The sequence below is a fragment of the Helobdella robusta genome (assembly GCF_000326865.2).
Source record: "Helobdella robusta unplaced genomic scaffold HELROscaffold_1, whole genome shotgun sequence".
In the NCBI taxonomy this organism is placed as follows: domain Eukaryota; kingdom Metazoa; phylum Annelida; class Clitellata; order Rhynchobdellida; family Glossiphoniidae; genus Helobdella; species Helobdella robusta.
Window position 1 is genome coordinate 1,227,289 of NW_008703570.1, and position 62,304 is coordinate 1,289,592.

A 62,304-nucleotide genomic window follows, 5' to 3' on the forward strand; every position below is an offset into this window, starting at 1 on the left:
AAAGAAATCTTTCAATGATAGGCCCCAAGCTAAGTAAGGATCAATCCACTTCTCAATCCACATTTTTCCGCTTGTGTGTCAACAGTAAATTTTCTTCATTAACTGAGGATGTTGAATCATGGCCAGAACATGTTAGAATCAGCCACTGGTCCTTCCTACAAAAATCCAGAAAGGATAATTCTTCAGATAACAAGACCAAAGAGAGCTCTGGACCCTGATATCAATTTTTTCAATCAGTTTAATAAAACATGTATAAATTTTAATATTGATGAAGTTTATGATTTTTTTAAAGAGTCTAATTATTTTTCTCTTTTACATATAAATTGTCATAGTTTGTTTAACAAAATGTTTTAATTAGGTACTTTGTTAATATTTGTAAGAACTGTTTTTCTATTATTTGTGTTACTGAGACCTGGATGAGTGAGGACAATGAAATTTTGATTGATTTGCCTGGTTTTAATTTTGTTTATAACAGTCGTGTGAATAATGCTGGCGGTGGTGTGGTGTGGGGCTATTTTCATCTAGTCACTATAAGTATGTTGTGCGTAATGATCTTTATTTCTTTTCTCTCATTCCAATTCTTTAGCTTCATTTTGCTTCACTTTATTTAATAATTTTATGATTTAAATGTATTAATCAAATTATTATTATATATTTCTGCTAATCCTGGTTAGGGTGGTCCTACGGGTTTAGGCCTCAGATATTCTAATGATTTGGTTTACTAGGTGGATTGAAAAATAATTTGATTTAGTAAATTTAGATTTTGTTTCCGTTATTTGAGTTATCAATTATTCATTCTGTTCCATCTTCGTTTTGTCACGTTGAATGCTCAATTTTTCATTTTGTTCATGTTCTTGCAATATCTTGATGAGGTGGCCCAACAAGTGAAAACTTCGAGTCTTCCTGGTAATGTATTTTACTGAATAAAAGATTTTATATATATATATATATATATATATATATATATATATATATATATATATATATATATAATTTGGTATGAGGTTCTCAGATAAACATGTTCGGTTGAAGATTACACCCCATTTTGCAGTTAGAAGTTTTTTAAATAAGTTTTTTACATGGGTAATCTAGAATCTAAGATATTCTCCGATCCAGAAAACAAACCGCTCATCTACGCCCGCTACGTCGACAATATATTTATCATCACAAAGTCTATAGCTGACATATATCAACTCCAAAACCTGTTCCAGAACAACTCTTGCTTATCATTTACAATTGAAGTTAGTAACAATAATAAAATCTCTTTCCTCGACACTTTAGTCACCATGCACGCAAATCAGCTCTCTACCCAAGTATACGTCAAACCAACAAACTCTGGACAATGCTTAAACTACAATTCCGATTGTCCCGTCAAATACAAAAACAACGTCATTAAAAACTTCATCACACGCGCTTTTAAATTATCTACCGACGATGAATCTCTTCACATAGAAATTCAAAGAATCAAACAGTTACTTATTAATAATAATTATCCAAATACACTCATCGACGACGTCATATCTAAATATCTCAAGAAATTCAAACAACCACTTCTACAACCACAGCACGAACAACAAACAATACCTATTTACTACAAAAATCAAATGCATAATAACTATCTAATTGATGAAAAACAAATCAAACAAATCATTAGATCAAATCTCACATCAGAAGATGAAAATAAAAAGATTAAGTTAATAATATATTATGATACAACAAAAACACAACAATTAGTCATCAAAAACAGTCCAGCCACTACAAAAGATAATCTAGATAGTACGAACGTCGTGTACCAATTTCGATGCCCTTTGCCACACCGTGATGTGGAAACATATATTGGACACACACGTACAACACTTCGCAGACGCCTTACCATGCACGTACAGCAAGGCGCTATCAAGGATCACTTCAATACACACACCAAATATAAATACGAATATAACATACAAGAACGCACCATTAACAACAATCCGTTTGTCTCTTCACGCCATAAAACTCAAACAATTTGTTCACTAACTTCATTATTTGCCACGCCTTAATATTTCTATATACATATTTATTGCTAAATAATACTATATCCCAGGAGTGGGCAAACTTTTTGCTGTGAGGGCCGCATTGAGAACAATTTTATTTTTGAAGGGCCGCATATGTACTTAAATAGCAAATTTTTTCGACCCGGGGAGAATTTTTTAAGATTTGTGGCTCCTTTTTTTGGTCATAATGTCTGGTTGACGACCTTTTATTAAGCGAGCAAGGTCACGCGGGCGGGCCGCAGTTTGCCCACCTCTGCTATATCCAATTGTTAAATATCTAATAATTCTTCAATAAATTGTCATATCATTAAATATTATTATCGACTTTCCATAATTTCTGCATTACTTCTTGTCATTATGCTAACTACGAACACTTCAACTACGATAATACACAAACAATTTTATTCTTAATTTTTCTTTTAAATCTATTCGTTTATTTTATTTTCAACAATATAATGCGTTAATTTTTAAAATATAGGTTGTTATTCACTTATTTATTCATTTTAATATCTAATATTCTATTTTCTATTTCTTATAATTTATATTATTAACTCCTCATTTGGTTTTACAATCTAGGCTCCGACGATGGCATTAGCCGAAACGGCCGTCAGCCAAACTTCACAGTTTAATAAAGTTGAAACAAAACAGCTTCGTGTTGCTGAAATTTTATTTAAAAAACTTCTAACTGCAAAATGGGGTGTAATCTTCAACCGAACATATATATATATATATATATATATATAATGTATATATATATATATAATGTTTTTTTTAGTGAAACGGTGGTGGCCAATACAGGTATTATTATTATTTGGTCACCAAACACCTCTCATCTGCTATTTCAATGCAATTGGTTTGGTTTTAAATAAACGAAACAAGCAAAATAAGTATATAATATAGATATATACATATCAGATAGTCTCACTCCAATATATATATATTACCATTTATGATATTTACGTTACGGCTAAGATAGTTGATCCATCATTCAGCTGAAGCCAAAGCCGAATAATAAAAAACCCGCGATTGTGAAAAATTCAGATGTTTCAACAGTTATGAATGAGGGCAAAAATACATTTTTCGCTAATAATATATAATAAAATAGGCTGAATACAATATAATTACAACATCCATGTTCGAACGATTTAGATAAAAAAACAAACAAAAATACATACATACACATACATACATATGTACATACATACATCAACAAGTCTATCTTCAACATATCACTTGATCAGAAAAATTGGATGCAGGGGACTTTGCCAATATGTGTTGGTGGCCTGGGTTTGGGTTCCGTGGCTGAGCTGGCACCTTCTGCCTTTTTGGCTTATGCTGCTGCCACGGTGACCCTCCAAGATCTGATGTTGCCGAGGGATGGGATTTATGTTGTTAACTATAGAATTCAAGTATATGATATGTGGCGCGCCACCAACGGAAATGTGGTTGCGTTGGAGAACCCCTCGCAAAAAAACTGGAACGCCTCTTGTCTTGAAAGATCAATTGACCAATTGTTACAACTGAATGGCTCCACTTTTGACAAGACCAGAATTATGGCTGTCAAAAGCGAGTTGGGCTCCGTCTGGTTAAGGGCGCTACCCAAAACCTCCTTCGGCACTAAATTGGATGATTCCTGTGTCCGCGTGAGTCTGGGTTTGAGACTCGGAGCCCAGATCATTACCGAATACGAGTGTGCATGTGGAGCAAGGGTTGATAAAATCGGATACCATAGTCTTTCTTGCCGTCTAGGTCCTGGAAGACAGGCCAAACATACAGCTGTCAATGAATACCTAGTACGATGTTTCCAAAAGGCTGGTATCCGGTTTATAAAAAAAACCATGGGTTTGATAGAAGAAGGAGCCTTTAGGCCTGATGATCACACTATCACCTCATGAACGCAGAGACGGTCCCTGGCTTGGGACGTTACCTTTCCGCACACCATGGCTGACCGATATATTGGCTATACTTCAGTGGAGGCGGGCACCGCTGCCCTTAAAGCGTCCGATTTTAAAAACGAAAAATACGCTTCATTAAACAACATAAGCAAAATGTTTCAACTTATTTGCATTGAAACGTTCGGACCAACAAATAAGCAAACTCAGAAACGATTGCATGCCTAACCATGGCTTGTTCATACATACATACATACACACATTTTTGGTTGTTGTTACAGTTCAAGATGGTAGATTTAATTTTAGTAGCCGAATTATTATGTTAAATGTAGAATAATAGTCATGGATTTAAACATTTTTGAATATAAAACTGCTCTTACTGATAGTTTCAGCAAACAAACGTGATCAACAGTCGGAAAATTCTTGTTCAAGAGGCCAAAAAACTCTCAATTGAACTGCCAAAGTTTTTACCAAACGCTGGTAATGAACTCGTACTTATTGAATATGTCAAAATGTGTGAATATGTTTTTGCTCAGAAATCTCAATAATAAATTCCATAAATTTGTTTTTGTGACTTTTGCAACAAATATTACTGTGTTCGTATTCTGTTGAGAATTCAATTCAAAGACACAGATTGGATAAAACAAAAGTGGCCATGTGTGCGCTTGAAAAACATGGTTAAATGTTGAGCAGTATGCAAGAAATACCAGAAAGTGTACAACACATTGCAAACAAGCCTATTTATCTTGCAAGCGATAAAGAAGTTGAAATTAAACCTCAAGTAAAAAATGGTGATGGCAAACTTGACAACAGGGTGTCGGAGTTGGATATTCGATGACTCCGGCCCCTCAAAAAATTCCGACCTGACAGCAAGCAAAATATTAATTTGCAGAGATATATCACGTTAGCAACGTATAAAAATGCCTTGCTGCTGATATTATTGAACATTTACAAATGGCAAACATTCAAGTAATAATTTGCTATCCTTTGTTCAGGAAGAAAGGTAACAATGACAAACCTGATGAAACTCAATCTATTTTCTTATTTATGCCAAATATTCTGATGAGGTAGTTGAAAAAGTTTTGCGGCCGATGAATGTCTGAATTCATAAATGGCACCTCAATGACAGCAGCCACAACCACAGAAGTGAACTGGACTCTTCTACTGACTGCGAAGTAAGATGGCGCCTCAATTTATGATGTTATTGTGAAGTTATCTTTTACTAGTTAAGTTTTTAGTATGTATTGAACTGCTTGTAACATTTTAGTTGATTGTATTATAAAATGCGCCTTTGAGAAGACCTCTGGTTAGAAAAAAGGCGCTATAAAAGAGCTCAAATAAAAATAATAATAATGATAATAATAATACATACCATATATACATAAATACACTCATTCATCTATATATACATACATGCATACATGCGTACAAAGAGACAGAGCAACAAAGAAAAGTAGCTTACCATTGTCTCAACTCAGGAGGTGAGTCAGTGTGGGGTTGATAGTGATGATCAAGTTTGTTTTTGTTCAAAAGACATTCCCTCAACTTCAACTTAACAGCTGTCGAAGCTACTGCACCTTCAATGAGATCATTTTCATTCTCAGCAAATAACAAAAATAATCAATTTATATAAAAAGCACATTTGATTTTCAATCAAACCATGATCATACCACTAAAAGTATAAATACGTTGAATCGTCTTATTTGACAAAGAATAACTGTCATACTGCAAAACTATAACGGTATTTTGATGAGCACATATAACAATAAAAATCTTAATTACATTAATGAAAACAAAATGGGGACAGTATTAAAACAGAAAATATTGCATCACAACAAACTTTCTTCTGTCTTTCGTTTGTGTTTGTATTTTGACATTTGGTCATCATTCATTTTCCTTTTAATTTCCATTGCTTCATCCTTTTGCTGCTGATTCAAAATTATCTGCGAGCAATTGGTTTAAATTCTAAATGAAATTGAATTAAATAGCAATATTTAATGGTCAATAAGCACAATTATTATTATTATTATTATTATTATTATTATTATTATTATTATTACTATTATTAGAAAGAATGTGCTATCATCACCACCCACATAATTTTCTGCTGATGAAATGTAAAATTAAAACTAACTCTGCAATAACTTATGAAAATACAAAAACACTCAAAAGACTGAGAAACAAAAAATTACGTCAACATGGCATGACAATGAAAAATAATAAAATGTTACATCATTGTAAACAATTTTTAAATGTTAAAAAACCAGCTAATTACTTTGAGATATTCTTGAACCTTTGCTTGTTGTTCATTATCGAGGAGTCTACATTGCTCCTCAAACTGTCGACTCAACTGCTCTCTTTGAAGTATGAATTGTTTCTCGAGTAATGTCAATCTGGCCTGCACTGAAGGGTTGCTGGCAGCAAAAGGTGAAGTATAAGCCATTTCACTGCAGGCTTGTCTCAGAGGACCACTGGCCATACCAGCTTCTACGAATCCTGAATGATCAAGTACAACATTTCAATTATTTTACTACAAAACTATTTATAAAAAAAAACATAAAAGCTTTTCTTCCTTGAAAAAAAAAATTATTTTAGAAATGGTGGGCAACCATGATATTGATGTTATCAGTTTATTTTAGCATTTCCTGAAATAAGAAATGAGTTCTCATGAATACTAAAATAACTATGTTATTTTATATATATGTACCATAACAATATGTATATACATGTATATATATATTATTCAGCAAAAAAGCATGGAGACAAAGAAGCTTGTACAGCCACCCAAACCAAATAAAAACATATACCCACATGAAAATAACAACACAAATGAAAATAAAATCGTATAGCCAGCCAATGAAAACAAGTTAAATTAAACCAAAAAAAAACAGAAATACAGAAATTACGTAGAACAAAAATGATAATCAAAATATATCAAGTTAAACTAAACAATTGAATTCATATTAGAAGTTTTTCCTTATAAAATAACTTAAATAATTGAAATAATTAAATCATATCCTTTAAAAAAATGTTCTTCTTAATTAAGTTAAAAATCGATTTTTTAAATAGCCCATAGATTCTTGTAAAACTAAACACCAGTATAAATAAATAAATAAATATATATATATATATATATATATATATATATATATATATATATATATATGGGTAAAAATAGTTGATCTGTCATCAGATACACACATATACAAATTCATAATACACGATCCATTTCTGGATGTTTTGGAAATGCATGATGAACAAGATTTACAACTGTCGAATACGTCAAACCAACATAAAAAGGTATTTGTTTAAATGGGTTAAGTGAATGTACAGAAAAATTCAATGTAAGTACAATAAATTCCTTTGTGAACCGTGCATTCACGCATTCATCCTCAACTGAAGATCACAATAAGGAACTAAAAAGAATTACTGACCTACTAGAAAACAATGGTTGCAAATCATAAAAAGAAATGTTAGACCATTAACTGATAATAATAAAATAAGACTCAAGATATACTACAATAATTTTAAGACATCACAATTGTTCCTAATGAAAAACTGCACTCCTAAAGACGATTCTACTTAGCGTAATCATGCAATATATGAACTTAAATGCCCTATTGACGACTGTGCTCGTCAACAACATTCGTACATTGATGTTATGACCACTTCACTATCAAGACGTCTTACAACGCATACACAAGGAGGTGCCATCAAATCTCACTAGCAAACAACACACGCAACTCCAATAACCCGAAAATTCTTGACAGCAACTCAAATAATTTATCAAACACCAAAACAATACATTTAAAAATTGTAGAAGCTGTCCTAATACATATCAATAAACCCCAAATAAACATCCAACAAAGAATGATAACATCATTATCAGCTACACGCCTTAATACTAACTTCACATTTATGTACATACATACAGTGCTATATTTATCAATAATAAAAACACATAAAGTGTTATAATAAAGTGTTATATTTAATGATGTTGAAGATTTGAAAACTAAATAATCACTTTAAACAAACAAGGAATCAACAAAATATTTGAGCACCTGGACAGAAACACAACATATCAATTTGAACACAGAAGATGGTATAAGAATACAGAAAAAAGCTTTTCTGTTCTATGATGCATAAAATAAACAAAAATTTTGGTTTTGAACTAAAGAAATTTTAAAATGATTTACGATCAACCGTTAGAAAAATCGAAAAGTTAAATTGGAAGTTGCTGTGATTTTCATCAATAATTGCATTTCTGGCAGGTTTAATCCAATATCTATATATATATATATATATAGACATTGCATTTATATATATATATATATATCAAAAGAACGAATTTTTAGAAGGAGTCATCAATCTATTCATCGAGAAGAATGGAAAAGAGCTTTAGATGAAAAATCCAGGATATTTGGTGTTAAACGCAGTCAATACTGGACCATCATTGTCAATGATAACAAAGGTAATCCTAAGAATCTATGGAGGGTAATAGATAAGATCCTTTGTAGAGGTAATAAGGATAGCATATGCTATGATGCTGAGCGGTTAACTGAAGATCAGTTCATGAATTTTTTTGTGGAAAAATTATCTAAAGTCAAGGACGGATTGGCGCCCTCAGAAAGGCTGGATGTCATCGCAACTGGGGTTCAGTTTAAAGAACTATCAACATTTACTGCTGTGACTGAGGATGATGTTATAAGCATGATACAAAGTGCACCAGCTAAGTCATGTCAACAGGATATTTTTCCGACTGATGTTGTAAAGAGATACGTTAACCTGTTCACTCCGTTTTTAACATCTTTGATCAACTTATGCTTAAAATCTGGTCGTTTTCCTCAGGCGTGTAAACATGCAATTGTGCTTCCTATTCTGAAGAGGAGTGGTATGGATGCTAGTGATATCAATAACTATAGACCGATTTCTAACCTCAATTTTATTTCGAAGATTATTGAACGTATGGTTGCTAGACAAATACTTGATCATCTAAGGTGTAACAATCTGCTACCCTGTGGTTTTGGAGTGGATGGAGTCATATCTAGTTGGTAGAACTCAGCAGATTTCGTTTGGTGGAAAATTATCTGATATTACCACAGTTATTTTTGGTGTTCCTCAGGGGTCAGTTCTTGGACCATTGCTATTTCTCTTATATACGTCTGAGGTCTTTAAGGTTATTGAATCATTCGGCTTCTCGAGTCATGCCTTTGCAGATGATATTCAGATAATAGTCAGTGGTTCACCTAGCTCATTTCAGGCTGAGCTGGATAAACTGGTGGACTGTCTGTTGGCGGTTAATTTATGGATGTCGAAAAATGGCTTAAGGTTGAATCAAAATAAAACTAAATTGTTGCCTGTTGGAACATGGCAACAGCTGTCCAGATTAGATGCTGATTCAATTTTTGTCAATGACGTGGTAATTCCATTCTGTGATAAGGCAAAGAATTTGGGTGTCATATTTGATTCAAACTTGTCGATGAAACAGCACTTCAAAATGCTCTCTAGAGATTGTATGCTACAGATTAGAAGGATTAACCAAATTCGCAATTCATTGGACGTTTCCACACTGCAGACTTTGGCTCATGCATTTGTCCATTCGCGAATTGATTACTGTAATAGTTTGTTTTATGGATTACCCCTGAGGCCTACTGCGATATTGCAGTCTCTACAGAATCGTATGGCAAAAGTAGTGGTTGGTGGTTTACGGTATGATCACGTGACGCCCATAATCAAAAGTTTGCATTGGTTGACAGTTGATAAAAGAATAATCTACAAGATATCAGTCTTGTTGCATAAATCAATGAATGGCCTGACACCAGCATACTTACAAGATAAATTTAAAAGGTACTCAGTAGATTCTTATGGGTCTGGTCTAAGATCGTTTTCTGCGAATCTGTTAAAAGTTCCGACTGCCAATCTATGTATTGGTTCACGTAGTATTGCGGTTTCTGGACAAACTGTCTGGAACAGCCTTCCCGTCCATCTCAGAGATCCAGGATTGTCCATTACTCGCTTTAAAAAAGAACTTAAAACATTTTTGTTTTCTTATGAGAGATGATGTATGTATGTGTGTGTGTGTGTGTGTGTGGGTGGGTTTGTGTGTGTGTGTGTGTGTGTGTGTGTGTGTGTATATATTTAATTTCTTTTGATTTAAAAACGGTATTATTGTCTTGCCAATTGATGCTTGTTTTTTTTATTAGATAGTCATCTTATATATCGGTTGTTTCTATTTATTGTTTTTCATTTCTGACTTTACGTATTATTATGTATTATCATCTACCGTCGGATTATTGATTTATCCATATTTCATGTTGTGTTTAACGTTGAGTTCGCTTTTGAATTTTATTTAATTGGCGTTACATAAACTCTTGTTATGATATATGTGTGTGTGTGTGTGTGTGTGTGTGTGTGTGTGTGTGTGTGTGTGTGTGTGTGTGTGTGTGTGTGTGTATGTGTTAAGAGTCTTTTCCATAATAGCTGATTTATATATGTGTCTTTTTTCTTCACTGGATTTCAAAATGGTTTGATTGTCATGACAGTTGATTTTTTATTTTTGATATTTGTTTATCACCTTATATCAATTGTCTCTGTTTTTTGTGTTTTGTCTTGGGTATTTGATTTTGCCTATTATTATGTATTATCCTTTAGCTATTGATTTCTGATATGTTTAATGTGTGAGAGCGCTTTTGAATTTTATCTAATTAGTGCTATATAAATTATTGATATTATTATTATTATTATTATTATTATATATATATATATATATATATATATAAATGCATACATGCATTTATGCATTATATATTCACGTATTTGTTTTCACTAAGATTTCATCATTTCATCTCACTTTTCTAATTACTTAGGAATGAATACCTATGTATTCATGAGTTATTTTAGTTGAAATACAAATTACAATTCCCCCATTCATTCAACAGCATTAAAAACATTGTATCTTAAAAATAATCACCAACGACATGATATACAATTAAATAATGATGACAACAATTGCAAATTCATCATGCAGTTTAATATCCTATTTATTATTTTGCAAAAGCTTTTTCAGTTCTCCCTCACACAATTCCAAGAAGTATCAAAAACCCATGAAGCCATGCACAACACACACTGCAGGTGACAGGTGAGGATATCTCCTCATTCAAACTAAGTCTCTACAACACCACATCACATCAGGCACCTTAACTGTCCACCATCTTGCCACCCTATTATATTATATGACAAATGAACAAAAGTTGGTAACCTGGATGCAAAACTGACTGATCCATTTGAACATCACTATCTGAAATGATTTCATTGCTTGGAGATGCCAGTGGATCTAAACATAATTAGAGTTTGTTAATAAAAGGAATTTTTAAAGGCATACATTAAGAAGATTAAATGTCCATTAAAAATAAATAATTCAAAATTGTTCTTCAAAATCAAATGAAAAAAAATTTTTAATGCATATTCAAAATGGAAAACCAAAAAAACACAAAAATGCAATTTAGAAATCTTTTGAGTTTAAATAATTTGTCTGTGTCACATCACAAAATCATTTCCATTTGCAAACATTTTAAACATCATTAACAAGATCACCACATGAGTTTTTAATAATGATTCATTAAGTTTTCCACTCTATACATATAAGAACTTAAAAGTTTTTTCTATGTCTGCATGTTTTTTACAATCCATGTGTATATTTGGAGAATTCTTCAATCAGTGCAATGTATGGCCGTATTATGGTAGATGTCACGTGGAAAAATTTGGAACTATTTTAAAAACCTACTGTAAATTGTTCAACATTTTTTCTATATACCAATGGCATATCAAAAGTTAAACAAAACATTATATTTGTATTTGTATATTTGTATTTAAATTTGCATATTGAAATTAAAATAATCAAAATGTAGAAATTTAACATCAAAACAATTAAAACATTAAAACAATTAGAATATTTGGTCAAAATATTATATATGTTCAAAATGCATCACACTCACATGCATCCATCTAATCTAACAGCCAGATGTTTGCTTGATGTATGTGGATGTCCATAAACATGACATTGAATCAGGCCATTGAAAAAAATCCTTAATAAATTTGAAGTAAAAAATTGAATAATAATGACATTGAAACCAGTAAAAATAGAGTTTGCATTGAGAGCTTGGATTTCCAAGTTATCTAGATATACAATATACATATTTGTGTTGTCCCCTAAACTCTTCTGCAAAAATTGAATAAATAATAATTACAAATCACAACAGTCACAACAGTCCATCACATTTGAAGTTTTTTGCACAGTTTAAGTAACATTGAGTAAAAATTTTGCAGTGAAGAATCAGAGCAAACAATAATTGAAATGAATTGAAATAGAATTGAAATGGATTCTAAAAATACCATCATCTGCTATTGGTTGCCATAGTTACAACATTTCAGCAAGTAAGCCAATCTATTTATAGCTTGTGATAGCGCCTAAAGAGTGAGATTTATTTTTAGCTACCAATTAGAATTCTATTTTTACTTGAAATATATAAAACTTCAAAAGTAGAATGTTTAATGAGTACAAAAATTTTGTTATAAGATTGAACAACATTAAATCAATTAAAATATAAAATTGAATATATAAGTTAAGCTTTTACTTAAATTAGATGAAATATTTAAAAAATTATTCATTATTATGCAAATTCATTTGGTATTTTTATTTTAACTTTTTTACTTAAAATTTTTACACCATGACTCTTTTAAGTTCATTTTCTAAAAGAACTTTTGTTTTAGTTTCGTTCTATAACAAAAAAAATTGAATAGTGAAACATAGATGAAATATTTCTGCCATCCCCATCATTCATAAATAAATGTTATTCAGAAAACAAAATCAGTTGTTTGAAAAATTGAAGATAAACGCTCAGCGTTTTCATAGGCCAGCAATTAATGAACATAAAAGGCTGAAAAAAAATAACACAAATTCACAAGAAGATATGATTGATTATAAATAACAAAAATAAACACAGATGGTCTGTTTATGACTACCATATTGACAAAAACATGCATGCAAGGGCAGTCTCTATTGAGGGTGATTATATTTTTTCAGTCCATAAGTTATGTAAACTTCATTTAAAAATTCTCAGAAAAAAAAATTCCCAACAATCTTGTATCAATGCATGGAATGCAAATTAAATTCCTTCACAATGCTATCTTTGTTCAAATTTCGTTTACTCTCACTGATATAAGAAAGTGAAATGGAGGACTTATCCTTTAGTCCAGCAAATTAATTTACGATGCAGTGCATTATTTGATTTATATACTAAGAGTCTCAACCAATTTTAATTTTTATGTCCATCTTATACCCTATAATTTTCAACTTTGATGTCAAGCCAGTTCAAAAATGTTCCTTTCAAAATTATATTACAAAAAACAAAATTATATTACATTATATAATTATATATATTATATTAAATTATTTAAAAAAAATTATTTTTTCATTTATTCAGAACATTTATAAAAGTTCTCGTACTTTGAATCAGAAATAAAAAATGAAATGATGACATTTTTCAGTCAGAAGGAGATAGTTAATTTAATGTTTTTAAATTGCTACCAACTACAAATTAAGTAAGTTGTCTCATATTGATTCTGTCAAAATAACAAAAATGTTACAACAGCAAACTTAAAAAACGCAAAAAATAAGAAGCAGATATAGCAAAGCAGGAAGAGCAAAATATATTGAATGAACAATAAATAATTTCAAAAACTTTGTTTGAAAACTTCATAATTGTTGGTGGTACTATCATATTTGTCACATCCTGCAGGAATGTATTATAACAATTTAACAATATACAAATTATTCTGTATCATATTGGATGAACATAAGACAAAGGATATAGATAGCTGAAAGTAATTAGTGATATTAATTTCAAGCATTTTAATAAATATAAGATGAAGTAATAAGTTAACGTAAAATATTCTGATGGCCGAAAGATTTGATTCTTTACATTTAGAACTCACCTCACCTAAACCTAATTGTTAATACAACAATTCAACTCTAATCTTAACCAGAATCTAAGTCTTAGTCCAACCATAAATTTTGTTGTTTTCAAGAATTATAGCAGTAAGAAAAAAAAAACATTAAATTTTTAAAGCAAGATAACATTTTGTGAACAGCTTATCACATTGACTTGAAATATATGATGTTAGTGGCAAAGAATACAAAAAAAAAATTTATTAACATGCGAATTCAAAAAAAAGTTTTTTCATTGATAGAAAAAAGAAAAATACTACCTTAGTGAAAACTAAACAAATGATATCATTGCAACAACCCAGTAACTTGTTAGACAACAACAGTAATTCATAGTAACTAATAATAATTAAATTGAAACAGTAACACCCTCCCTGTGGATATAAGGATCGAATAACAACAATACCTGACCAGTCAAATAAGAATAAACACACACACACACACACACACACACACACACACACACACGCACACACACACACACACACGCACGCATGCAGTTTTAATGTGTGCAATACACTAAGAATTGCAAAAGCTGTCCAAATAGACATCAATAAACAACAAATAAACATCCAACAAAGAATGATTACATCACAACCAACTCAATGCCTTGATAATGCTAACTCCAACAACAATGAGGAACAAAAAAGCGACACCAACAAGGATGAAGCAAATGACATCAATTAATTCAACTATCATTCCTTGATCTATGAGCTCATATAAACCAAGGCTGCACTGAAGATGATTTGTGAATAATCAAAATAGACTTATACGCGGAAATTTATATAATAGTTTCATTTTTAATTTTAATAAATTCAACAAATTCTAAAAAATTTTTATAAAAAAATTTAAAAGGCAAACTTTAAATTGTACTTTGCCAGCATATTGAATTGAATAAGGATACAAGAAATCTTGATTGATAATGAGAATAATTATTAGAGATGCAGATGCTTAATGTAAGAGTAAAAATATGTGAAAGTGTTAAATGTGGTCTAAATTGGTTTACACAAAAAAGGAGATAAATGACACTTGAATCAAAGGTAGAGATTAGGTCATTATATAGTTGAGAGTCCTGCATTATACCCCGTTTGAAAATCTGATTGTGAGGATGGTGATAGAGCATATGCAGATAAATAAGCATATAACTGTTACAGCTCTTTCAAAAACTTTAGATATTAATGAAGATTTGAAATGGGACCAAAACTACCAAAAAGAAATAAATCAAGAAAATCATTTTGGATTACAGGCAAAAAGAGGTGTTACAATTGTTTGAGAAGGTGGAGTTGGAATGATATCAAAAGAACAGGTGGTTCATGGCATACAATTGGTGATTGAAATATTACAATGAAAGTTGGAAAAGTAGTCAAGCTGAGGTGAGTAAGTTGCTTGTAGTAGATCTAGTGAGACAGTGGGAGGAGAGGTAGTGATTAAAATCTGATCTCATATGACATATTTTTATTTCATCAAGTGAGCTAAATATTAAATATCCAATAATCTATTAACTATTGAATCAATTTGCAACCACAAAGATGAAATAACTAAATTTTTAAAACAAATTGAATATAAGCATGGCCTGATAGAACTTCCAATTTATAAAATTAAACTAGACAAGAATGACTAACCCACTGATTGGTGGTGAATATAAATTATCAATGGCAATGCAGCCCAACATTTTAAACCAAAGTTGATGTACACTCAAGCCAGGTCAGTGCACAATACCAATGCATGACATAGAAGAGTGATAAAACAAAGAAGAAGTGTCCTCTCTCCATGTCAGCCTTGTTAATGTACAACTTTTAAAATGGCATTTAAATATCGCTCCATCTTCTATAATATCCTTGTCTACTGATATATCTGCTAGTAATAAATATTCATGAGCATCAATAATAACCATAAATATATGGTACCTTTTTTAGGTTTATGACAACATGAAGAAATTAAAACATGTTTATGTAGCGCTTTATTATTTTCCATTTGTTTTCATTAGTTCAAAAAAAAACTATCGACACATCATTAATTTCAAAAAATATTTTACACAAACTTATTAGATATTTGTAAACATATCTTGATTATATTGATTTGCTATTTCAACACCTTCATAAAATATCCTATAACTCATTTTTTTTATAAAAGATATTACAAAGCTTTTACAAATACCACAGTCTACAGAAAATAAACATTTATTAATAATTAATTCTGGAATAATAGAGGCTATAAGTATCAAAAAATAATCTTAGACAAAATAAATAAAGTACATCATAAATTAGTTTTGCTTTCAAGCTATATAAAAAAATTTGTGAAATAAATTAATTTAAATGAAATACATTTTACTTTTTTATATAACACACAAAATAAAGAATAATTAATATTCATCAATTTTTTGTTATTAGTGTTATGAGAGAAAAAAGTCACTGTTAAATATTTATTAACCATTAAATAAAAATATGCATTGATATAAAAATACATGAATCTAATTTTTATTTAACATTTTTAATTTTCATGTGCAGTGTAGGTTATGATTTGTAACCCAATTTCTCCTAAGCTTTGCATAAAATTAACAATTAAATTATTAAACACTACTGAAAAGTGGCACAAACCCAGAAAAAAAAAATAAGAAACCTGCTTCAACTTCATTATTAAGTTGTTATTTTCTTTCAATTACATTCCATAACTATCATAAACTATACATACATTTACAGTACACACACAGGTACACTAGTATAGTTATAGTATAGTACAAACACTACAAACACTCCTAACCTGATCCAGAGCTAGATTCTGTGGTTAATGTTCTTTTTGGTGAAGCACTCCAATTGATTTGCTGACCAGTTTTTGGTTGAACATTTTGCACATCTGCCAGTTCTAAAGTGCTGTGGCGTGACATCTCACTTTTCAAATTTGTGGTATCCATTAATATTTATAATTAATTATTTAATCATTTATTATTCCACAACTTTTGATGGTTTTTTAAGCTAGTAAGTTTTTGGTTTCAAGTTTTGAGAACAAACAAAAAACCAAAATGGAGTTTTCAAACTTTTAAATATTCAATTTATGAAAAGTAATTAAGTTGATATTTATTTTGCATTTTTTAATTAATTTAATAATATAATTTATATTTATAATTTACTTTAAATTTAAGAATAAAAAAATTTAAAGTAAAATTGCAATTAGAATCATAACAGCAGTAAAAATTAAAACACAAATGTTGAGTTTTATTTTAATATTTATTTATCTTATTCATTTAGAAATCTCTGTTGATTCTTTTGGCTGATTCTGATGTATAAAATAAAATTAAGATAAAACCAAAAATCGATTCACTTAGTTTTTTTTAACTAAAATTTAGTGACTAAATTTATTATAAATTATACACTACCAGATACTGTGTTGTAATATAATATAACAGACAACACAATTGAATACAATACAATACAGCACTTACTTCTCTTACATTACATTATTACGGAAAGCTGAGATAAATAATAAATAAATGTTATGCCAGTCTAACGTAAATTATAAAAAAGCCAACAATATTTTTTAAAATATCTCCGCACGACTCTCCTCCATTAAATATATAAACAAAATGATAAAATGAAAACTGGCGACGATGCAAATAATAATTTAATCACCATTAATTTACATCCGGGCTACTTTGCTTCAAAACAACTTCTAAAAATAGTAGTGCCTTCTTTTAATAGCGTTGCAGGCAATGATGTAAACATTGTTTCTTCCTATGCACGTTCCCCGGCTCGATCTTTTTCTTCGCCCGGTTTCATCGTTTTTTTCAAGTTTCTACAGATACACATTGCAAAACGCAAAATTAAATATTTATGGAAAATAGTTTGTCTTATTTAGTGTTTAAAAACACATTAGGTAGAAATGCACCGCTACTCTAGAATCTGAATCAATCTTTTCATTTCATCTCCTCCGTAATAGTGTCAAACATATTTGGGAGACTGTAATCGTTCGTGACAGTAACATAAAATTTATTCTATTTTGTAGTAAGTTTGACGACATACCTGAAAAATTCGATCGGATAAAGTGGTGGATCCAGTCTTTTCTTCACAGAAAAAGCTCAACCGCATCTATCATATTAGGGTTTTACCTAGAGAACCCCAAGTTTCTATATCTACGCCCTTTAGGGACGGATCTCATATATCTAGAATACCTACACTGGTCCACGAACGCACCCGGGCACATTAACTGTGCGCTTTAGAGTTATTTGTCATTCTTAAGTTTTCATGAACGTCAAATATTAAATTTTTTTTATTTTTATAGTTTATTAATAATTTTTATTCATTTTCAAAAGATTTATTTATTTTGATGAGTTAGTTGCATAATATTTCAGCATATTTAGTATCTTTTTTCTGGTGTCATACATATGAATCATATAACGATGTCTTTGGCAGGCCTCCCACTAGCGAATCTAGACACCAGACGGGGGATCAAAATAACGATGTCGATCTTTTTTCCAATTACCACGCCAATTTTTGGTCCATTTTCTAAGAGGTGTTTTCATGTGCAAAAGCTGGGTTTTACTGAGTTTCAATAAAAATACTGATTACTGTTTATTTATCCACCACAAAAGCACCACTCTACCCAATTCACTATTGATGTTTTTAAACTTAAAACATCTGAAAAATAAGTATTTTTAAACTGTTAATCATTTTATCTGTTGAGCCCATTGAATTACATAAAAAATTGAATTAATTACTTGATCTGAACGTTGACCTGGAAGCTTTTTCGTCATAATATTGCATCATTGCTGTTGCAGACAGCCTTATCTTGAGGATTCCTGTACCATAAACTTCACAATATTTGGGCGCTTCTTTTGAGAATGTGCAACTGGGACTTTATTAGTCGCTGCATTATTATTATTGTTGCTGTTCGTTGTTATTATTCATATATCTTGAAACTCAACATTCAACATTTATATTTTTATTGTTGCTGATTTCAATTCTTATGCCATAAGCTAAATTGAATGAATAATATCGTTTAAAGAAATGTATGGTGCTGCTCGATTAACTTTTCAACGATAATTTAAAAACAACAGTTAAATGGCATCCGTGAAATTTCAGGTTGGATATGGTTCGTATTCTTCCCATTGCGAGCTTTACGTAGAATCATAAATGACAATGGGTAGGACATTCATAAATATTTATAAAGGATAATCAAAGATATTAGAATGTATATTCTTTCTTTCATTAGTCAACTATATGCTGATGATTCTTATATTTATACTTCTTTTCTTCCATCTAACCTCATAGTGTTCTTCATAATCTATCTCTATGTCTTTCTTCAATTATCGCATGGTCTGACTCTATGTGTCTTAAGCTTAATCCTTCTAGATTTGAATTAATTTGTTTTAATAAAACTAAACACTCTATTACTATTCCTCCGATTATCTTACCTGATTCTAAAACTCTTGATGTTTCACACAAGTTTAGTAGTCTGGGCTTTACCTTTGATTCTAGTATGTCTTTTTCTTCTCAGATTAATAGTGTTGCTAGAAGTTCTTACTTTCATCTACGTAGAATAAAAAACTTTTGCCTATTCTTGACGGTCCTACTCTTCTCCTTCTTGTTACTTCGTTAGTCTTATCTAGGATTGATTATTGTAACTCGCTCTACTATGGTCTTCCTGATTCTACACTCTATCCTTTAAGTAAAGCTTTTAACTCTGCTGCTTGTCTAGCTGCTCGTGCCCCTTCATTTCTCATACATCTACATATCTTGTTCTCTTGCACTGGCTACCTATAAAATATAGAATAATTTTTTAAATTTGCACATTTATGTATAAGACTCAATCTAAATTATTTTCTAAGTACTTATCAGATATATTAATTGAATCTAAACGCCCAGGATTACGATCGTCTTTTTGTTCTCACTTCTTAACTCGTGTTAAACACTCTTGCTAAATCTGCTTTTGCTTTTTCTGGCCCTTTTCTCTGGAGCTCTCTACCTACTTTTCTGACTACTTCTCCATCACTTACGAAGTTCAGAGCGAATCTCAGGACACATATGCAAGCAAACTTCATTAAGGAGCGTTGTTGAACATCGCGGAAATAGCGCTTTACAGGCTAATTGATTGATTGAATGGCAGACGAGTGTTAATTGTTATTTTTCTAAACAATAAATTGTGAGGAATTCTAATGATGCATATATTTCTATATCAAGCGCTATAAATTAATTTTTATACATGGATATATATAATATCTACCCATGTTTTTATAGTAAAATCCAGAGATGTATTGAACGATGAATTTAACGATGAATTTAGCCGAAGGCAGAATACTAAAATTTTAATGTACCAACAATCAACATATTCCCAAAGCTGAAAATTGACACATCATGTGTCAATTCCCTGAATTAGTATTTTTTTAAATGTAATAAATTATATTATTTGACTATAATGATTAAAACCTGATAAATTGATGCTCAAATCTACTGTCATTATATTTTAGAGTTAATACAAACGCCATCATTTTTAGAATAATCCCCGTATGGTATTAATAGTAATTAATCCGGTCTCATTAAATATTTGAGCACGAAAAATTTTAAAAATTGCAAAAGTCAGTGATGAGCAAAATTATTCATAAGGACGTGGGGGTTCAAATATATGCAAACGTCCGAAGAATTCAAAACTTTATTTAACGAGTAAAAACTATCAGAAACTTCGTTGCAGCCATAGAGGGGCCAACAAAACCTACCAATTTGGTTGTCGAAAGCATGAGTAATAAGAATTTTTAAATTTATAAATAATACCATAATAATCGATTATTATCAGTCACTATATAAGATGTAATAAGTGTTTTATATACCAATTATTTACTTAATTTTAATCAATCAATCATTTACTGGTATTTTTCAATTTCATTAATCTATTAAATCGATTTATGATCGTTTTTAGCTCAGATTCAAAAATCCCATTTTAATCTAATCAGCGTTTAACCAAAAAGTCAGTGAAAATAATACTGAATTATAATCAAAAACAATTCCAGAAATTATTTTCAACAGAAACGAATAACTTTTACCCCCAGAGTTATATTTTAAATTTAAAAATGTATTACATGTGGCACGGAACCATGACAAAAATAACAAATGGAAAATCTGAAAATAATTAATTTGTTATTTGATATATTTCAACATACGCGAAAAGCCAAACTAGAACACAACACAAATGCTTAAAACCCAAACGAAGCATCTCTAAATTAAATAGTAACTTGTTCTAGCAAATGTAAATGTTTTGTCATCTATTTATCATTGAAAAACAGAAATAAAAAATTTTCATGCCACAAAATTCAACTAGGTGGAGTGAAATTATCTTTTTTGGCTCTCAACATTTTCATGGCATGTATAGGGTTCTGAGTTCCAAAAAAATTGAGAATTGATTGATGGTGGACTCTCATGAAGCAGTTGGTTAACAATTCTTCTTTAATTGAAGAGGGAACTGTAAATTCATTTTTACGTTGTTTACCTTTGGCCCATTCCAATTTTTTTAACAAATGTTGATTATCCGGTTCGATGTAAGATGCAAAAAGTAGGTTGTTATAAGTGTATTCATGGCCACAATAAACAAGAGTGTCCTCGGGCAAAGTTCCTAATGTCTGTGTCAAAGCTTCGTACATCTGTATCAATTTTTAAAATATTTTTTGCATAGTTTAAGTTGTGAATTTTTTTATTAACTTGCTATCGACTTTCTATCCGTTCCCTAGCATCAATTTGAAATATTATTGCGAAATTTAGTTTGAGGTGTTTTAAAATTTTAATAATTAAAAATATTTAAAAAGTAATTTTTAAAAAGATTTTTATTCTATCAAGTCCTGGCAAGCATTTAAACATTCAAACGCAAGTTGCCAAACGCCCCTTGCCAATTTTAATCAGCTTCTAGCACACGTAACAATTTAGTTTAAAATTCAATTTCAATCCATGTTTTTATTAAATCTGTATGAAAAATGTATATATTATGATTGATCCATTAGCATATATTTAGTAAAAAAAATATTAGAAAATATGTAGTAGTTATAAAAACCATTTGGAATTAAAAAAAAAACGTGGAATGGTTTTTGAAATGTGTAACAACTCTGTCGGGCAGTGGCATAGCATCACATTCCGCGTTTTTTAAAATATCAAATTGTTATTATAACAACTATATATTTTTATTATTTTTTTGCAAAACAAGCTATTTTATTCGATCAAATTCAAAAATTATTTTGTTCAATAAAAAAAACTTAAAAAGTGTTTTCAATTGTTTTATTTTGAAAATATTTTGCAATTAAATCTAGTAGATCATATTTTGAATGCTTTATTCTAATGATCATCTAATGAAAAGTAACAATGTGCAGAATCTGAAGAAAAAAAAATCACACCATTGTGATGATCATCATCATTGCTGAAGCCAAAAATTTGAAAGGATGGCCAAAATTTGGTTAAAAAAATTTGCGACATTTTTTGCTTATTGCAACATTTTTTTTGTTAATTATTCTATCATAAATGATGGTTTGTAGACAAACTAATTATTTATAGCCAGAAACCACCCACCACTGCTCTGATCATCAAAAAACTACATCAGTAAGATCATCGTTATTGTACAAACCTTCCCGCAAGGGTTTACTCGGTAGAACATTTTGAATTGAAATAATGAAACAATAAGTTTCAACCATACCTGTTCCGCTGTTCCTTCAAAAAATCGACCACACCCACTCACAAATAAGGTGTCCCCAGTAAAAACAGCTGCTGGTTCATTAGAATTGTTGTCCTGCACATAAAAACACATGTGTCCTTTTGTATGGCAAGGTGTGAAGAGACATTTTACAATTAATGAGCCAACATTTATTATCTGATTGTGATGCACTTTCGCATTTAATGAATCAATCCTTTCATCTCCTCCATATATTTTCAACCCTGGTAATTGAGCAGCCAAGTGATTATTTCCACCTGAATGAACAAAAGGAACTATTGTAACGACTGAGAAGTTTAGTAATAATAATACAATGATAACAAAAATGTTGATGAAAATAACAACATACATCGATGAAGACGTTGATATAGACCGTATGATCTAGGATTGTGTAAGAAAGTGCGGAAAAAGTAGTCAGGTAGTGACAATTCTCATATCAAGTGTTTAACATAGAAATAAGGTGCCAGGACAAAACACTACAAGACAAAACAGAAGATGACAAAAAAAACAATGATAAAACAGAACAATGATAAATAGCAATGAAAAACAATAAAACAACGGCGAAACAGACCAATAAAAAAACAGAACAACGAAAAAACAGAACAGAGACAAAAAAGTACAAAAACAGGACAGAATGATAAAACAAAACAGAGAAAGAACAGAACAATAAAAGAGATCAGTTTAAAGCAGAAGAGTGACGCAGAAGAACATCTATTCATTTTGTAATTTATTTACAAATCGGCACTTCATCTTTTTTATATTTATATATACTGTTGAATTCGATCGAAGTTATCAGATAACAAAGTTTCTTTTTCAAGTTTTCCAATTACAAACGCGCACCCACAATACACACACATTTACACAGAATTTGTGTGTGTGTGCACGTTTATATATATATATATATATATATATAAATTTTTATTTTAATTTATTACTTAGTTTGATGTTGAGAATCGAACATCTATAGCATAATTGGATATATATATATGATGAATATAGGAGGATAAATTTGGATATAAATGGATATTTATATAATATTATTGAATCATAAGTAAATAAGTAACTATTGTACGTAAATGCGTTTGGTATGTGCATGAACGTCGGTGTATGTATTGTATGTATGTGAAAATGAATGAGTTGTCTTAAATGAAGATGAAAGGTACGTGTGTACGGGACTGAATAATATATGTTTTTGAATGATATGCTTCTGAATGATATGGGTCAAATTAATATTGCCCGTATTGTATATACATATGTGTGTCTTAAATGAAGAAGAATTGTACGTATGTACAGGACTTTGAATAACTGCGTGTGCCTGATAGTATTTATTTGCAGATGTTTATGAATGAATTTTAATAATTTGGTATGGGTTCTAATATGTTTGCGATGCTTCTGAATGATATGGGTCAAATTAATTTTATTCATCAGTTTTTATTATGATGTACATTACATATCGATGAATTGTATTTGTTAAGATGAATTTGAGTGAAGAGATGTTTCATATGTGATCAAACAATTTTATTTATTTATCTATTAGTTTTTATTATACTGTATGTCTTTTTCTCTACTTTACGTTTTGTTAAGATAAGTAAATTTATTACATTTATATTTATCTACCGGTGATTTTGTTGGTGAGCGGATACAGTGGCGGATCTACGGTGGGCCGGAGGCGGAGCTTTTGTGTAATAAGTCAGTAAATCTCATTGTTTTAATCGAAAGATTGCCTTTGTTGTTGAAAAGATGGTCGTCAGCAGCAAATGTTGGCCCCCCGGAATGTTGGCCAGCCACTTGAAGGATAATATATACTATTTATAAAGGTTTGTAGGAAATTATGTAAATTTATTGTATATATTAGGCAATGATATTTGTACTTTCAAGTCAATGTATGCGTTTGTGCGCGCGCGCGTGTTTTGTGTTTATATTTATTATTATACATAATGACATAATTAGTTTTTTTATTTAGATACTTATTTATTGTTTTTCCTTTTTTTTGTAGTCATTCAAGCTGTTATTTTGTTGCTTATTTGCACGTTTGTTTCTTTCGTTAAAATTTAATTGTATTTCATGATCAGTCTTGTTTTGGATTCTTGTTTGATTTTTGTTTTTATTAATTCCAAAATAAATTTTAATTATTTAGCTAAAAAAACAGAAAAATTATTAAAAACACAACACAAACATAACGCAAACAAAATAAAAGCAAAACAAATAAATGCGCAAGTGGCAGTTTTTGCAATTGTCTAATAGCGCCTTTGAGTGACTTCATAAAATGCGTTATAAAAGTTTTTTTTTAATAACGACACTAGTATACCTACACCAGAGTGTCGAAGTCAGGAGTCGGAGATTTTGGCCGGAGTCGGATACTTTTGAGGGGCCGGAGTCGAAATTGGATTTTTTCATCTGACTTCGGCTCCAGAAAATGTTATTAATTAAAAATAAAAGGTTTTTCTGAAATTTTTTTAAGATGGTGTTTTTTGGGAAATAAATGTGTCTAGCAATAGGTAATACAGAAAATATATGCTAAAATATGTTGATAAAATCACATAACTTTTTTCAGTTAGTAAAAAAACATAAAAATATAATAATTTTACTAAGAAAAACAATTACATTGACAGATTTAATTGTTTTTTAAAGTATTTTCAGCAGTGATGAAATGGTGAAATTATGATGCAAAAGCTGGATAAATTTTTCAGTATGTTTTAAAACATAAAAATACAGTAATTTTACTTAGAAAAACAATTAAAATGACTGATTTTAAATGTTTTTAAAAGTATTTTCTATTTACTAGTGATAATATGGTGAAATTATGATGCAAAAGTTAAAAATTTGTTCTGGGAGTCAAAACCCGGAGTCAGGGTCAAAATTTTTTACCAGGATTAGAAATTTTTTGAGACCGGAGTCGGATATTTTTCATCTGACTGTGATACTTTGGAATACACAGACGCTTATAACGCGCTTCTGTAGCAGTAAGATCTATGAATTTTTTATGTTTCTTCGGAATTAACATATAAAACTGTTTCTATAGAACAAAAATAATTTCCCTATAACGATGTTATGAAAGTTATGAAAGTAAAAAAATATCCGACCAGCAAACATTCTATAAATTGATATGAGCGGTGTTTTTGCACTCCTTTAATTTTCAATACCGATATTTATTGTTTTTGTTCTAGATAACTAGTAATTTTTGTGTATTGTAATTTCAACGGAATCGGACTCATCTTTGCATGGAATAAAGAATTATTTTCACTTTTAAAATTTTTCTAATTAATAATTATTGCAATTATTATAAATTATTATTTTTTGTTATAAAAATAACTGATTAAAAAATGTGTTGAGAAAGGATGAAAGGGTCGGGATTAGGCAAGCGTTGGAGTTCAAGGTTGAAGGAGTGATAGGAAGGGGTCGTCCGCGATTGGAACGGAGAGAGTAGGTGGAGAAGGACAGAGTAAAAGCGGGGTTGCGTGATACTGAGGCGAGTGGCAGATGTGAATGACGTCGAGGGGTATTTCGGTTTCATCATAGGAAGCCAAACGGCAACCCCCGATCTCGGGGAAAATGTCGTCTAAACGTGTGTTGTTGTTGTTTTTGGTCTTAATAAATATGCTCCTGTCAGTCAGTACTACTGTATAAACAATATCTTAAAAGTAAATCAGCTACATTGTACACATTGTTATTCATTTATAAATTGTATAGATTAAATTATAGTCCATCTCTTAATAATCAAATACGTAGACTAATTAATAATCGTTCGACTGTTTTGAGATATAGACCCGATTTTTATTTACCCACACCACGTTTAAATCTTTTTTCAAATTCGGTTTTTTTTAAGTTTCTATTCGTCTTTTGAATTTATTACTCGCGTATATTAAGAATTCTGCATCTATGGGTATATTTAAAAATCTTATTTATGATTTGTTATTATCTGACCACTTTTCTAGTTTTCGTTAAGTTTTTGGTTCTGGTTGACTGAATGCTCATACATTGCGGGTGTTGTGATGTTTCTTTATTGAATATGTGGATGTGTGTATGCTTGTGTACGTATATGTTTATATGTATTTATTTCTTGTTATATATATATTGTTCAAACTATGAGGGCATAACAATTTATTTTTATTTCCGTTTGTTTAATTATTTATTATTTCAGTGTTTCTAATCATTTAATTTTCACGGTTGAATGTGTCTTGAATTTTCTTTTGTTCTATTTGTACAGAACTACGTTTTCTTTTTTCTGTTGTTGTTTTTTCCCTTCATTGAGAACTGTAAAATAACTTTTTATAATTTTTTGTTCAGTTTTTGGTGGCCCAACAAGTCATTTCTTCGGGTCTCCTAGCTTTGCTAAATAAACATATCATTGAATTGAACTTAATAGAATATTGGATTAAGACTATCAGAAATGCAATTATTGATGAAAATCACATCATGTTCGGCGTTTTTTAACACATTTCTTTTAATGATAACAATTGTTCGTGGTGATTTTAACAACAAAGTATTTTCTGCCTTTGCTGACTATACCGGGGATGATATAAAACAAATAATTTTTAATTCCCGGTCTAAAACCTGCAATCTCGACTGCTTGCCTGCCCACTTTTTCAAGAAGCAATTCAACTTATTTTCAAAGTTTATCACTAGTTTCATCAACCTATGTGTGAGAACTGGAAAATTTCTTGTTTTGTACAAACATGCCCTGGTGATACCTCTTTTTAAAAAAATGGGTTGGATACAAGCTATGAAAATAACTACAAACCAATTTCAAATATTCCGTTTATGTCAAAGATTATAGAACGAATAGTTGCTAATGAACTGGTTAGCCATTTAAAACAAATTGTTTGCTGCCTGTGCATCATTAAGGATTCAGACAACATCACTCGACTGAGACAGCTTTGTTGGATATTTTGTCTACATTATTTTCAGTGACAGATACGAAAAATGTCTCTATCATGGCGCTTTTGGACATGAGTGCAGCATTTGATTGTTTTTGCCGGACCGTTTGGAGAAACAATTTGTTATATCGGGAACAGCTAAACTTTGGTTTCAGTCTTACTTGGATCAAACGCAACAAGAGCTGTTTAATAACAATTTGTCAGATATGTAACCGATCGTTACCGGTGTGCAACAGGGATCTGTATTTGGGCCTTTTTATTTGTTTCATACACGGCAGATGTTTTTCAATTAATTGATTCATTTGTTTTCTTTCTATAGTACCGCTTATGTTGATGATATAAAGATCATTGTTAGTAAACCACCTAGTGAATTCCCAGTTATGTTGAAAAAATTAATTCGCCTGCGTCACATCCTACTGTCAACTCAAATATTCAACACACTCGATCCAAGACTGTTCAAGAAAGTCGAAAATAACAACAACCACGTCAACCATCCTCTTCTACCACCAATCAAAACTACTACACACAACCTTCGTCAACGCAAACATGACTAAACGCAAGCATGACTATCAAGTCCCCACTGAATTAACATATCAGAAAAAACCTTCATCACAAGACAAAGTATATTAGCACTCAATAAAACTTTATCATTTACTCAATCTAGTTTTCTTTTTACTTATCGATCACTAACTCATTATCTAGTCCATTAATAAATTACTATATTTATTTGCCTTTTTATACCATTACTTTATTTTATTTTTATTACTTTTCATGTTTAAACTTTTTTTTCTCCGTTTTTTATTTATTCATTCATTTATTTTTTTTCGTTACCATTTTTACTATCACCTTGCATGCTGTAATAGTTTCAGCGTCTGTTAGATCATGATTTTTTAAAGATTAATAAAAAAAATTCATTAAATGTTTGACGAAAATAGATGCTTGGATGTCTAGAACCGTTTAAAGTAGAATCAATATAAAATGCAATTTGGACATGGCAACAGCTTCCATGAATTAAAACCGATTCAGCTATTATTAATGATAAGGATATTTAATTTTCTTCCAAGGCTGTCAATTTGGGTTGCATCTTTGACCCACAGCTAGCAATGCATCATCACGTGAAATTCATTACAAATATTTGCTTGAATCGGTTGCGCATGTTAAGGATAGTTGAAAGATCGCTTCAAAAAGATACAGTTAAAATGACAAAATGATATCTATGCCTCAGCTCATTCAGAATTGTGTTTCCAAGCTTGTTGTGGGAGCTGCAAAATATGACCACGTGACTCTAATATTTCGAGAACTGCATTGGTTGAAGGTCGATAAAAGAGTAACATTCAAAATTTCCCTTTTGATGCTTAAGGTCATAAATGTCATAAATGGGCTGATTGGCTACAGTCGCTCACCTCTGATTAAACTCCCTTAAATCATGCATTCATACAATAACTGCAATGAAAAATTAAAAATGACCTTTGAAAATTATATTAAAAAAAAAAGAAATGCGTTGACCTGCGTGATCCCAATGATGATGTGTGGTTAGAACTGCAATCAGTTTCAAGTTGGATTTATTGACCACATTTAAAATTTTCTGAGGTTCTACAGGATCGACAGCAGCACATACATTTGATTTAGAGTCAATCAGTAAATACATGTAATTATCAGACAATGCAGGAATAGGATGAACAATCATTTTTAATCTGGCAAAACTATTTGTATACTGTAATTTGTTCAAGAATTTCTTGACAAAAAATTTCGAAAGAAACATTTTATATTTTTATAAATATTTACAACCAAAATAGGTATGTTCAAATGATAATTAAACTGCAAGCATTCAATTATTTTGGCTATATTATATGAGCCACATTTTGTTCATTATGACTTTATGTTAATAAACAATCATGTTTTTTTGAGTCATAATCTTTTCGAACCGCACATGGGTAAACTATTACTATATTTATGTCTAGAGCTGGAAAAAATTTGGTTTTAAAACAGACTCCCACTTCAACTTTGTTATATTTTTTGAATGAGATATATTTTTTAGATTTTTAAAAATTTTGTGCTACATCATTTTAAAACTGTAAACTTATACAAGTAGGAAAAGTATAGGCGTGTAACTGAAAAATAACTAATTTAATGTGCGAATTAAGAAAGAATTAAAACAAAATTATACATTCCTTCAAAATATAATAAACATGAGATTCGAGGTGAAGTTAGGAATAATAGTTTTAATAACTGAATGTAAAATAACGTATATACATATATAATAAACATGGTCATATTAAAAAAAACTCAGCAAAATTTCACTTTCTTGATTACCACACACTAATGAATTGCCACATTTATAATAATAGACAGACCCAAAGTAATCCGACGATCCTTCAATGCAAAATTTAAAATGCTATTGAAAAGCGTGAGCAAGCTTTTCACTAAAACTCCATAACAAGGCGGTACAATATTGCTATAGCGCCTGATTTTGGTGTATTAATCATTGTCATCTTCTCCTTAATCGTCATCATTTTTATTATCATCATTATGTTTTTATGTCTTAATCGTTGTGTGCGCAGAGTCCTTAGCCGTCAACCGAAATTTTTAGTAACATCGAATATTTGCCAAAAAGTTTTTGGCTAGCCATCCGCCGCTGAATTATATAAGAATAATTATCCGCCAAAAATTGTTCTCGTAATGGTAGTGCCAATTCGTGTCCAACATCTTTGAAGTCTTCATGTCCAACTCGATGTAACTCTACATCCTGCATGATAGATTCCATTCTGAAATTACAAAAAGAAGTTCAGAATCTTTTTAGCGCACTAGTTGTGGAAGATTTATGCTTCCATATTGGTGGACTCAATTCTTTGACAAAATTGGCAAGTTACTTTTATAACGTTTAAAAATTTTACAACGTTTTTTAGCTGTTCAATGCAATCTCTTTTATTAACACCGGTTACAAAGGCTCATATAAAAACAATGTGTATAAAAAACCCAAATAGGATGAAATTACAACGCCCAATAAAGAATGCAATTTTGGCAAAAGTTAATTACCGTTTACCTGACACGACTACAATCAAGCTGCATCAACTTCTTGGTCTAGAAACTAAAAAATTTATTAGCAAAGGTGAGGAAACAACAGTTTTGAACAGTTTTGATCTATTATTTCTCTTTATTAGTAGTATTTGCGTTGATCTATTATTTCTCTTTGTCGGTAGTATTTGTGTTATTGTTGAGTATCTCTCTGTAATTGATGTTCCGAGATTATCAATAAAATGATTTTTTATAGCAGCATCTCTTAATGTATGAATAGTTAATCTTCGTGTCAATGTAGTAGTAGTGTGTCTGATATATTCTGAATTTCTGTGCCCGCACTCACCGATTGGACGTTTAAAGAAACATATCAGGTGACTACTTTTTATTACTGACTCTTATTTCTTAATACAGTTTTTTTAAGAACAAAAGAAAAATTTCTGTTGTTGGCATAGTAAATTTTGAGTTGTAATTACAACTCAGAATTTACTCAGAATTGGCATAGCAAATTTTGAGTTGTAATTTGTCATGACCACTGTTTGTAATGACAAATTAAAACTCAGAATTTACAATAACAAAACTTCTTCTTTTGTTCTTTTAAAAATACAACCGGTTGTAATGACAAATTCACTACAAACTACATGTAACCCTCTTTTTCATTCTTGTCTATTTTGAGCCAGTTCTCAAGTATATAGGACATTTTTTGATTTTACTATCATCTTCAGCATTTGTTGCAGTAAATATAATTATTATAATTAACATAATTATTGTCTTTTACCAGCACATTTTTCTCTCTTTATGTGTGTGTATGTGTATTCGTATCATATTCTAATATTCAATCGCACATATACGCATGCATACATTCACTCACTTATCCACTCACTCACACACACACACAAATAACAATTTCGACGAAGATAATGACGACGACAAAAAGGATGACAACGATAATGGATATTTAAGAGACAAAAGTTTGAGTTTCGGTGGATAGCTAACTAACGCTTTTACATTTACACCAATTTTGTATTGAAAAATCGTCGGATCTGTAAAAATTTTCACGTTAATTATAAGCTTTTTATAAAAAACATTTTTACGAAAATTTACGTGTTTTTACAGATTTTTTCGGCAATAAATAAATATTTGGCACAGACATACTTTCCGGCTTACCACGCAATACAGTCAACACTTGTGTGATAACTATTTGGAATATAAACAAACTTAAAAGTGAACTTAGATAATAAATGAAAACACGCTTTAAAATGTCGATTACAAATTGCCATCTGAATTCTGTGAATTAAAATTTTTGAATTTAATTTTTTGAACTTGTGTATAAAAGTGCCTGTAAACTTAGAATACATATACAAGCCCTCGAAAGCACCGCGCAAATTTTCAGAGTCTGGTCTCTTTCATTACCCTGCGCTACTATACATCAAACTCATCAAATTTTAGCATTTTCATAATTTAATTATAAATATTTATTCATTTTTTAAAATTTTATACATTTCTTCATGTTTCATCTTTATTTTTATTTCATGCATTTGCATATTTAACATACATTTAGAGCTCAAGGGGAGGCCTATTATTTACTAATATACAATACTTTCTGCATAGATATGCAAAGAACCTCAGTTTTTCAACTTTTAAATATTTTCGGTAATGTCGATTTTATTTTTATAAATTTATACCAAATAAAAGTAACTAATTACCACATTGAATAACAATTAAAAAAAAATTAAAATGTTAACATTTTAAATAAAAGCATTATTCCGAAATTAGTAAATTTACGATCGTAACTTTTGACTCGAACGATAAAAAAATCACCCTCCAAATCCCCTTGTTCGATTGTTAAAAGTGAGCGAAGGTCGTTATATTTATTCTTGTTATGTGTCCGAGCTGATATGAAATTGTCGTGCTTGACTGGCACTCCCTAACCATGCCTAGGCATACCATTCATGTTAATATAGTTCACAAATGTTGAATCAAGATATATGGTATAATTTTATGTCTATCGTTCGTAGAAATATAGTTTCATCTTTCTTGTTTACCATACATAAATGTGTAGTTTAATGTGCTTAAAATTATACTTTTATGACGTTCGTATAAAAGTGAATGATCTTTTTATGCATGGTAGGTGTTGGTTAGGTCGTAACCTAGCGTAATTAAGTTAGGCTACGATGAGGTCCTTACTTTAATGCCTGCATAAAAGTATACTTTCATTTAAAATATACTGACCCCAGAGGGAATTCCGCCTCCCAGTCTGCTACCCAGCGGATTCGGGTGCCTGTCCCAAGCCAGGATAAAGAAAGAGGGTTGGAAAAAACTTACAGATTTGCAGCAAAAACTGCAAAACAAAACGATGGCAGCTTATTAAAACAAGAACCATACAAGCTCAATTGTCGTCAAGAATATAAAGGATCGCGTTGCAGTTTTGCGGCCTAGGAACTGCAATGAAAAATTAACTGCTGAGTCCGAAATTATCAGAATGGTCGGGAGAAATTGTTAAAGTCGGAACACGGAATGTGCAAATATTTTGGCAAACAGGGAGGTATGAAATGATGAAGCATGTGTTGAAAATTATAATTTTATTGGGTTGTGTACAGTAAGATGGACTGGCCAAGAAAAAATAAACGGAGATGTAATGATTTGGTCAGAAGGTAAATCCCATGAAAGTGGAGTACGAATGATGTTATCAGAAAGAGGCTATTGTCTAAAAAATGACAGATGAGTGTATGCAAGTTTAAGTGTATATGTTAAAAACATCACAGTGATTGTAACCTTCTCGTCAACTACAGACCACAATGAAAAAGAAATGGAAGCATTTTACGAAGATTTATAAAAAGTGATAGATGAAATTTCTAAATAGGTAGGAAAATAAAATGCTGAAATAGGAAAAGACAGAAAAAGTTACGAGGATGTCATGGGAAAATATAGAATAGGAAACAGAAATGATAGATGAGAGAGGTTAATAGATTTTGCCAAAAAACTTTGTATCGCTAACACTTTGTTTTAAGAAAGACCAAAAAATAAACAGAAATAGACGTCACTCGTTGGAATGAACAGAAACATGAAAGATTTTTAATGATAGAACAAAAGTGGAAATCAGTGAAAGGATGTAGAAGCTACCCAGGGGCAAATATTGATTCCGATCACCAACTGGTTTTATGTAACTTTCAAACTAAACACATACGACTGAAGAAAGTAACGGAAGCTTTGAAAATTAAATACAACTCTGAAAAAATTCTTGCTTTTGAAAAATATACAGAAATGAAATTAGAAGAAAAATTGAAAAAATTTGAAAAAATAGAAATGAATAAAAAAATGCAAAGATTGGCCAAAAGGAGCAAAACATTTTATGAAAAATGGTCACAAATGATAAGTAATAAAACGCTTTCTTTGGTGGATAAAAGAAAAAAGATCAAAGATAGGATCTCACAAGAATACAACGGCCTGAATAAGGCAATCAAGAAAAATGCAAAAGCATACAAAGATATTTGGATTGAAAAAAATGCTAAGAAATAGATAGCAACTTTAATGGATGAAAAGTCAAAGAAGTTGACAAAATGTGGGAAATATGCAATTAAATATGAAAAGATAAGAGATGGCCAGAGTACTGGTGCAAGTCAACAGGAGTCACAATGCAGAAAAAAAGAATACTTACGGACTGCTCAAACTGCCGTACAATAGCACTCATTCCACGTGTGTGCAAAGTTATGTAAAATATTATCTTACACAAAGAATAAAAAAGAGTAAATTGCACAACAGTAAACTTTCATGAACACCAAAGTTGAAAAAGTGCAAAGTATACTTTCACGGCTACCAATGTTAAAGAATGACTTAAAAGTATAGTTTCAGCCTACCATACATAAATATTAAAAACGCACTGAACAATCGGCCAAAATTTGACCCGAACGGTTCAAAGTAAGCAAAAAAAAATCCTTTGTGAACCATGCCCAACAGCAAATCGCAATGCGGAACTGAAAAAAATTACTAATCTATTAGTAAGCAATAGTTATCAAACATCATTTATTGAAAGCACCATTCAACAAATACTACATAAGTATAGCAATATATTCAAAAACAACAATAACGACATAATCCTATATTACTGAAATCATATGTCAACGGCACATAGAATAGACAAAGTCATCCTCAAACAAATCATAGAAACAAACGTTACACCAATCAATGATACTTGTAAAATAAAACTCAGAATATACTACAATGATTGTAAAACATTACAATTGGTCCTAAAGAACAACTGAACTCCTTAAGACGATTAAACGAAATCATGTAATATATGAATTTTAATGCCCTATTGACGACCGTGTGCGTCAACAACATTCGTATATTGGTGTTACAACCACTTTACTATCAAGACGTCTTAAAATGCAGACAAAAAAGCCATCAAATCTCATTTATAACCAACACGTGCAACTCCAATAACCCTCCAAAATCTTGACATTAACACAAAAATAATTTATAAAAACACCAACCCAATACATCTAAAAATTGCAGAAGCTGTTCTAATAGTTCAAATAAACATCCAACAAAGAATGATTACATCATTACCAACTGAACGTCCTAATACTAACTTCAATAACAATGAAGAACAAAAATATGGCAACAAAAATGATGAAAACGACACCAACTAAGTGACTTTATTTGCCAAAGAATTAACTTTGTTTTGTTTAAAGAAACTATATAAACAAACCTGCACTAAAGAAGATTTGTGAAAAAATGAATTTGGATAACAACAGATTTTGTAAATTATTTTCTTATCAACAGTTAGCCAGTGCAAATTTTTAAGTATAGATGTCGCATGATCATCCCATCGACCGCCAACCACAACCCTAGCCGCACGATTTTGCAAAGACTGCAATACACGGATGGACTTGTCTGGCAATCCATAATACAAACTGTTGTAGTAATCAACTCTCGAGTGAACAAATGCATGAACCAGCGTCTGAAGCGTAGAGACGTTCAGTGATCTACGAATTTGATTCAATCTTCTAATCTGATACATGCAATCTCTTGAAACCATCTTAATATGGTGCTTTATTGTTAGATTTGAATCAAAAATTACACCCAGATTAGTCGCATTTTTACAAAGTAAAACTGTCTCTTCATCAACTTTGATCGAGTTTATCTTCAATTTTGACAACTGCTGCCATGTTCCCACCGTCAAAAGTTTAGTTTGATTTCGGTTTAATTTCAAGCCATTTTGCGACATCCATAAATCAACAGCTAACAAGCATTCTACAAATCTTTTCATTTCCAACGGGAATGAACCTATTGTACTATTAACTATTATTTGAATATCGTCAGCAAAAGCATGACTTGTCAACACTAATGATACCTCTGACGTATAGAGCAGAAACAACAACGGGCCAAGAACCGACCCCTGTGGCACACCAAAGACAACCCCACTGACGTCAGACATTTTACCTCTAAATGATACCTGTTGAGATCTACCAACCAAATAGAATTTCATCCATTCTAACACTCCATCAGAAAAACCGAAACCATATTGCAATCTATCTAAAAGAATCCTGTGATCAACACAATCGAACGCCGCACCCATATCAAGAAAAGCCAGGAGTGATATCTTCTGTACATCCGTTGCTGAACAAAGATCTGAAAAAACCTGCAACAGCGCCGTCTCTGTAGAATGGCACTGTCTAAAGCCAGACTGATGAACAGGCAACAAATTGTTACTCTTCAAGTGATCCAGTATCTGTTTAGCAACCAACCGTTCAATAAGCTTAGAGGTAAAACAAAGATTAGAAACTGGTCTGTAGCTGCTGACTTCACCAAAATCGAGATTATTCTTCTTCAAAAGAAGACGCACAATTGCATGTTTACACCCCACAGGAAATTGACCAGTCCCCAAAAACAGATTAACCAAACTTGTCAAAAAAGGAGCAAACAGATTAACCTGTTTCCTAATGATGTCAGTTGGAATAAAATCTTGTTGACACGATTTTGCGGTTGATTTCTTAACTACCATTATAACATCATCATTAAAAACCTCTGAAATGAAGTATAAGTATCTCTGATTACAAACTCTGAACAGATGGGGCCCAGACATTCCAAAATTGTATCCTGCTTCACCCTCAATAAATTCTCCGCAAAAAAATCCATAAACTGATTAGCAGACAACACATTAGTATCAGCACCAACATCTTCATTTCTACTCCTGCAAAGAATTCTATCAATCACCCTCCATAGATTTTTTAGATTACTCTTGTTTTCATCAACAATTCCGATCCAGTACAATTGGCGTTTACTAGCAAAAAGATAATATTAATATTGCTCTTTTAGGTCAGATTTTCATTCCTCACGAGGAGTGGTTTTCAAACTTTTCCTAAACACTCTGTCTTTTCTTCTACAAACATGCTTCATTCGAATATATTCATCATCAAACCATGGTGCTACCCAATCCCGTCTAGCCAAAACAGTGCAGAATGGAGCAATTAAATCAGCAATTTTTATTGACTCATCAACGAAAAGTTGGAATTCTGTATCAACATTGTCGCTCGTACACGGCCTTGAAATTGGAGATTTAAGAAACACATCAATGAACTCATCATCTTTCATTCGACTCCATGATCTAAACGTCTATCGTCACCTAATTTAACACCACTATAATCATCAAAATCACCAAAACCTGTTTTACTTCCACCAACCGCACCACCAATAGCACCAACAGACTCATTATCAGCTATCTTCCACCTACCTCGAACTTCATAATCTTCCAACGTCCTGGGTCGCCTCTCACCCTGAATAAAAAATCATCGTTACTGCCTGAAGTGATTTGGCCTTTGCAATAAGCTTTTTTAATTCATCTTTTTGATCTCTGGTCAAATCATGGCCAATACTAATATGACCAAACTCATCATTTAACAATTTTAACCTAAAAAAGGTTTTTCATTACAAAATTTTTAACTCCAACATTTATCATCCTGATTAAAATTGATCTTATTGATCCCTCAGTCTTTTACCCCAATCTAATTATTTTAACAACATCATTATCACCAATGGTATTCTCTGTCAACTGGCGCAACATCTGTAGAACTTGATTTTTATAATTATCCTTTTCAGGCAGTCTAAAAACATGAGGTTGGGTTCTTTTTCCCTGACATCGTTGACCTGAACCAGCGTTTTTTTCACTTCTGTACTAACATCATTGACCTGAACCAACGTTTTCTTCATTTCAATGCCAACATCATCAATGCCCCTCTTAACAACTCCAGCAAAATTCGATTTCATATCCTTTTTAAGCATTTGCATCTTCTCTTCAAAAACCGTGTTTGTACAATCGAAATTGTTCAGCTTCGATTCATTTGAATCCATCACAGCTTTCATGGCCACCATTTCAGCTCTGATCGAATTATTCAAAACGCTCAAGTTATCAACTTTAGTTAACACCTCCTTTGTTACTGTGAGCAGTGATACGTTAATGTTGACTTTGAGACACGTATCACAAAACCATTTAAAATTTACATGATTTTGAAAGAACGTATAAACATCGTTAGGCAACTCGCAATTTGACGTACACTCGCATTGTAAACATTGCAATTTTCTTCCTATATATTATACGAAAATTTATACAGCGCTTTTTAAAACAAAAAGTTTTCAAAAGCACTTACTACAATTAGAACTACAAAATAAAAAAACCATATCGTAATAAGTTGACAAAGTAGACAAAGTCTAGGAGGCAGACTGTTCCAGACCATGGGTCCAGCCACTGCATAATTTTTTCCACCAGTCACTAACTGAGTTCGAGGTACATTCAGTGGATGCGTGCAGTCGGATCTCAACCGCAAACGTCCTAATTGCGGTACTTTAACAGACAATCTTTTAACTATTAATAGATATGTAGGTGCCACTCCGTTAACAATTTTAAACACCATCACAGCCAATTTATAAATTATTCTCTTATCTATTAAAAGCCAATAGAGCTCACGTAGTATTGGCGTAATATTTTCGAATTTTAAGTTTCCAACGATAAGCTTAGCAGTCCTGTTCTGGATTTACTGCAATTAAGAAATTAATTTTCTTGATACTTCATACAAAAGACTATTGCAATAGTCTAGTCTTGAATGTATGAATGCATGAGTTAGGCTTTTTAAAGTTGTTTCATTTAATGAACGTCCTATTGTTCTCAACATTCGAAGCTGATTGTGACAGTCACTCATCAGAATTTTAATATGATCATTCATTGACATGTTTTTATCAAAAATAACTCCTAATGCAGAATGAGATATCAGAGTTGTTGATTCTGACAGAGTCAATTTGCAATCTAGCAATTTGTTGCCACGTTCCTACCTGAGTTTTGACGTGATTCAATTTCAGTCGATGATCAATCATCTACGACTCCACGGCCAACAGACATCGAACAAGTTTGTTAACGGTTTCTTAAAACAAAGCAGCCGATCCACTTGCCACAATCTGAATGTCATCAGCAAATGCGTGATACTTTAAATTAAATGACTCTATCAAATCTAACCCATCTGAAGTGTACAGTAGAAGCAGAAGTGGTCTCAAAACAGAACCCTGAGGTACACCATGGTTGAGTTCATAGATATTTGATGTTTTATTGTTGAATAAAACTTGTTGTTTACGCCCTAAAAAATATGATTCTAACCATTTCATTGGAGGTCCTGAGACTCCAAAAGAATTTTCAAGTTTCTTTAGTAAAATCGCATGATTAACGCAATCAAATGCTGCAGTCACGTCGAGTAGAGCAAGAACTGAGATGTTTTGAACATCCATAGTTTCAAACAACTCTGATGCAACATCAATCAATGAAAACTCAGTTGAATGAAGTCTTTTGAAACCCGATCGATATTTTGGCAGAAAGTTTGTGTTGATTGAAATAATGCAGAAGCTGTTTTTGAACGATTCGCTTAATAACTTTTGATAAAAATGGCAGATTAGATACCGGTCTATAATCTGCTAATGTATTTTTGTCTAGAGTCTGTTTCATCAATAACGGAGTGACCATTGCAAATTTTAACGACCTCGGAAAATAACCAGATGCTAGATATAAGTTGATGAAAAATATCAGAAACGGAAGAAACAGATCGAAAGAAACAGAAACGTACTTTTGAAACAGTTTTGTTGGTAGACAGTCAAACAAACAAGACTTCATTAGTGAATCAAGAACAATTTTGCAAATCTCATCACAAGAACATTGTCGGAAAGATGAAAACATTTCATTATCGAGATGCGCCGGTTGAATTATTGATTCTTTGGAATGTTTCGTTGTTTCAAGAATTGTATCTACTTTATTTTTTAAAAACTGTGCAAAGTCATCTGGGTTTAAATCAACGACATAACAGGTGAATTTGATGAATTGGTTGTGCATAAAACTTTATTGATTGTCCTCCAAAGCATCCTGGGGCTAGATCGATTAGAATCGATCTACGGTAGTTTTTCTTTTTCGAGGAAAGCAAAACATTCTTTTTTCTGGCAGACTCAACAAACTTTTTTTGTTAATGGCGTTTGGATCACGACGGTACCTTTTTTCAGCTCTTTTGCATGATTTCTTAGAAAACCTACATTTATCATCAAACCACGGTGAAGCTGGCATATTTTGGGATGCTACCAAGTGCTGTGGAGCAGCAATGTCTATTATAGCTTTGATTTCTTTTTTGAACAACTTGATCAAAAACTCTGGATCAGACTAATCAAACGGTCCGCAGATTGGCGAGTTTTGTATCAAAGTGGCGAAGTGATTATCATCTACACGATTCCATGAACGAACCAGTTTTTTTTTTAATCACCGGCAACTTGAAAATAAAAGGAAATTTAACTTGAACCAAACCCTGATCAGAAAACAAACCACAAGGACCCACCGAACAAGCAAATGTCGGAAGTTCCATCGATGAAGCCACCAAATCCAAGGTACCACCATGAACATGAGTATGAGTATGAATATTAATTGAACCTAAACGCCCCGGTTTACGATCGTCTTCTTCTTCTCGCTTTTTTTTAACTCGTGTTAAACACTCTTTTGCCAAATCTGCTTTTGCTTTTTCTGGTCTTTTTCTCTGGAACCCTCTACCTACTTCTCTGACTACTTCTCCATCACTTGCGAAGACCTCGCAAGAAATCTCAAGACCCATCTGTTTTTAAAATTCATTGAGGAGCGCTGTTGAACATCGCGGAAAAAGCGCTTTATAAGCTGATTGATTGATTGATTGATTGATTGATTGATTGATTGATTGATTGATTGATTGATTGATTGATTGATTGACTTTGTTTTTGCATTTACACGACAAGAATTATTTATAAGCTTTATTGTTAGATAAAATTCTCATTTTACTATCCCTATGCCTACCTTTAGTTGTAAACATATCAAATTATGGTTCATTGTTAAACAATCTTTTCCTAAATCTGTATTCGCTTTTTCTGGTCCTTTTCTCTGAAACTCTCTACCTACTTCTCTGACTACTTTTCCATCACTTACGAAGTTCAGAGCGGATCTCAAGACCCATCTGTTTGCAAAATTCATTGAGGAGCCCTGTTGAACATCGAGGAAATAGCGCTTTATAATTGATTGAATGATTGATTGAATGATTGATTGGTTGATTGTTTGATTGATTGATTGATTGATTGATTGATTGATTGATTGATTGATTGATTGATTGATTGATTGATTGATTGATTGATTGATTGATTGATTGATTGATTGATTGATTGATTGATTGATTGATTGATTGATTGATTGATTGATTGATTGATTGATTGATTGATTGATTGATTGATTGATTGATTGATTGATTGATTGATTGATTGATTGATTGATTGATAGGTTTGTCAACTCTATTACGCATATTGAATAGTTCAGAGATTTCTCGAAAGTTGGCAGCATGATCATCATCCGTTCTTTCAACGTGTACGTTCAAATCTTCAGTCAGTGTCACAAAATCAGCACCCAACGATACCTGCTCCAACATGGTTTCGATTTCATTGAAAAAAGCAGGCGTGATTGAAGCTGAACCTAGTCTCTGAATACTTAATAAAATATTACGTTTTACCGCAGAATATTTTAAGAACAATTGCCTCAAAGGAATTGAAAACCGGCATTTCAATTTTTTAACTCTAAAACTTTTTCTGAAGTAAAAAAATTATTCCACCATGACCTTGGTCGCATGCAGTCAACATAATCAAATTCTTTGTTTGCATGTATTATTATTATTATTTATTATTATTATTGAAACATTTATGAAGCGCTAATTAAAAGAATCTCAAAAGCGCTATCTTACAAAAACTGAACTTAACATCGCACAGAAATAAGATTAAAATTTGGTCATAAACAGAAAAGTAATCGATTCAATATAACGAAAATACGAAATAATATTTAGAACATGTCGACTAAACAGAAAGAATTAATCAATAATGCATTACAATGAAAATAAATGAGCTTTCAGTTTCTTCTTGAAATCACGAAGGTTTAGGTCCGGATTTCTGAGAGCAGCAGGCAGGTTGTTCCAAACAGTTGGTCCAGAAACAGCGTTGTTACGAGAGCCCATACGAAGACTCGTTGTTGGGATTAACAGCAGGTTTGAAACATCGGATCTCAAGTGTGCTCCAGATGCTTTTGAAGATCTCTTTTTGAACCTGTCAGACAAAGAAAATGGAGCTAGACCGTTGATAGACTTGTAGACAAGTGTTGAAATTTTGAACAACACTCTTTTGTCGACGGTTAGCCAATGAAGTTCCTTCAATATTGAAGACACATGATCGTATTTTAGAGCTCCAACAACAACTTTTGCGGCTCGATTCTGTATTGATTGAAGTACAGTCATGGATCGATCAGGTAAGTCATAAAACAGACTGTTGCAATAGTCGACGCGTGAGTGCACAAATGCATGAACCAACGTCTGCAACGTGGATGAATCTAGGGATCGTCGAATTTGATTGATTTTCCTGATTTGAAACATGCATTCGACTGAGAGCTTCTTAATGTGTTGTTTCATTGACAAACTTGAATCAATCATGAAGCCCAGATTAGCTGCTGTCTGACAAAATGGGATGACCTCATCATTAACAGTTATTGAATTTATATCTATTCTTGAAAGTTGCTGCCATTTTCCAATTGGTAAAAAAACAGTCTTGTTTTGGTTTAGTTTCAGACCATTGTTTTGCATCCACTTATTGACCCCATTGACAAACATTTAACTAATTTGTCCAATTCTGATTTAAAAGAATCTGGCCTGCTCATAAAAATAATTTGCAAGTCGTCCGCAAAAGCATGACCTGAAAAACCAAATGATTCTATTATCTTTAGTACTTCAAATGTATAGATCAGGAATAGAATAGGACCTAGAACCGAACCTTGTGGCACACAAGACAGCATAACATTAACCTCAGACAATTTACCACCGAATGATACCTGTTGTGATCTACCTTTCCAGATACGACTCAAACCACCTCAGAACAGCACCAGAGATTCCAAAACTGCAACGTAGTCTTGTCAAAAGTACTTTGTGATCTACGCAATCAAATGCGGATGACATATCAAGAAAGACTAGCATTGCCACATTTTGTTCAATTGCCCCGTACATTTCTGAGAAAACTTGCAAAAAAGCAGTTTCAGTCGAATGGTACTATATATATAACAATTATTTATAAAGATCACTGCATTTTCGGCATTATTCAACTTTCGGCATCAACTGAGCTTTTCTGTAGTAATAACTTTATTAATAATGTTTTGTCAAAAATGTCAAATATTAAAAGTTTTTTATTTAATTTTAATAAACTTCATCAAGATGATAAAAGTTTCGTTAGAAAAATTGAGAAACTCAACTACAAATTGAATAATGGCCGAAAACGCAGTGATCTTTATAAATAATTGTATTTATGATAGTCTAAGCACTCTAAGCCCTATATATATATATATATATATATATATATATATATATATATATATATATATATATATATATATATATATAGTGCAAACGACCCAGTGAATAATTTCTTAACAACCGTCAAAGATATTTAAAATGCAAATATATTAATTGTGACCTATATTCTATATAAATCGCAAGTATAATATTAAGTGTAAGCTAAGATGTTAATTATGGCATATATCCTATATTTTTATTTTATCGTTTATATATATGCCTACAAATGTATTTTAAATTAATATATTCATAGAATGTATTGTTTTTGTTTACAATTCAAACCGTTCTTTAGTAACTTTGACGTAATTACCTGAAATAGAAATCGGACTTTTATATTGTATGTATTATATATTATCATATATTATATACTCAACATCCAAAAAATAGAATCAATAACTGACATAGCAATTTCATCTCCATCGTTACATGATATCATCATTATGATATGTTGAAGGAGATCTTTATGGTAGTGATCGTCACTACCCAATTGTATTAACAATAAAATGCCATATGTGAATTTGTAGTAGCTACAGAAACCACATCAACTGTTGTAGTAGTAATAGTAGTAGTTGCCAGTGGCAGATTTAGAGGGAAGCTGAGGCAGTTATGAAAAGTAACTATTTTGTTGCAACTGTTTGAGAATGTAGCTAACATATATGGTTTAATTACTATGGTTACATAAGTCACAAAAACATCGTTTCAAATGGGAAATGAGCAAAAAAGGTTCCCAGCTAGTTTAGGCCACATTACAAAATATTTCGTCGTAGTATTAGTAGTAGTGGGATAATAGTAGTAGTAGTTGTTGTTGTTGTTGTAGTAGTTGTAGTAGTAGTAGTACAAAATAATAGTTTTCAGTTGAAGCATAGACTCCTAAATAATAGATACTAGACGAGAAACTGAAATTTACACATGCCCAAACTAAGGCCATGCATTCTATACTACACACATAAAGTAAACGACGAAACGTCTTTAATTCTGCAACACTTAAACATTTTAATACTTTGAACAAACGATTAAAGATTAAAATGTTAAAACGATAAATATTTTAAACATTTATTAAAAAAATAAAAATATTATTTATTGCAAAAAAATATAATTATGAAAATAATTCAAATGTTCTGTAATTTACAAAGTTTTTTTTATAATTAATAGTCTTTTTTTCATTTGCATTTTCTGTAATTGATTTAATTAAATTATTTGCAACAATGTTAAAAAATACATTTGAAATTAATTGTTTGAGATCATGCCCTGTGGTGCAAAATTCTGGAAATCTATTTACAATATCACTAAAATAATTGTTGCTGGTTTGAAACAGAGAGAAATTTGGGTAGTAAAATATAATTGTTTTTTAATTCTTCAAATGCTTTCCAACATATCAAAGAAAAATAGAAATTAAATGATGATGGTCTTTTTAGTCCCCCACGATTTATTAGATCGAAATATGTTGTTCTGGAATCATCATCCAATTCGATTTCAAAATATGAATTTATTGCCAAATTTTCCAGACATTGTGCACATTTATTTTTATGAAAAATAGATCTAGCAATATATCCAGCAAAGATATTTGAATTGGTTAACAATATCATCTGCCATTTTTGAATAGTCTGAATTTTTTGATGAAGAAAAAGCCAGTTTGATATCATTAAAATCAAAATCACTATTTTTAAATAATAAAATTCCACACTACTACAAACAAATACAACTCAAGTGTCACTAATATTGAACACCTAATAGATAAATGATGATCTTCATCAACCTTTACTATTAGTAATACCATGTTGTTGTCTATGAATTTAATTATAAATTCAGTAGAAAAAGTTATTTCTTTCTCTAATTTCATTTTAATATCTTCAAGATTCAGACCTACGATTGAATCTTTTTCCATAAAATTTTTTTCCAGCTCTCCGAGTCTATCCATTTCTTTATTATTCCTACTGCTTCAAAGCACATTATTTGATCTTGATGTAATTTTTTCACACAACATATGTTTTGAATGATTAGAAAAAATAGTTGGAACCGAATCGGGTTTAAGTCTTATCAAAAACGTATCCTTGTTGTTTCGGCGTTGGCGAGCGATTATGCTGTCCTGGATGATGTGATGAAATCATCTGGAGTAAAATGCTTCGAACAAACCCTGGCACGTTGCGAAAGATGAAAATCTTTTCTCGCGATATTTTTCAACCACTTTCTTGCTAATTCTTCGTTATCAATTGGAAATTTATGAAACGTGATTTTCTGTTTTACCGTAATGGTAATCTCAGACTCCAAACGATTTTCTGACGTATACCTAGATTTACAGCCACAAACACAACATTTATTAACCATTTTGAATTTAATTATTTAAAATAAAATAATTTTAATATTTTTAAATAAATCAGCGAAATAAAAAGCAAAATCAACACAACCCAAGCGATGATAAACAAAATCAAAACGTTTAAAAGTAAACAACAGCAACTTATATAGCGAGTAGCATTTATTTATCAAACAAGCATGGCCTCAGTTTGGGTCGAGCACACACAAAATCACATTTGGTTTCTCGACCAATATGATATTATTTAGGAGACCATGATTGGGCCGATGTAGATGCTCTGTCAGCCTGCACACTTCCTTCAATGCCTGTATGACTTGGTATCATCCATGCTATTATTAAACTTTTACTTTCTATTAGGATTTTGCGTATTTTTGTTTAAATTTGGTTTATCATTTGTAGTTCTTGTTTATATTGTTGTATCGCTTCTAGACTTGAAAATGAATCAAAACATATTAAGTGATTGATTGATCTGATTGAAAGCATTAAAATAATTTTTTTAATTCATGCAAAGAATTATGCTTATAATTTTGTTCATCGTTCATTGTTGTTTTTACACTGTGCTCAACATATTATCGGCGTAGGCGAATAAATATTTCGTTAAAGTCGTTATATTTGGTTTCATTTAAATTTAAGTTTTATTCTCATAAAACAAAATCACAATCAACTTTAAATTATTTTATAAAACGGTTGCTGAAAGTTGAAAGTTAAAACGCGTTCTTGCATTTGTCATCAAAATTAATTTTAAAGTTTTAAAATTAATATTAAATTAAATTAATTTTTTGAAATATACAATTCGACATAAATACAACACAATAATATAAATAATTAAAATAACTTATTTGTTTCCGTCATGCTTTATCCCTGTCTTTGATTGCAAAGTCTGTAACACTGAACTTTCTCACTCCTAGGACCTAAACTACTTTCCTCCTATTCATTTCTAGAGTTAGACCACTATAATTATTTTTTCCAGTATTTATTTGGCAAAAGCACAGGAGATCAAGATACTAATGTATGTGCAGACCACCTTAACTAAAACTCTGCAACATATAACATTAATGAGCTAATCAAGTTTGGAACAGAATTAGAATTTTGACCAAACAAACAGTTTATGATAACAAAATCAGCGACAAATAATGATGATAACAAAAATTATAATTTTATAGACCTCTTTATTCAACATTACATCGTGTAAAACCTAAATGATCGTATATTAATAGTTACTCAAACAGACAGTAATATAATATTAAACTATTGAAATAAAGTTTTTCAAAATATTGACAAATAAAATGAAAATTAAAATGATATTTTGTAAAGAAAAATTTGTCTTTCAAAAATATTTTAAAATTTTTATAGTTAACCAAACATCTTTTATAGAAACCCATAGAATTCCATAACTTACCTCCTCTCAGCCCAATTTCTGTAACCTGAAATTATATATAACTATAAATAACTGAATATAAATAAGGGAGAAGCTTCCTAGTTTGTTTATTTTATAATTTAAATTATTTTTATTTAATTTAAAGATGTCGAGGGCAGTTCGTGCAGAGACCCGCAGTCGGGCCAAGGAAGACATCAAACGGGTTATCAGTGCTATTGACAAAGTCAGGAAGTGGTAAGTAAAAGGTTTATATTAAAAAATAAAATAATAAAATTACTGAGTAGTAGATGGAATAATATTATAATATAACAATAATATTATATATTTATATATTATGATATATTATTAATATTATATAAATGTCAATATCAATTTGGTAATAATTTGGTAATATAACAATAATATTATAATATTGTATATTTATATATTATGATATGTTATTAATATTATATAAATGTCAATATCAATTTGGTAATACTTGTCTTAACTTTAATTAATTTATTATTACTATTTTAAAATTATTCAATATTCATTTAAAATTACATAATATTCATTCTCATAATTTATACTACTGGCCTAGTCAGAAATTCATGATTGAATTTATAATGTAATACATATATACTATATATACCAATAACAAGCGAATGAATGATGAATTAAGGAATTAAATTTGAGATCCTCAGTTAGTTTAATCAGTCTGAATCCAGATACAGATGCTGCTGCATTCATAAGAGTCTGCTAAATCTAAGTTGCATATGTTACCCACTAATTAGCATTAGTTATTTATTTAGTTCAAAATAATAAACTGCTACTAGCCAAAAGTCTATCCAGTTGAGACATTCTTTATTATATAAAATAAATAATACTAATGTGGTAATAATGTATTAGCAGTGTTGTATTAATATTACTAAAACTAAATGTAGCTAAATATGACAATAGCTATTCACCTATCTTCAATTCAAATTTAATTTTCTTTTATGCATTAGAAATAACTGTAGGTTATATAAAATGGGATTTTCTGAGTTGGATTTGGTGAATCCCAATGTTACCAATATTTTTGAATTTGTGTCTGGATTGGGTTTTGTAGCCACTGTTCTCCTCAAATTAATTAATTTTATGGATGGCATCATCAATTGAAATTTTAATTTTTATAATAATAATTTTAATAAGAAATTAAATATGACAAACAAGCAAATTGCCATCAATTGCAGAAACATTTCAGTATTTTTTAATTAATTATTGGTGCAGTGATTAAATTACAAAGCCATTTCATTTTAGAGCCTTTGAACTCATCATTCTCCCTTGAATAAATAAATAAACAATTATTTCTACTATTAATCATCGGAAAAGAATTTTATATTTGGTTATGAAGAATAATGATAATAATATTATTAAATAATGATTTAGTATGGAGTTGAAATAATGATAGTAATAATATTGATGAGAAAAATGACTTATAATAATAATTTTAATATTAATTTGAATAATAAATCATAATAATAATGAAAATTATAAAGGGAGAAACGATGGGTTGCCATTGAAGACACCACGATGAAAATATTCAAATGGGTCCCTGGTCTGTATGAATATTATTTAACCATATAGGATTTTTTTTTAATTAATTTTGTGGAAAACATTCTGGTTTTAATTTAATTAATTGTTATATTTTTGTTTTATTTTTCAAATCTTTTAATTTGTTTTTTAGTGAGCTGTTTGGTTGATGAGACTCTTGCCTTATTCAAATTTATTTATGTTGAATTTGATTTGAATGCATTTATCCAATGGTCGATATTTTAATTATTACATTCACAGTTTCCAATCAAGATTCTCGCCAGGTATCAAATTATATTTTTCTAAATATTTCTTGCAGTTAATTATTTTTGTTGTAAATTTGATATCATTGATATTCTCTGTGAATTTATTTTTATAATTTGTTAGCTAATCCTCAGTTTGGGCATCATGCATGCTCTCACAGATGACTATCATAGAGTTGACTGACACATTGTAGTGAACATTCGATATTTGGATTTATCGTGGATTATTATTCTTTAATTGACAGAGTTTGGTTCGAAAAAAATTTTTCCTTGAGAAGAGCAACAAGAGTGCGGGCAACGAAACAGCAGCAGCAGTGGCGGCTGCAGCAGCTGCTCAGAAGGAGAACATTCCGGAGAGTGGCAGTCAGATGCAACTGAATGAGGACAGCAACATGTCCCAGGGAAGTAGTATTCCAGGTTGGCCTGTTAACATTTCAATTTCAGTTATTAATTGGTACTAATTCTTCATGTGTTCTTTGCTGTTAGGTCTCTATACATAATGATATCCATGTGTAAGATGTTTGTAGCAAGGTAATGTGTTTGCCCTTGAAGAGTGTTCATGTTATTATCACCTACACCTAAGAAGCCACACGTTATGATGGGCTTGTTGCAATGTTTTCACAAATAATGTGCTAAGATAATAAAGCTAAATGACATTATTTGTTACAGTATAATTGTGTTGAGTTTTGTTTATTAAATTTTGTGTCCTAAATAAAATTATATTAATTGAATCTAGTCTGAAACTGAAGTTTGTTTGTAACAGTACCATTGTTTAAATATTCGTGTGGAAGTAATTTTTGATGTTGCATGGTAGAATTTTTATAACAAAATCTAAAAAAATATTTATAACTAACTAATAGTAAACATATTTATAACTAACTAATAGTAAACATTTTTGCATTCAAAGCAATTATTTACCTGATAAGTTATTGAAATTCTGAGTGGCTAGTGAATGAATGATTAAAATACTAAAACGCCAATACCAATATGTTCAGAGGAAAGTTTCATCCAACAAGATGATGCTACCAGGCAGAGTCAGGATTCCAACTTCAGTGAAGATGGTCGCCTCAACGAGTCTTCACAGCTTGCAAGTTCAGTTGAGAATGCCAACATGTCATTCCCCATCATCCAGATGTCCAGTCAATCATCTGAGAGCAGTCTCATCAATGGAGCCATGTGTGATAAATCAGGTAGAATATCTGGTTGATTTGTTGGTCGGTTGTTTGGTCAGGTGAGTTGATTGATTGGCCAGTTAATTGATCGATCAACTGGTTGGTCGGCTGGTTGATTGGCCTGTTGCTTAATTAGTTGATAAGTTAGTCAGTTTCATTATTTTTATTATTTCATTATTATCAAGTGCTTTATTATTTCTTAGTTATATAAACTTCACTTTTTTATGTTTTTTGCTTGTGATTCACTTACATTAATGTTTCCTTTCAGAGTCCAATGATGAATTTAAAGAACTTAATAACATAGAGACTGTACAAGATCTTATGAATTAATAAACAAAGATACATGTTGAATGTTGAATGAATGAATTGTCATCTATTGTATTCTCTTTGGTCGGCTTGTTAATGAAGCGATGAGTCATCAGTTATTCAGACTGATTGTATTTGTGGCTATGATGATGATCAGAATTATTTTATTTAAATTAAAAAAAAATTTACATAAAAACTATTTTAACTATATTTAAATCTAAACTATATATAAAACATCTGTGTGATAATTATTAATGAAAAACAAGGATATGAAGGTAGACAAATTAACAATGAATTGAAAATGTTTAAAGCCGGCGGTATATAGAGTAATTTTTCATGATGGGTCGTGTTTGATGGTTAGGTTTTTACTACTTTGTTACTGTTTATCATTTTTTGTTACTGTTTATCATTTTAACCCTGTTAACCCGTTGAATTTTTGCCTTTGATCTACTTTTGCTGTCTTCTGTTCTTCAGCTAGTTGGTAATCCATTTAAGGAAACTCCCAGATATTCCACATGCATGTAGCTTCTTGGTAAGTCGTTTGTGTGGCGCTTTATCAAACGCAATCACAAAATCCGGATAGATTATATCTACGGAGTTTTCACCTTTTACGCTTGCATACACTTTCTCTAAAAATCTAAAAGATTTGACAGACAGGAACCATTTTGGCTGTTTTCGATTATTTTGTTCTTTATCTGATGTTCAACCATGTTCATTTTCATTATTTTTTAGAACATTGCATAGTATACATGTTAAACTGACTGGTCTATAGCTGCCGGTAACACTTGCATCCTTTTTTGAATAGTGGCGTGACAATGGTGTCTCTCCAGTCTCTTGGTACTTCACCCGTCTTAATGGATTTAGTAAATATTTCAGTTAAAGTAGCTTTTACTTCTTTTCCCACTTCCTATAAATATTTGGAAGGCAGTTTGTCTATTCCTGGAGTTTTATCTTCCCTAAAGAGTCTAACATCTTTACTACCGTTTCTTATTTAATATCTATGTTGTTGAATATCTGTTCTTGTTTTCCTTTAAATAGTAGTTAAGGCTCTGGGATGAACTTCAGATCTTTTTGCGTTAATACTGATATATATATATATATATATATTATATATATATATATTATATATATATATATATAATTCTATAAATTCTACCGAATGTTTGGCGTTAAGATGTTTGTAGTTCGACACATAATAACAACATCACTAATTGTGAGGTGTATGTTTACGTATCATTCTATAGAACTTCATTTTTACTATTCTTCTCTTCAAAATTATTACATACATTCACATGCACACATGCAGTTTGGTTTTCAACACAACAGCAAGACAAAAGGCCCTGTCTATTCCAGCTGTTTAGGCAAGCGAAGGAAAGAACGTAAAATTGATAAAAAATATTGAAAGTTTTGTTGCAAATACTGATTTGAAATGAAAGATTATAACGTAAAACTGAGAAAAAAGAGAGAAAGAAAAAAATGGGGAAAGAAATCAAACGTCAACTTTCATAAAATCCATAAAATGTCTAGCTATATATTTTTGCATCGAGGCACATCAGCTATAATTAGATATATTTTATAACTTAAATATAATAACTGAATTGAAATATCACGATAATAAAGAAAGGAATAGAGACTGGCAGATGAGTCCTTAACTCCAAGTCCGTGTAATGGCTAACTTTTTGGCAGTTATCTGGATTGGATGTTAACGAATATCACATAAGTTATTGTTTTTCATCGACATATATCTCAATGTTACTTTTCAGTTGTTTCATAAATTAATAACAAATTTGTTGGTTAAGTTTGCAAAAAAATTATAAAAAATTAATTATTTAATTATATAAATTTGGTATTTTGAAAGCAAAGTAACTAAAATCTGTAAGCAGCCTGTGAGTTTGAGGTGCCCACTGCCCACTAAGTCAAAACAATCTCAAATCAGCAACAACTCATCTGCAACAGAGTTTATACAAAGTTCTACAAATATTGGCTTCAGTAGATTTTTAGGGGCTTTGTTAAGAGCAGAAATGGTTAATACTTCTCTGAAGATGAAAAACAATGTTTGTCGCAGTGGGAAAAAGTCAATGTTATAAATGATGATGGTGTGGAAAGCAAGGATAGAAGTGTGGAAGATGGTTTTTCTCAGCTAGGAATAGAAAACAACATGATTTACTGCTTGATTCACAAAAAAATACTCAACTTTTATTAGTTGATTACATGCAGAAGCGTGCGATTGTGAGATAAATTGATGTATAAAGTAATAAAGAGAGAGAGAGAGAGGGGGGGGAGGGAAGAGAGATATAGAAAGAAATTGAATACACTCTGTTCTGTAAATAAACTTTGTTACTATTGTTACTAATAATTTCAGAGAGAGAATGAAAAAAAGAAAAAAGAGAGAAAGAGAAAAAAAGATAGAATCAACAAATTATATTGTTAGTCATAAATTTTTATTTAAATTCACTATTCATTTTATTTTTCACGACGATTTTAACTGGTTTTTTCTAGTGAGCTCTACATTTTTGTTTTAAGTATGGTCTAATATTTTATGAATCAAAGTTATTGAAATTTTATAACTGTTTATTTTAGTTTAAAAACATCTAAGAGCAACTAATTGTTTTAACAAATAGCTTTATGAAAGGTTTAAATACGAAACATTAAGCTTCTTCACTTATCTCACACAATAGATTTAAAGTTAGATATTTGAATAATTTGCTACTTAAAATTGAACTAAGGTTGAAGCATGAGTTTGTACGAGCTGGCTAACGACAGTGGAGTGGAATTCATTTTATTTTCGTACGGAAGCTTGGTAGGTGAATGTAAAACCTGTCTTGTGCCTACGCACAGCCTTCAAAATTACAAAGTGAGTGTCGACGATGAAAAATAAAATGAATGTAGACATTTTTTTAGACATTTTTCGAGGTTTTTTTTATACATGCGTACAAGTGTCAAAGTCGGAGATTTTTTGAGAAGTCAGAGTCGAATATCTTTTCTCCGACTTTGACTTCAGTGTTATAAATTTGATTTTATTTATATTTTTTATCTTGAAATTTTTTAAAGATCATGTTTATAAGATAAATATGTGAAGATCGATATGCAATCGTCTTTTGTACTCTGGAAATAAATGCTAATAATCAGATAAGGTGAATAAAATAACAATTTTTCTTCAGTATGTTTTAAAACATTATACTACGAAAAACTATAACTTTGACTGATTTTTGGATGTTTCTTTTATATAGGGGTGATATTTAATAAAATTATGTTGCAAAAGTTGAAAATTTTTCTGAGAGTAGGACACAGAATTGAATTCGAGAGACAGATATCGAGTCAAAAATTTTTACCCGTTGTCGAAATTTTTAGGAGAAATTTTTTTTATAACTGTTGACTTTATCAAAATGTTGGAAAAATTAAGATTTGACCCTACTTCAAATTATTAAGAAAACCAAAAGCGCCCCTCCTAATACGACGCTTATGATCGTGATCATTAATTTCATTATTTTCATCACCATCTTCTTTTTTTTATCAACATTATCACAGACCGATCAAGTTTGCTTCTCTTCAACTAATGATTACATGATCAACCCTCAACAATACAATTTCAATTTGGTTCCCGACGTCTCAACATTCATCATACTACCCTGGAAAAAAACGTTTGCCTGGATTCTCTGGTAGGAATGGTTTTAAAAACTCTGTTAAGCTACATTGTTAATGCATGTTTTAATTTGATGCAAGATTTGTCTTTTATGAATGCTTTACAGTGAAAATTGAATGTAAAAATTTATGATCTATCTCGCATTTCAATGATTTAGCTTAAATTAGATGCGCTAATTTTAAAACCTTTGAAAATTTTCATGTTGGGTTATTTTTTTGAAAATAAAGGTAAAAATTTATTGGCAGGGAAATTCAATAAAGACAATCTTTACTCTTGTTTTAGTTTATCTAGCATTTTATCATTATTTTTCATTTGCTAAATCAGTAGCCTGTGAAGCTGTTTAAAAATAATGTTGTATCATGGTTGTATCACTTGAACGCTTGCTACTACCAACGCCAATATTATAACTTCATTGATCTCTATTTCCATCAAAAGTGTTTTTTGTAGCCTCCAATAATCGTCAAGTTATCGTTATTCCGTAGGTTCAAAATTTTCGATAGATGAATGCTTCAAACGCAATTTTTGTTGAACGTTTATTTGAATGACAACAGTAATAGAAACACAAAACTAATCCAGGTAACTACATAAATAACATTTACGATTTCGCATCAAACCACTCTGTAGACTTCGCTACTTAACCTCCTTTTTTACAAGGAATTAAAATCTAAAGATTACAAATATAGCAAATATAACAAAGATAACGAATAATCAAGGTAACAAATAATATTACTCAGTTTGACCATTGCAGCGGTTATAACAATAGACATCTTAAATAAATTTAAGGTGTTTATGATATATGCATATAGTATATATGTTTGACTTTATACAGTATTGTATAAATTTTACCAAACCGCACTCTAAACCTCCCTCTCCGCAGGACCTTATATAACCTTTACGGTAGATTTGTAAAATCAAAAAATTAAAAATATAGCAAAGACAACAATAATAACGAATTATCAAAATAACAAATAATATAGCGCAATTTGGCCATTGCAGCGGTTATAACAATAACTTAAACATATCGATGAAACTTTTTTGTAGAAGGCTGAAGCTTCCAAGACTTGCCAGCCTTTTTGACGGTGTTTGAATGAATAAATATTTTACTGTTTGTAAGCATCTATTAAAAATATAATTTGAAACAGTAATATATCATACAATGGAAAACCGTTTGCTCAGTGTCCCAGGACCATATTGCAGAAATTAAGAACTGAAGCTTTGGATATGGGATATTTGATGAAGTGCGGATTTGAACGTTAGTTAAACTAATTGACTTTTTTTAATAAACTTTTTTAAAACAAAATATTAGATAAAAAGTAGTTTTCTCTAAAATAGTTAGTTTATTGTTTGGTTGTGGAAGCAGTTGGTTATTGATTGGGTCAGTAAATTGCAACTGGTTTCTCGAAACTTTAACTTCCAAATAGCGGAGTTTACCTTGTTAAATGAGGATGGCTCAGCATTAGCCGATCCTTTAGAATCGAGATTCGAATGTAACCATCACCAAACCAGAGCTATTATGAGTTTTGAACCGTTCCTCACTGAGGTTCATGACGCCATGCATACTCTCGGCTGGGCTCCTTACATGGTTTTTAAACTTTGTTTATACTTGAAACTTTGTTTATGCATTATTTTGAATTTAAAATATATATAGCCTGTTTTTATAATTGTATTATTTTATAATTTCATAAAAATCTGTTTTTGATAATTGATTAAACCAAAATGGTTGGTTTGATCTTTCGATAAATTAGCTGATTTGCAATCCTGCAATTTTTTATTTTAAAATAAGTATAGAAGACTTCCTGTTATATTTTTTGAATTTTTGTTTTTTTCAAGCAAATAATTTTTTATAAATTTTTGCGTTTTCAAACAGATCTTTCATAAAAATGTAACAAAAGTTCAAATTTTGGTCATTCATAACTTAACTTTAAATCTATGTATTGGCCTTTTTGTACCTACATACTATGCGAACCAATTTTGGCACGTTTTTTCTAGTCATGAAAATGATCGAATGTTTAATTTTTCAAAAAGTACAACTTTATACATTGAATGCTAAACTTTTTATTTTTTTAAGTAATAAACTTCAAACAGAAAATATTATAATTATAAATAAATGAACGATTTTTACAGATTATTCAACCCGATTGTCTTGCATACAAAACCTCTAGCTAACAAAATTTCAATACAAACATTACATCAACGGTATATACTGATATGTATTTATGCCTTCTCCATATTTAAGAAAATTTACAACCTGTAGAGGTAGACTCTTTAATAAGATGGTTGGAGCTAGAATTGTGAATAAATTGAAGAAAGTCTATCTGTTAACATCACCAATATTTCAAATAAAAAATATTAATGAACAAAGCCTCCATTTAAACAAAAATTTTACAAGTTATTGGTTGTACCAACAGATAATAAGTGAGGCATCTCCTTGTCAATACGAAATCAACTTCAACTTTTTTGATGTTCTTTTGATGGCTGACAGAATGTGCTTCTTAAAGTTCATGATTAAGGTTAGTTTTTGAAAATTGTTCATCTAAAACGAATCTAAACTGTAAGGCGGAACTTAATTAAAACTTTCTTTATGCTGTTTTTTATTTTGTTTCAGTGAATAGCCGTTTTTTGTTTGACACAAATATTAATTTTTTCAGTTCGTCAAAATAAATAATTTTTTGGTTAACTGTATTTTAGGAAGTTGCACGAAAGCATGGATTTCTAGCTACCTTCATGCCGATGCCGTTTCAAAATTACCCTTGTGGTAAAAATTATATCCGACTTTTAATTTTAATAAAAAATTCCTAAATTTAATGGTCAGCAATAAAGAAATTGAAATTATTTAGTTAATGTTTTCCATCATAATCAGCAAATGGTTTACACACGAACATGTCAATATGGAAAGCTAGTGGTGAGGAAATTAATTTGCTTCCCGGACTTCAGAGTTCAGATGATGACGATGATGGTGGTAGGACTGAGCGTTTGTTTGGACTTTCAAAGGTTTTGATCTCTGTTGTTGGCTCAACTCTGTTTAGTGCTGCGTCATCACTGACCCTCTCATTTAACTTTGCCTGTTTTTGTTTTTCACATCACCATGTTATCATCATCATTCCAATCATTATTCCAACCATCATTCCAATCATCATTCCAATCATCATTCCAATCATCATTCCTATCAGCATTCCAATCATCATTCTTATTATCCTCCTCCACATTTTTAATATCATCATAGTAAGTTTGCATTCCAAAATGTCATAACAAGTTGGCATATAATCCAAATATTATATTATAATAAGTTAGCATACAATTTCATCGCTGGTTTGCTTTCCCATGTTGAAGAATCCTGCGCCATAGTATGCCCAACAGTTAACAGCTACAAGAGGTTCGTACTTGTGCCCGTGTATGTATTATTTTTTGTGTTGTCGATTGTATGCATGCGTGTTTGAATAAGTGCGTGTTTTTTTTTACATTTGTGAGCCTGTGTGTTTGTATGTGCGTATATGTGCAGCGTTGTTCGGCTCGGCTCAGAATAGTTCAGTTTGGAACAAACTTCAAGTTAATTTTGCAGGGAGTTTTAGCTGCTTGGCTTTGGCTTCAATCTTGCCAAGTCGCGTCGTTTTTAACCAGAGTGTCGAAGTTGGATGAAAAATCCCCGACACTCTGTTAATAACACTACTTTAAGGCATAAATATTTATTTCAACATAGTAAAATGAAAAACAAAAAACATCTGAATCTGAAAGCTACTTGCTTAAGATTGTTTTGAACGGTATTAATCTTCTTTGAGTTTGAGAATTAAATGTAAACAAAATAAGTTCGATTTTTTAAAAACTAGCTGACACAATATTGATATAGCAATGTGCTGAAATAAAAATTTGAAGCATATTATTGCTGAAATAAATTTAAAAGCATAATATTAAATTAAATTCATAACTCTTGCCTTTTTGATTAAGACAAAAATTTAGAGAAATTTTGTTTAACAATGTTTGGTGTATTTTCAGATATTACATTTAATGGTTTTATGTAAACGCTTAGGGTGTTGCATGAAGAAATTAATGACAAAAAAAAGTCAGAACTGAGTTTAAGTTGGCAGTTTTTGACTAGAAGGCTTCATTTTTTGAAGAAAAATAATAATTGAGCATCTTGTGGCTTCTCTAATAATAACGAAATAAATTTTTAATTTCTAATATCAAATCAGCTACATTGTGATAAATTTGTTGATACAATAATGGGTAATGTTTAAAACTAAAAATATTGTCCACTTAAAAAATAAATGAAACAAGCAAGTGAAAGAATTCTAGATTTTCCACTGTCAATTTTAAATGCTTATGTTTTTTTTCAGAAACAGGTTTATGTCTTCTCTGTTTGTTGGTGAATGTTTATGTGTTTGAACATAACTGGGCTTGCTTCCATGTATGTTTTATATTTTATTTTATATCATTATATGCAGTGCTTTTTTCTGTGCCGGTACGCACCGGTACGGAGTGCCGGTACCTTTTAAAAAGTGGGGAAAATTTGATTCTTTTAATTAATAATTGTGCCGTTTTTGGCGTGATAAGCAAAAAGAAGGTCATCATAGCTCCCCCGGCTAAAGTTTTTAGATCAATCAACAATGAGCACCGGCACCTATTTTTTTTTACAAAAAAGCACTGATTTTAAGTACCTACATGCGATGAACATTTTGGTTGTATGTTTACCTTTACGCACTACGATTAAAAATTAATGAGGCCTTTTAATTTCTTGCAAGGTTGAAGCTTGAAAAATTCTGTTCGAACATGATAACCTGGGGTGGCAATGACAAGACTGTCCTGTTGAGAGTGCCGAACAGTGAAAGGTGGTTGATTGAAATTTCGTTGTTCTATTGATTCTTCACTTGAAATGTTAATTAATAAGGTGAATACTTGTTTGTGTAGTTAAAAAATTGTTATTCAATGACCAATTAAACATTTTTTAAACCATACATATTAATTAATATATAATTTTTAAAATGTTTTAATTATTGAATCAACCGACTAATTACGCTCAATAACGAAACAAAATTCTTCACCCAGACACCACAAAGAAAATATTTATGTACAAATATCTGTGTGTGTATCGAGGTTTTTCGCTGTTCATGATGCGGTTCATTGCTGCGCAGTTTTTAATACAAAAATCGCTGTTACCGCATATCAAAAAAAATTATAAAGTTATAAATTTGTCTTTAAAAAATTTATGTATCATAGTTCTTTTTCATCAAATTATATAGACGCTTTTGCAACAAATCTACTATTTCGAAATTTAAATCAGTCGTAGGCGTAAAAATTGTTGAAATTTCTTCTGAGAAGTTTGACCATTGCAGCGGTTTTAACAATAGATAAGATGATATTCATCAAAAGTCATTGTGCTGCGGTTGCAGTATCAGTCGCAGCGTCTGGAACGGTTGCCTCTTCCAAAAAGGTCAACCGCGCAGGGCTGTAGTGCGTGAGCCCATTTGGTGTGTTGAATACTTGCTGATTGATGGCGTAACAATGCAGAGTTGAGTACAGACTGACTGATGGAGCCACGAATCCTCACCTTATACTGGCTACCTTGCTAGCAGCTGGATTAGATGGTCTCAAAAATAATTTGAGTTAATAACATTTTTACTTATTTTATTTCAATTTATTAACTACTAATTTCAATTAATTAATTAATTTTTGATTTTTATAATGGTTTTTATATTTAAAAGTTTAATTAAATAAACTTGGTTGTGTTATTTTCATTTTATTTTTCTTGAGGTAATTTATTTAATCTTCATTCAAGGAAATTCATATTTTTAATAATTTTAATTTTCTAAACGAAAAAGAATTTTGAGAAATAACAGTCATTCATCACTAGTTCCCAAATGTACACTCTTTTTTAAAAATTAGGTTGCATATTGAAAAAAAAATAGTAAAAAATAATTTATTCTTTTCAGAACCACCACCGGCTTCTAACGTAGATAATTGTTTGTCACACACACAACACTTAACTTCCAGTTCGAGACTATCCTCCAGTATTCAAGCAGATTTGTGCAATACATCAACATCAGCAACCACCATTGCTGAATCCAGCTCTACTTCAAATCCCAACTTTAATCCTAAAACTAATCCCAAATCAGTTCCAGAAAGTCTATTAGAAGCTCTACAAAAGTTGGAATCTAGTGAATTTTTGAGAGAAAAATTAGGTACGCAACTGGTCGATGCATTCGTTGAGCTGAAAAAAAAGGAATGGAGGGATTATTCAGCGCACTTCACAAAGTGGGAGAAAGAGAAATATTGGAACTGTTAGGTCAGGTGAAGTTGGCGAGGAAGGAGGTGGTTTCGAGGAACAATATCGCTGTATGTTATTGTTAATTATCATAATCTGAAATACCATTACTTTTATGAAAGTTATTTTCTGGAAATGTAGTAATTAGTTATGGTAATTAACGAGCTTGTTTCAAATTTATATTCACTAATTTGTTATTACTCTTATTCATGAGACTAATTTGTGACCGACAGATTTCTTCATTAAGTTGTATTGGAAAAGCGCTAAAAAGTTGATATTGGTTGCGCTAATTTCACCCATTAGACTGGCCAGCAATCACATGCGAAAAAATTTGATTTCATTAAAATTATAAAACACTTCATTCGATGGGTTTTTTTACAACAGCATTTACATATGAATAAAAAAAATTGCGACATGAATATTAACACTACGACTACTGTAACTACTGTCATAGCTGCTGCCGCTACCACTACTACAACAACTACTACTATTACTACTACTACTACCACTACAACAACTATCACTGCTAAATACTACTACTATGAATAAAGAATAATAATGAATACACTGATGTGAACAATATGAATGAAAAAATAAAAATAGTAACGTAAGTAGTACTAAATTTCGTGATACAAATGTCAATAATAATAATAATGATAGTACATTAATAGAAATAATGATAGTAATTTTGATACTACCTCATTAATAATTATTAACAATTAATTAATAATTACATAGATTCTTCTTTTTCTTCTCGTGCCTTATCCTTTCAGGGGATTGGCGACCATCGACCTCCATAAAACCCGATTTTTAACACTTTGTATTAGTTGAAATGTAGTGGTATTCGACAAGTGACACAGGGTTTTTTGCTCTAATGTACTTTCTTTTATCAAATTACGTCAATGTTCAACAAAATGTTTCCATCGTGTTTTTCCTGTTGATAACAACACCACTTGTAACTTATTTAACTACGTATCCAACAATGATGTTCGCAAAAAAATACACCTAAACAGAAATGATGGTGCTTGAATAGTATTTAAATATTAGTTAATATGCTTGCAAAAGACAATTTTTTTAATGTCTTTACTCATAATGATTCTTTTAACAACCGACTTATAAACGTAGGACGTTGAAGCTAAGAAGACATTTAGTGAGTTGTTACGTTTTTCAATCATTTCATCATTGTAATATATCGTGTTCATTTTTTAACAGCTGTCGAAAAAAATCGTTTTGCCGTATTATAAGTTTCTTAAAACTTCGTTTAATGTAAACCTTCAACCATATGAAAATATATTTTCTTTGCGTTTGATACACCTAAACAGAAATGATGGTGATTGAATAGTATTTAAATATTAGTTAATATGCTTGCAAAAGACAATTTTTTTAATATATGAAGCCATTGAAAAACATTCCAAATAAAAATAAATAAAAATTACACACGAAGTAAATATTTTAAAAGCGGACATTTCCAACATGACCCTGAGCAAATCCTCCAACTTTCCATTCACCTGGATATATATATATATATATATATATTAGGAAGAAGACCAAGTTCTATACAGTTGTTCAAAAAATCCACCGACGATTCAGCATTAACAAGTTTTATGGTTGATTTTCTAATATTTTGAACTAGTTCTTTACAATTAAGTCTATTCAAAATGTTGAAATTCATTTTATAATTGTTTATGATTTTAATTGTTAAAATTAATCAAGCAAGATCCCATTTTTATAATCGTTTATTTTTTATATTATTATTAAAGTTATGCATATAGATCTATTTCGACGTAAAGTCATCATCAGTGCAATATATATTTTAAATAAATTCTATTAATAGTTAATTAGTTGTATTTTTTAATATATTAAAATAAAATAAAAGTAACGAAATAAAAACGCAAAGGTTCATTGAAATTAGTAAACAAAATATTTGAAATTATACGATTGTTCATGCTACGTGGCCGTTGTCAAGATGGCAACCAACAATGTCACAAATTTGAAGCGCGAAATTAATTAG

General features: G+C 30.8%; 6 protein-coding genes across 6 annotated transcripts in view; 3 read left to right on the top strand and 3 right to left on the bottom strand.

Moving 5' to 3' along the window:
- Positions 1–218, top strand: part of HELRODRAFT_158439 (hypothetical protein) — a gene marked incomplete at both ends in the record, with an annotated part of 4,644 nt that extends 4,426 nt beyond the window's left edge. The window contains 2 exons of the mRNA XM_009010504.1: positions 1–33; positions 86–218. The exon at positions 1–33 is cut by the window's left edge and continues 84 nt beyond it. Of these exons, the coding sequence (XP_009008752.1) occupies positions 1–33; positions 86–218 (166 nt within the window). The remainder of the gene's footprint in view (positions 34–85) is intronic.
- Positions 219–4,953: 4,735 nt separating this feature from the next.
- HELRODRAFT_158441 (hypothetical protein) lies at positions 4,954–6,404 on the bottom strand (the record flags this gene model as incomplete). The annotated part of the gene is made up of 3 exons (XM_009010505.1): positions 4,954–5,093; positions 5,766–5,868; positions 6,201–6,404. 3 exons carry the CDS (start codon positions 6,402–6,404, stop codon positions 4,954–4,956), a joined length of 447 nt encoding a protein of 148 aa, XP_009008753.1.
- Positions 6,405–21,225: 14,821 nt separating this feature from the next.
- On the bottom strand, positions 21,226–29,168 carry HELRODRAFT_155548 (hypothetical protein; the record flags this gene model as incomplete). The annotated part of the gene is made up of 3 exons (XM_009010506.1): positions 21,226–21,552; positions 22,590–22,861; positions 28,988–29,168. 3 exons carry the CDS (start codon positions 29,166–29,168, stop codon positions 21,226–21,228), a joined length of 780 nt encoding a protein of 259 aa, XP_009008754.1.
- An 8,378-nt stretch (positions 29,169–37,546) lies between these two features.
- On the bottom strand, positions 37,547–45,738 carry HELRODRAFT_158443 (hypothetical protein; the record flags this gene model as incomplete). Its single annotated transcript, XM_009010507.1, has 6 exons — positions 37,547–38,082; positions 38,743–38,824; positions 40,285–40,626; positions 40,842–41,024; positions 41,326–41,511; positions 45,547–45,738. 6 exons carry the CDS (start codon positions 45,736–45,738, stop codon positions 37,547–37,549), a joined length of 1,521 nt encoding a protein of 506 aa, XP_009008755.1.
- Positions 45,739–47,247: 1,509 nt separating this feature from the next.
- Positions 47,248–48,707, top strand: HELRODRAFT_62928 (hypothetical protein; the record flags this gene model as incomplete). The annotated part of the gene is made up of 2 exons (XM_009010508.1): positions 47,248–47,336; positions 48,620–48,707. 2 exons carry the CDS (start codon positions 47,248–47,250, stop codon positions 48,705–48,707), a joined length of 177 nt encoding a protein of 58 aa, XP_009008756.1.
- Positions 48,708–53,128: 4,421 nt separating this feature from the next.
- Positions 53,129–60,314, top strand: HELRODRAFT_158445 (hypothetical protein; the record flags this gene model as incomplete). Its single annotated transcript, XM_009010509.1, has 11 exons — positions 53,129–53,248; positions 53,923–54,053; positions 55,180–55,289; positions 55,459–55,619; positions 56,446–56,547; positions 56,726–56,792; positions 56,898–57,028; positions 57,325–57,410; positions 58,774–58,860; positions 59,422–59,499; positions 60,023–60,314. The coding sequence occupies 11 exons, from the start codon at positions 53,129–53,131 to the stop codon at positions 60,312–60,314; spliced, it is 1,365 nt and encodes a 454-aa protein (XP_009008757.1).
- Between the last annotated feature and the right edge of the window lie 1,990 nt (positions 60,315–62,304).